Below are 72,089 nucleotides of genomic sequence, written 5' to 3'. Positions count from 1 at the left end.
GATGTGAGTAAGAACATGAAATACTTACCTTTCTGTGCTTGGTTTATTTCACTTACTATAATTGCCTTCAGTTCCATCCAAGTTGTGGCAAATGACAGGATTTCATTCTTTTTAATGGCTGAATAATATTCCATTGTGTATATGTATGTCATATTTTCTTTATCTGTTCATTCATTGATGTGCACTTATTTTGATGCCATATTTTTGCTACTAAGCAGTGCATATATCTCTTTCATATACTGATTTCCTTTCTTTCATATATATATATATGAAATATATATGTATGTATGTGTATATATATATATATACACACACACACACACACACACAGTAGTAGAATGGCTGGATCATATGATAATTCTATTTTTAGTGTTTGAGGAACCTCCATACTGTTCCCTACAGTGACTGTATTTTAAATATCTAATTTACATCCCCACCAACAGTGTACGAGGGTTCTTCATTCTCCACATCATTGCCAGCATCTGTTAATGTCTATAATTTTTAAACAAGCCATTTTAACTTGTATAAGATGATATCTCATTGTGGTTTGATTTGCATTTATTTGATGACTAGCGATGTTGAGCATTTTGTATATACCTGTTGGCCATTTTTATATCTTTTTTGAGAAATGTCTGTTTAATTATTTTGCCCATTTTTTGATTTTTCTTATTATTTTGCTATTGAATTGTTTGAACTTATTATATATTAAGGTTATTAATCTCATCAGATGGATTCATTTCAAATATTTTCTCCCTTTCTGTGAATTGTTTCTTTATTTTATCAATTGTTTCTTTTGCTGTACAGAACCATTTTAGCTTGATTTAGTCAGATTTGCCTATTTTTGCTTTCCTTGCCTATGTTTTTGAGGTCTTACTCAGAAAGTCTTTGCCAAGACCAGTGTCCTGGAATGTTTCCCAGGTGTTTTTTTTTTTTTTTTTTTTTTTTTTTTTCTCTAGCAGTTTCATAGTTTCAGGTCTTAGATTTAAATCCTTAATCCATTTTTATTTAATTTTTGTGTATGGTGAGAGATAAGGATCTAGTTTTATTCTTCAGTGGATAGTTATCCAGTTTTCCCGCTACCATTTATTAAGAAGACTATCCTTTCTCTATCGTGTGTTCTTGGTATCTTTGTTGAAAATTAGTTACCTGTAGATGTGTGAATTTATATCTGGGTTTTATTTTCTGTTCCATTGGTCTATATGTCTCTTTTTGGTTATCATGGCTTGGTAGTAAATTTTGATTTGGATTGCATGAAATCTCTAAATTGCTTTCGGTAATATTGCCATTTGAACATTAATTATTCTTACCCTTGAACATGGAATATCTTTCCAAATTTTGTATTCCCTTCTATTTCTTTCATTAGAATTTTATAGTTTTTCTTGTATAGGTGTTTCACTTCTTTAATTAGAAGGATTCCTAGATACTTTATATTTTTGTTGCTAAAGGGATTGATTTATTGGTTTCCTTTTCAGATTATTTATTGTTGATGTATACAAATGTTACTGATTTTTGTATGTTGATTTTGTATCCTGCAACGTTAGTAAACTCATTTCTCAATTCTAAAAAATTTGTGAGACAGTCTTCAAGTTTTTCTAGGTTTAAGACCATGTCATCCACAAACAAGACTAATTTGGTTTCTTCCTTTCCAATTTAGATGCCTGTTATTTCTTTCTCTTGCCTAATTGTTCTGACCAGGACTTTCTGTGCTACATGAAATAAAAATGGGGAAAGTAGGCATCCTGTCTTCTTCTAGTCCTTAAAAGCAGGGACTTTAACTTTTCCCTGCTCAGAATATTAGCTGTGGGTTTGTCATGTATGGCTTTTATTATTTTGAGGTATGTTTCTTCTATAACCTTTTTGATTATGGTTTTTTAATAAAGCGATGCTAAATTATATCAACTGGGTTTTGTCTACTTATTGAAATAATAATATGATTTTTGTTCTTAATTCTGTTAATGTGATATGTCACATTTACAGATTCGTATATGTTGAACTATTCTTGTATTCCTGGACTAAATCTCACTTGATCATGGTGAACTATCTTTTTAATGTGTTTTTTAATTCAGTTTGCTAGTATTTTGGTGAGAAATTTGCATCTGTGTTCATCAATCTTATTGGCCTGTAGTTTTCTTTTTTGTTGTATTCTTGTCTGGTTTTGGTATCATGGTAATGGCCTCATAGAATGAGTTTGGAAATATTCTCTTCTCTTTCATTTATTGTTGAGTTGAGTAGGATTGGTATCAGTTCTTTAAATGTTGGGTTAAATTCAGCAGTGAAGCCATCAGGTCCTGAGCTTTACTTTTATAGGAAGCTTTATTATTATTACTATTATTATTATTATTACTATTATTACAGTTTAGACCTTGTTACTCATTATTTAGTTTGTTGAGGTGTTCCATTTCCTCCGGGTTCAATCTATGTGGGTTGTATATTTCCAGGAACTTATTTCTTCTAGGTTATCCAATTTGTTGGTATACAGTTATTCAGAATAGTCTCTGAAACCTCTTCTTATTTTTGAAGTCTCAGGTATGTGTCTTTTTTCATTTCTGATTTTATTTATTTGATTCTTTTCTCTTTGTTCCTACTTTAGCTAAAGTTCTGTCAATTTTGTTTACCTTTTCAAAAAACCAACTTTTTGTTTCGTTAAGCCATTGTATTGATTTCAGCCTCAATTTCACTTATTTCTGCTCAGCTATGTATTATCTTTCCTTCTGCTAATTTTGGGTTTTTTGTTTGTTTTTGCATTTCTAATGGTTGAGGCACATTATTAGGTTTTTTTATTTGAAGTCTTTCTACTTATTTGATATAGTTGTTTATTGCTATAAACTTACTTCTTACTTACTGCTTTTGCTATAACACATAGGTGTTGGTATGTTGTATTTCTTTTTTTCATCTATTTTAAGAAGTTTTCTTCTTAATTTTTTATTCACCCTTTAGTCATTCAGGAGCATGTTGTTTAATTTCCATATATTAGTTTATTTATCAAGGTTCTTCTTGTAACTGATTTCTAGTTTTATTCTAATGTGGTGAGAAAAGGCACTAAATATAATTTCTATTTTTTGAATTTGCTTAGTCTTGTTTTATGGCCTGATATATGGTCTATTCTAGAAAATGTTCCATGTGGTGATGAAAAGAATGTATATTCTGCAGCGATTGGGAGAAATGTTCTGTAAATGTCAGTTAGGCCTATTAGATATATTGTGTAGTTTAAATGCACTGTTTCTTTGTTCATTTTCTGTCTGAATGATCTGTCCATTATTGAGAGTGAGGTATTAAAATCCCCCAATATTATTGTATTACGCTCTATCTCTCCCTTTAGATCTATTATTCTTCACTTGATGAACTTGGAAGCTCTGATGTTGGGTGCATAGATATATGTAATTTTTATAACCTCCTAATGAATTGAGTCCTTTATCACCATTTTCTAACCTTATTTGTCTCTTTCTGGAACATTAGCTTTGTAGTCTATTTTATTCAATATATGTATAGCTGCTCCTGCTCGTTTTTGGTTTCCAGTAGCATGGACTACTTTTTTTCATCCCTTCATTTTCAGTCTATGGGTGTTTTTAGGGGTGAATTGGTTTTCTTGAAGCCAGAATATGGTTGAGTCATATTTATTTATCTATTTAACTACTTCATGCCTTTGACTTAGAGTATTCAGATCATTTACATTCAGCATTCTTATTGATAAATAAGGTCTCACTACTGCCATTTTGTTGCTTGCATTATGGTTTATTTGAGATTTCTACTCCCCTCTTTCTTTCTTCCTGTCTTCCTTTCTTCCTGTATTTCTTTGTGGTTAAGTGGTTTTTCTCTGTTTATATGTTTTCATTTATTGATTTTTGGAATCTATTATAGGATTTTGCACTGTTGTTGCCATGACACTTACAAAAATATCTCATAGGTATGATACTTTATTTCAATTAGATGAAAACTTGCCTTACATCACAAATGAAGAATAGATATAAAGGCAAAATACAAATATATATATATATATATATATATATATATAAAGTATATATATATAAAGTATATATATAAAGTATACGTATATATATATATGTTACTCATATTTTGGGTTAGTTGTCTCTGTTTACATATTTATATGTTATCCATCTCTTAACAGCTTGCTGAAGCTACTATGATTTTTGATATATTTGTCTTCTAAACTCCATACTAGAGTTATGAGTGGAATACACATCACAATTATAGCAATAGAGTATTCTGGGTTTGTCTGTATACTTAAATTTACCATTGTGTTTTATACCTTGCAAAATTTTCTTTTTGCATATTAGTTTTTTATTTCAGTTCTTTCAGATTGAAGAACTCCCTTTAGTATTTCTTGTAATGGGTCTGGTGATGGTAAATTTTCTCAGTTTTTAATTGTTTTGGAAAAACTTTATTTTCCCTTCATATCTGAAGGATAATTTTGCTGAATGCAATATTCTTTGATATCAGTTTTTTTCACTGAGCTTTTGAAAATGTTCCACTCCCTCCTGGCCTGCAAAATTTCCATTGTGAAATCTGCTGCCAGATGAATTGGAACTCCTTTATATGTTATTTGCTTTTCTTCTGCTGCTACTTTTAGGATTCTCTCTTTGTCCTTGACTTTTGAAGAGTCTGATTATTCAGGGTCTTATGGTATTCTTATTTGAATTGAATCTGTTTGGTGCTCTCAGATCTTCCTGTACTTAGATATGTATATCTATCTCAAGAGTTGGTAAGTTTTCTGTTATTCTTTCCTTGAAAAATCTTTCTACCATTTACTCTTGTTTGATTCCCTTTCGAGCACTGATAACTCAAATTTAGTCTTTTGAGGTAATTCTCTATATCTCTTAGACAGTCTTGATTCATTTTCATTCCTTTTTTTTTTTTTTTTTTCACTTTTTTTTCTCCTCGGACTTTGTATTTTCAAATAGCTGGCCTTAGAGGTCACTGATTCCTCAGTAAGACCCATTCTCCTGTTGAAAGTCTCTAATAGGTTCTTCAGTTCAGCAAATGCATTTCTCATTGTTAAGATTTCTGTTTGGTTATTATTTTAATGTCTGTTTAATTTCTCTGATAAACTTCTGAATTGCTTTTCTTTATTATGTTGGAAATCACTGGGTTTCCTTAAAACTGTTATTTTAAATTTTTGCTCAGAGAACTCACAAATCACCATCTCATTAGGGTCAGTTTCTAAATTCTTACATCACTTTTTTGGGGATCTTAGGGTTTCCTTTTTGCTCTTGTTTCTCGTGGATATATATCTATCTCTTTGCACTTAAAGATGAGTTATTTATTCTAGTTTTCTCTGTCCAGCTTGTTTCATTTTTTATTGATATATTTGCCTAGCAAATCTTTACTGCTAGGTCATTGTCTCTTTTTTTTTGGCTCTAGGTGGTACCTTAAGCCCAGGTTCACCTCATCTGTAATTAATGATCATAGTGTGATGCCTGTCCTGAATGGGAGTGGTCCCCAGGGAATCATCCCAGCAGTGTGGAAAGCTTGGTTAGGGGTTCATACCTAAGAGACCTGTCAAACGTGCTGCTGAACAGCCACTCTGATTTGACATCTCATGTGGCTGCATTACAGAGCAGAGTTTCCAGAGCGGAGGATGGTATTCCCACCGTCTGCCTTTGTCTCTACCTGTCTTTAAACATATTTCTCCCTTCAGGTAGTCACAATACTTCTCATGGGTTAAGGCAAGAGACGGTCTCCTTCCAGAGAACCCAAGATGGTGCAATATCTGGTTGACCACTTCAATTTCACTTTTTTTTTCAGTGTAGAAACCGTGAGTTGGAGTAATATTTTTCATGTGCTTATTGCTGAGCAGAATTGGGGTAGGGTCACGATGGATGTAGAAGTCCAATTCTCAAAGCATCTATTCAGAGATTTTTCACTTCTCTATGGCCCCAGGATCTGTCTCATCTTCATGTTTGAGCCCTGGGTTGTTGCTGGCAGAAATGCCAGTGCTGTATATTTGTTTTTGGCTTTCTGTATTAGAGAGTGAGGACAGCTTGCTTATATACCATTTTAAAATGAAAATTTCTCAGTGTCTTCTTATAACAGAACCTTTGGTCAAAAATGAATGCTGTACTTCCAATAAATTAATTATTCATTTCATAGTGTTTAACATAATATACATACTAATTTGATAATTACTTAAAATAATCATACTAAAAATATATATTTTATCCAGCATAGCTAGTCACAGATGGATACTTTTTTATTATTGGCAATATAATCATCCCATCCATTTCTTTCATCTTCACACGTCATATTTTAGAAATCATTAGTAGGCAAAAGAGTACATTGGAAAGAGCACTATTTTTTAGTCAAAGACCTGGGACAGTGTCACCTGCTGTGTGACTCTGACAATGCAGTATTTAATAGGCCTGCATATTTTTTTTCCTTCACAAAGTAGGATATATAATTAATGCATCTTTCAGCATTGTTTAAGCTTCACACATAGTAATGCATGTTAAGACGTTTTTAAGTTTTAAATAAAATGCAAGCATAATGTTAATTTCAATTATTAACATAGCTTTAAAACCTATAGTATTTGCAGAATTCTTTAACACGAAATATTAGAATATTAGAAGTGGTGATTGGCTGGTGATATTTAAATGTAATAACTCAATCTAATAGAATCACAGTAAAAACAATATACCAAAAGTAAATCAAATATTTACAAAATCATTAAACAGAGTATATGAGACATCAATTTCGGTATACATATAAAATTTGCCACAAAAGTTAATAACTTAAAGGCAGAAACTTTTATTCTTATAGTTTCTGTGGGTCAGAATTTTGGAAGTAGTTCTCTGGAAGTCTTATCTTGGTGTCTCTGACTAAGGGGTTCTCAAAATTTCATTTGAGATACTAGAGGTGGCTGCAGTAATTTGAAGGTTTGATCGACACTTGAGGATATGATTCCAACATGACTCACATCTTTGTTGGTAGTTTGCCTCAGTTCCTTGCCATTTGGGCCTTCCTATAGGGCCTCTTGAGTGTTCTCACCACATGGATACTGTCTTTCCCCCATGCCAGTGGTCTAAAAGAAAGAGTCAGTATGTTGCTGCGATGTCTTTCATGACCCATTCTCATAACATATACTGTCACTTCTACTATATTATGTTTGTCAGAGGCAGGTTACAAAATTCAGCCCACATGTAAGGGAAAGATAATTATGCTCCACTTCCTGAAGGGAGCAGTACCAAACACTTTGTGCACATCTTTTGAAAACACTTCAAAGTTCAGTCCAAATAAAGCAATTAAACAATAAATTACATTTCATCAAGGTCTACAGAAATATATTTATTTGGTTATTATTAAGTTATTACTAATAGTACTATACAAATGGTTATTTATTTTATGTATTATTAATGGGAGAGATATCATTTCCCAAAATGTGGAAACTGATCTAGAGAGGAGTGAAAAATGTTTATTCTTTTTATTCATAAAGCACAGATATGCATATAGTCTGTAAGCAAATGTTATGTATATCTGTGGTATCAAAATTTCATGGAATGATGATTAGGAAATTAATATGTAACAGAGCTCCTTATAGAGTGAAAAAAGAAAAAGAAATTTTCCTTTTTATGGCTGAATAGTATTCCATGGCATATATATACACTACATTTTCTTTATCCACTTGCTGATTGATGGGCATTTGAGTTGGTTCATATTTTTGTAATTGCAAATTGTGCTGCTGTAAACATGCATGTGCAAGTATCCTTTTCTTATAATGACTTCTTTTCCTCTGGGTAGAAACCCAATAGTAGGATTGCTGCATCAAATGTTAGTTCTACTTTTAGTTCTTTAAGGAATCTCCACACTGTTTTCCATGGTGATTGTACTAGTTTACATTCCCACCAGCAGTGTGGACGAGTTCCCTCTTCCCTACATCCATATCAACATCTATTTTTTTTTTTTTTTTTTTTTTTCATTTGCAGCAACCTGGTTGGAAACGGAGATCATTATTGAAAGTGAAGAAGTTCAGGAATGGAAAACCAAACATATTTTCTCATTCGTAAGTGGGAGTTAAGCTATGAGGATGCAAAGGCATAAGAATGAGACAATGGACTTTGGAGACTTGGGGGAGAAGGTGGGAGAGAGTAAGAGATAAAAGACTACACATTGGGTACAGTGTAAACATCTCAGGTGATGGGTGCACCAAGATATCAGAAATCACCACTAAAGAACTTATTCATGTAACCAAACACCACCTGGGTTCCCCAAAAACCTACTAAGAATAAAAAAAGAAAAAGAAATTTAAAAAGAAAAAGAAAAAAAGAAAAAGAAACACTAGGAATAATTGATATTTTCTATTTTAACAAGGCAATCAGAATAAAGATTTAATTTGTCTAAGTATTGAAAATTTTCTCTCTCTCTATATATAGAACATGTTGTTCAATAGTTGTTAAATATATTAGCAAGTGCATAAGTACTTTAAGTCAACTGTCTAATTATCTGTTTAATTCAACCATCTTTTGTTCACATTCACACATAACATTCATATGTAAATCTTACATCAACTCTTCCTCTCACACACACATACACACATAATTAGAATGATGTTTAGATAATCAGTTTGACCAAATGCTTCAATATATGCATTGTAACAACAGATTATCAGAGTCAGTTTGGAGAATGAGAAAAAGCACAAAATAAGTGCACTATTGGATTAGCCACTATTATTACTACTACTTTTATATTCAGTTAAAAATCAATAAATTTTACATTAAATTGTATGCCAGTACTCGAGAAAAACGTTTGGGCTTAATGATATGTAGCTATAAGTCATCCTCGTGGTATGGACCCTCTATTAACAGACAAAATGGCAGAGTCACAGGCGAAACACAAGTTTAAAAGGTAATCTTCACATTTATCCTCTATCAATTATTTTAAAACAACAATGCAAAAACTCTGCAAGTGTGTGTGTGTGTGTGTGTGTGCATCACTGTCTATACCTGTCTACCTAAGTTATGTGTGTGTGTGTGCATAATTTGTTCAACATTAACTTGGCATTAAAATTTGTGACTTTCTTTTAATTGTCAAGGGTTCCTACTCAAGAAAAAATATCTAGGCATGATAATTATCTATTATATTAGTGTATATTTTTAAACTGTCTCTTCTGAATCCTATTTTTAACTTCTCTCAAATTTAACTATTGAATAGTGATTTAGAAGTTGCATTGTAGAGTTAGACAGTCCAGAGTTTTTCAGGCAACTCCATCTCTTCCCAGATATGTGATTTTATTTACAGCTGATGTTCCAGAATATTTACTATGTGGCAAATACTATTTTAGGATAAGCAATATAGCATGAAACAAGAGAGAATTTCTATTCTTATAGAATCTGCATTTGAATACAAGAAGTTACCTAATGTCCGGTTAGTTCTCAATGTCTGCATCTATAAATGAAGACAGCATTGCATCTAGGCATAATGTTGTTGTTTGAATTAAAAACTTCTATACTGAACTTAGCCTATCTTTCAGTAGACTGTGTTCACTCAGGAAATGTTAATATTTCTGACACTATAGGACCCATTTTGCTAAATCTCATAGATGGTCAAAGGATTTTCTAAAATTTTGTCGTCTCTTGGCTTACAACGCTATTATAATTTTGCTTTAGTTTTAATCTTCTTGCAACTGAATTTTGCTTTGCTATTTTGATCTGTAGACAATTAGTGGTAAGTCTATTTAAGAGAAGAAACTTTCTTTTGTCTCTCACCAGCTTCTTTTCTTGAATCACTATAAACAATACAAACTGTTTGTTAAACTAGTTAATAAAATAATAAGCTGTTAAGTAACATTACGTATGATTGTGATTTTATTAATTTAAATTTTAGCTAGTTCTCTTCAGCAAGAAAATACTCTTTTACAAACTTCATTTTGGGGTTGAATTTTAATCAAATATAAAACTGTCCAGAAGGCATACATCTTAGTCCATTTCCTTTGCCAGAGCAGAATATCACAGACTGGGTAATTTATAAAGAAAATAATTTCTTTTCTTATAGTTTGGGAGGCCGAGAAGTTCAAGATCAAGAGGCTTTTATTTGGTGTATCAATAAAGGGCAGAAGACATCAGATGTCAAGAGAGCAAGAACATGTATGTCATCCAATGTCTCTCTTTCTTTTCTTATAAAGTCATTAGTCCTACATGGGCACCTCACCCTGATGTCCTTATCTAATAATAATCACCTCCCGAAGGCCCCGTTTCCAATAAACATGTAAATTTGGGGATTACATTTCCAACACATACAATTTAGGGAACACATTTAATCCATAACAGCATTAGGTAAAGCCATTTGGTGAGAATGTGGCCGCCAGTCAAGCTAGGTAGATTCAAATGACAACTCTGTAGTCCAGAAGCTATATGACGTGGAAAAAAATCCTTAACTACTCTATTGCTTTGTTCTTTTCATCTCCACAAATGAGATAATAATATGCTTCACAGAGTTGTTGTTAGGGTTTAATGAAAATATTCAAGGTAGCTCATATAGAATAAAAATAAAGTTAGCCTTACAGAGAATTATTAACATTAACACCAGATGCTGAATATAAAAAAATCATATATGCTAAACAACTGGATTTATTATACAAGGTACAGAATTTGTGTTTGCCAACATGTTACAAGTAATGACAAAAATCGCAATTACTTTTGCGTCAACCTAATAGCAGAAATCTTTATGACTTAATCCACAAAGACATATATATATCCTATCAAATCCAGAGGTAGGTAGTACAGAGCTGCCATGTGGGATCCAGAGTTACATAAGGAGCTCAGTCTGTTATCTTTATTTCTGGCCATCTTTAGCCCAAACTTTCTATGCTCCGAGGATCACATGGCCGAATGTTGCTGCTGAGACATAAGGCCATTGACATAGAGCATATGTAAGATGAAGAGGAAAATAGCAGAAAGGTGTACCTCAAAGTTGGGTTAAGATCTTTAATGAATATTTCCTAGAAGTACTGACAACTGAGCCTCTTACAGCTTAGCAATCTTTCTCTCCTAAAGAAGTTGGGATAATGCCACTCTAAAGAAAATCAAGTTTCAGTCGTAAAAGTTAAGACAGATATTGAATAATCAAGTAGCAGGTCTCTTCTGTAACAGGTTTTCTGTTAAAAAGGATTTAAAACTTAGCTAAAATTAGCTTAAATAGAAAATTATTCAGATAAAATGCAAATCTTGCAACAGGAACCAAATTTTAAAGTTTAAAAGTTTAGACTTGTATATACAGTACATTACACAGTTCAACTCTTAAATATTCAGAGCATTTTAGCAACAATTGTCAGCATTGTTATAGGCTCTGCAAATAATTTATATATCTACTCATTATGTAGTTTGATCCAAGGTTTCCTCTGGTAGTCAATTTTCACACCACAAAACTCTAATAGAATGACTATTGCTTAAGTGATAAAATCAGGTAGTTATTTAATATTTACATTATAACAACATGAAGCAAATAGAACAAAGACATGCCACAAACCCAAGAGCAGGAAAAGTTGACATTATATAGTCAGAATTTTAAAATTATCATTACATTATATCATCATCATAATAAAGAGAAAAAGATGTAGAGAGATTGAGAATGCTCTTCCCTGCCATATCTGCCTAAAATGACATGGCTCTTTTTTTGAAGCAAAATATCAAGAAACAGCTATGGTTACCATGGTAACTATATTAAAAATAAAAAGAAAATGTGGAATGTTTTCAAGTGATAAGTACATTTAAAATGGTCACACCCGCTCACTGAGGAATCAAATATATCTTGAAGCTTAGGCTTAATATTGCAAGAAATATGTCATTGAATGAATTGTAAATTCTAAATGGTCTAATCTTTCTTAAGGGAAATAAGTTAATTTCATTAAAGGGTGAAAACTGAAATATAATAATCATAAAAAACGTATATTCTGATAGTTGAGTATTTTACTGAATATTAACCAAAAACTGAATCTTAAAGAAGAGAAATAACTTATCATAAATTGCAAGTTATGTCAACATACCATAAAAATTAGCAGAGGCTCACATGAATATACTTGGAACTGTACTGCTTTTTCTTCATTTTAAATTGATTATATGGGTTAATTCTGAATGTACTTGCTATCGTCATGTCTGCCTTAACTGATTAAACAACAAACACCGCTTTCAATGCCTGCAACTCCAGTTCTCCCATCCCATTTAGTGGCATTACCATTCCGCTAGATACATAGGGCCAAAACCCTAAGTTGCCAGTCTGAATCAGTTCTCAAAAAGCTTCTTCGAGCAAAATATATCCTGATTTCCACTACTGTGCTCTCTTTATTTCTAACCTAATTCAAGCTCACAGCAGATCTTCTCTGGAGTGAAGTTATCCCCCTGCAAACCAAAAATAAAATCCTAAGCCCCCTCACCATCGAATAGACTCCTCCTCTCAACAAGGGCATTCCAAAGTTAACCTGAAAAACTAGTTCAAGCCATGATGGGAAGTGGGAGCCAGACATGCCTCATTATTCCTTCCTCCCTTTTGGAATTACTTTACAATAGACTCTTTAAATCTGATAAGAAACATTTACTATTGTAAATGTAATCTATTATCTCTGGAGCCTGCTACCTGGAGGTTTCATCTGCATGATAAAAACTTGGTCTCCACAACCCCTTATCATAATCCAGACATTCCTTTTTATTCATAATAACTCTTTCAATCAATTGCCAATCAGAAAATCTTCGAATCTACCTATGACCTGGAAGCCCCTTATTTGAGTTGTCCCACCTTTCCAGACCAAATCAATGCATATTTTACATGTATTGATTAATGTCTCAGGTCTCCTTAAACTGTATAATATGCAGCTGTGCCCCATGGAACTTGGGCACATGTCGTCAGGACCTCCTGAGGCTGTGTCATGGGCATGTCCTCAACCATGGCAAAATAAACTTTCTAAATTGATCAACACCTATCTCAGATACTTTTGATTTACACTCCTTAATGATCTTCCTGATTTTCCTCTTCCCCTTTTACAGTCTCTTATTCACAAAGAAGCTTGAGCAATCCTGACAGCTTCAAATTAAATCATGTCACCTTTTTCTCTAAACTCTTTCATGCCTCCCCATTGCACTTAGAGTACAAACCACATTTCTTATTTTGGTCAGCCTCTATATGATCTCGCTGTAATATTGAATTTATCCCCTGACTCTAGCAATTGTAATCTGGCAATATTAGTTTCCTTTTGCCTTTGAGCATCCAAGTTAGTTTTGCAAATAGACCTATGCACCGTGACCTCTGATTAGGAAGATTTTCTCCCCTTCAACTGGCTCCTTTACCCTGTTTACTTTTCAGTGAAAATTTCCCAGAAAGACCTTTTTTGCCTTGTCTACAAAAGAATAGCTTACTGTCATTTAGCCACATGACCTTTCCTGTTCTACTTTTCTGATGATATTATAATTATGACTAGCTACAATAATAGTATTTAATTTTTTAAATTAGTTTAATTGTTTTTGTCTATGATTATTTGAATGTAAGCTCTATCAAAGTCTGCTGCTTTTACTACTGTGTCTTCAATGTTTGATAAGTGTCTGGCATTCAGTAAGAATTCAGCACACATTTTTAAAAAGATAGATTTTAAATTTAATAAAAATTTTACAAAAAAATAAGCATAGTGAATGCTAGAATCTATTAGTAAATGGCAAGATTAGTGGTAATTATAATGACATCCCAAAATAATATTCATTTCAGAAATGTAAATTACCTAAAATTTGTATCAAAATACATATATTAGCAGGAGGCAGAAATCATTTTATCAGTTTTTCCTTTAACAAATTATTAATGACAAGTTACGAATACCCACGCTAAGCAAGGATATTGAGACAATAGAACAAGATTTAAAGTCATCAGGAAAAGAAATAACATTGAAAAGTGAAGCTTAGAGAAGGAATTTGAAATTTTCCAGACAATTGCTATAGCAAGCCCTCAGAAAACTAACAGCACTTAGTGTGGCAGATGAAAGAATAATGCTTAAAGAAAAGAGAAATTGATGGAAGAAAATAAATAACAGAACATCAGTAAAGAAAAAGGCCCTTTAAATTTCCTGAAGCCATCAGTAGCTTCAAGCAAATTATCCTGTCTTAACTTCTCTCAGTGAAACTTTGACAGAGAAACCTAAAAATAACATACAATAAAGTGAAATATAATTCCAAGATCAATATTAAAACCAAAACAATAAAAATAAAATCTTGCAGAAATTACTGCAGAATAGGCTAGAATGAGAAAGCACAGACCTTTGCTGAAAAAGCCTTTCACTCAAAAAAGAGTCTAATAATTTGATATTATTATTCCCCTTCTCCCTCAGTATCAGATTTTAATATACCATTTCCTTTTTAATCTATTATTCTTTCTCTTTAGATCTTTAATTTTTTAGTACACTCTAAAACTATTTTCTAAATCAAAGTCTTGGTCAAAATCCAAGCTCTAGCTTATTCTAGATGAAAGACACTAGACAAATTCCTTCACTTATCTGATAATTTCCTTATGAGTAGAAGGGAAATGATGGTATCTCTATCTCATGTGGTTTTTGTCTTAAGCTAGTGTTTCTCGAACTTATTGATTTTAATATCCTTTACACCTTTAAAGATTATTGGGACTAAAATAGAAATATTGTTTATATGGACTATATATATATGTGTGTATATATATATTTATTTATTTACCATATTGATAATTTGAACTGAGAGATTTTTAAAAATATGTATGTCTTAATTTATTTAAGACAACAATAATAAGCCTGCCACGTATTAATAGAATATATATTTTATAAAAATCAACTATATTTTCCAAAGAAATAGTGAGAAGATTGGCATTAAGTTACATTTTTGGAAGTATCTCTAACATCTAGCTTAATAGAAGACAGCTAACTTTTTGTATCTCCTTCTGCATTTACCATTTTGTTGTGTTTGAAGTATATAAAGAAATTCTTATAGTATTTTAATAGTTTTTTAATATAATTTTAGATATTGTTTTGGATGCCATGTACCGAAGTATATCAAGTGGCAGGATGTTTTTTTCAACTTTTATTTTAGGTTCAGGGGTACCTGTGCGGGTTTTTTGTATAGGTAGATTACATGTCATGGGGGTTTGGTGTACAGATTATTTTGTCACCCAGATAATAAGCATAGTACCCAACAGGTAGTTTTTCAATCCTCTTCCTCCTCCCACCTTCCACTCTCAGTTAGGGCTCAATATCTGTCATTTCCTGTTTTGCATGCATGTTTGTATTTAATGTTTAGCTCCCACTTATAAGTGAGAACATGGGATATTTGATTTTTGGTTCCTGTGTTAGTTTGCCTAGGATAATGACCTCCTCTATAAGTGGTATTTGATTTTATGTTTCTCAGTTAATTCACATAGGATGGTGGCCTTCAGCCCCATCCATGTTGCTGCAAAGGACATAATGTTGTCCTTTTTTATGGCTATGTAGTTTTCTATAGTGTATATGCACCACATTTTTTTTTAGTCTAGTCTACTGTTGATGGGCATTAAGGTTGATTCCATGTATGTGCTATTGTGAATAGTGGTGCAGTAAGCATGCATGTTTATGTGTCTTTATGGAAGAACTATTTATATTCCTTAAAGTATATACCCAATAATGGGATTGCTGAATTAAGTGATACTTGTATTTTAGGTTGTTAGATAAATCATCACACTGTTTTCCACCATGGCTGAAACAATTTACGTTCCCACCAGCAGTGTATAAGCATTCCCTTTTCTCCACAGCCTCACCAGCATCTGTCACTTTTTAACTTTTTAATAATATCCATTCTGACTGATACGAGATGGTAACTCACTGTGGTTTTGATTTGCATTTCTCTAATGATGAGTGCCTTTGAGCACTTCTTATATGCTTGTTGCCTATGTGTATCTCTTCTTTTGAAAAGTGTTTGTTCATGTTCTTTGCCATCAAGTGGCAGTTTCTTATAGAATAAAAATGATAAAGTTGTCTTCATCAAAATTTTAAAAATTCTATTTTTCAAAATACATCATTAATAAGATAAAATGTCAAGACATAGAGAAAATGATTTTGAATCACCCATCTTATGAAAGATGTATATATAAAATATGTTAAGACCTCTCAAACCTCAATAAGAAACAAAATCATCATATAAAATGTAGACAGTGATTTGGGGATTTACTTCATTGGTGAAGATATACAGATGGCAAATGAGCACATGGAAAGAGACTTAACATCAATATTCTTCATTACCACCATGAAAATTAAAAGTACAGTATGAGAAACCCCTAAACACCTACTTGAATGTCTAATTTTTAAAGAACTTCCAAGTGTTGGTGAAGGCAGAGGCCCTGGAACTCTTATACATTATTAATGGGAATGTAAAACTATACAGTTCCCTGGGAAAACAGTTTGGCAGTTTCCTAAAATGTTTACCATATACCTTCTATGTGATCTAGCCATTCTACTCCTAGGTATTCCACAGAAAAAAATAAAAGCACATGGCCAATCAAATTGTGTTTACAAACTTTCATAACAGCTTTATTTGTAACACACAAAAAATTAAATGATCAAATGCCCATTAGAGGTGTCTGCATATACAAAATGTAAAATAATTATGCAATGGAAGAATACTCAGCAATAAAATTGAATGAAATGTTGACACACACAACAACATGAATGAATATAAAGATAACTATGCACGTAAGAAAATATAAAAGCATATACCATAAAATTACATTTACATGAAATTGTAGAAAATGCAAACTATAGTAAAGAAAACATTGGTTGCCAGGGGACAGGGAAAGGGACAGGTGTCTTGGAAAGGTGAGAAAGAGTGATTACTCAAGAGCATGGGGATAGTTTGGGGGCTGATAGATTTGCTCATTATCTTTATTCTAGTAATGGTTTTATGATGGTTTATGTATGTCAAAAGTTATTAAACTGCCTGTTCTAAATATGTGCAGTTTATGCTATGGCAATTAAATATCAGTAGGCATATTAAAAATAGATATATGCTAACAAGTGTCTAAATTTAATAGAATATAGCAATGTTCACTTTCTTTTGGGACATTCTTAAGTGAAACTAGAATTTTTTTTTCTTTTTAATCAGCCAATGTGTGGCAGTAAGGAATACAATGACTCCTAATACAGTTCAATGTCACTGTCTTGTTTTGTGTAAAGGAATCAACAGTTTTAACCACTATTGCTTTATCACTAGCAGAGCAAATGTTAACAGAGTGGTCCTAGGATAAATCAAGAGATTAAAAAACTACTTAACATTTGATTATGTCAGCACTCATTAATTGTTCTTGTTGCTCAGCATCCCACGCCCCTCACACACCAATACACACGTGTATCTTATTGAGTGATAATATGGGACTAACACTGAATGGAAAGAAGCAAGCAAAACAGCAAGTCCAGTCATATTTGTAAATCCATTCATAGATCAAATATTAACTTGCTTTTTGCAGCTAAATCTTTAAATTGACAAGCTACTGTAAAACTGAAAAGTGGCAGTGCTGTGATTTGCTTTACTGATTCTTTCATTCAGCAGTGTTTCAGTTGTGTCAACTAAAGAATAAATCACAGTTTCTCAACTATTTCGTTGCTTCTCTAACCAATGACAACTTAACTCTGTGAGATGCTTTTCTGGCTCCTTCATTTCTAGTTGAAAATATGTAACAAACAGTTACTGAGGTTTTAAAATTTATTTTAATTTTTTATTTCTGTAAGTTATTGGGGAGCAGGTGATGTTTAGTTAAATAAGTCCTTTAGTGGTGATTTGTGAGAATATGGTGTACCCATTCCCGGAGTAGTATACACTGATCCCTACTGTAGTCTTTTATCCCTCACCCCCTTCCCACCCTTTTCCCCGAAGTTCACAAAGTCCATTGTGTCATTCTTATGCTTTCGCATCCTCATAGATTAGCTCCAACTTATGAGTGAGAATATATGATGTTTGGTTTTCCAATCCTGAGTTACTTCACTTAGTATAATATTCTCCATTCTCATCCAGGTGGCTGTGAATGCCATTAATTCATTCCTTTTTATGGCTGAGTAGTATTCCATTGTGTGCGTGCATGTGTGTGTATATATATATATACACACAATACTATATATATACACAGTATATATACATTATATATACACACTATATGTGTGTGTGTGTATCATATATCACAGTGTCTTTATCCACTCATTGATTGATGGGCATTAGGGTTGGTTCCAGATTTTTGCAATTGTGAATTGTGCTGCTATTAACATGTGTGTGCAAGTATCTTTTTTGTATAATGACTTATTTTCCTATGAGTAGACACCCAGAAGTGAGATTGCTGGATCAAATGGTAGTTCTACTTTTAGTTGTTTAAGAAATCTCCACACTGTTTTCCATAGTGGTTGTACTAGTTTGCATTCCCACCAGCAGTGTAGAAGTGTTCCCTGTTCCATGCCGACATCTACTTTTTTTTTTTTTTTTTTTTTTTTGTTATGGCCATTCATGCAGGAGCAAGAGGAGCAAGGTCTTATCTCATTGTGGTTTTGATTTGCATTTCCCTGATCAATAGTGATGTTGAGCATTTTTTCATATGTTTGTTGGCTATTTGTATATCTTCTTCTACTTGTTGTTGTTGTTGTTGCTGTTGTTGTTGTTTTGAGATGGAGTCTTGCTCTGTCGCCAGGCTGGAGTGCAGTGGTGCTACCTCGGTTCACTGCAACCTCCACTTCCTGGTTCAAGTGATTTTCCTGCCTCAGTCTCCTGAGTAGCTGGGACTACAGGTGTGTGTCACCATGCCTGGCTAATTTTTTTTTATTTTTAGTAGAAACAGGGTTTCACCATGTTGGGCAGACTGGTCTCAATCTCTTGACCTCATGATCTGCCTGCCTTGGCCTCCCAAAGTGCTGGGATTAGAGGCATGAGCCTCTGCGCCCAGTCTGTATACCTTCTTTTGAAAATTGTCTATTCATGTCCTTAGCTCATTTTTTGATGTGATTGTTTGTTTTTTTCTTGTTGATATGTTTGAGTTCATTGTATATTCTGGATATTAGTCCTTTGTCAGGTGTATAGACTGTAGGGATTTTTTCCCACTCTTTGAGTTGTCTGTTTACTCTGCTTACTGTTCCTTTTGCTGTGTGAAAGCTCTTACATGTATTTAAGTCCCAGCAATTTATCTCTGTTTTTATTGCCTTTGCTTATGGTTCTTTTTTTTTCTTTTTTTTTTTTCTTTTTTTTTTTTTGTCATGAAATCCTTGCCTAAGCCAACGTCAAGAAGGGTTTTTCCAATGTTACCTTCCAGAATATTTATAGCTTCAGGTCTTAGGTTTAAGTTTTTAATCCATCTTGAGTTGATATTTTTATAAGGTGGGAAATGAGGATTGAGTTTCGTTCTCCTACATGTGAGTAGCCAATTATCCCAGCACCATTTGTTGAAATGGGTGTCATTTACCCACTTTATGTTTTTGTTTACATTGTCAAAGGTCAGTTTGTTGTAAGTATTTGGGTTTATTTCTGGGTTATCTATTCTGTTCTACTGGTCTTCGTGACTATTTTTATACTACTACCATGCTGTTTGGGTTACTGTGGCCTTGTAGTATAGTTTGAAATCAGGTAATGTGATGCCTCCAGATTTGTTCTTTTGCCTTAGTCTTGCTTTGACTATGAGGGTTCTTTTTTGATTCCATATGAATTTTAGAAGTGTTTTTTTCTAATTCTGTGAAGAATGATGGTGGTATGTTGATGGGAAAGAAAAAGCATTTGACGAAATCTAGCATCCCTTTATGATTAAAACTCTCAGCAAAATAGGCATACAAGAGACATACCTCACTTTAATAAAAGCCATCTATGACAAACCCCCAGCCAATATAATACTGAATGGGGAAAAGTTGAAGGCATTCCATCTGAGAACTGGAACAAGACAAGGATGCCCACTCTCACTACTCCTCTTCAACATAGTGCTGGAAGTCCTAGCCAGAGTAATCAGACAAGAGAAAGAGAGGGCATCCAAATAGGTAAAGAGGAAGTCAAACCGTCACTGTTTGTGATGGTATGATCGTTTACCAAGAAAACCCTAATACTCCTCCAGAAAGCTGCTAGAACTGAAAAAAGAATTCAGCAAAGTTTCTGGATACAAAAATTAATGTGCACCAATCAGTAGCTCTTCTATACACAAATAGTGACCAAGCTGATAATCAAGTCAAGAACTCAACCCCTTTACAATAGCTGCAAAATATATATATAACAAGAAGAAACTACTTAGGAAATACCTAACCAAGGAAGTGAAAGACCTCTACAAGGAAAACGACAAAACACTGCTGAAAGAAATCATAGATGACACAAACAAATAGATATACATTCCACGCTTATAGATGGGTAGCATCAATATTGTGAAAATGACCATATTGCCAAAAGCAATCTACAAATTCAACACAATTCTCAACAAAATTGTTGGTTATTTAAGAGCGTATCACATCTACATTTATCGTTTTTCTTTTTTTTTAATTTTTAAATACTGAATGATTGGACTTGATGTGACACTGAAACTTAGCTAGCACCATATATTAGTTGATTGTGTTCTGTTGTATAAGAAACAATCATGGAAATTATTATTAATATTTACAATGACAAGAGACGCTATCTTTTTTTTTTTTTTTTTTTTTGGAGACAGAATCTTGTTCTGTTGCCCAGTCTGGAGTGCAATGGCAAGATCTCGGCTCACTGCAAGTTCCACCTCCCAGGTTCACGCCATTCTCTTACCTCAGCCTCCCGAGTAGCTGGGACTATAGGCGCTCGCCACCACGTCCGGCTAATTTTTTGTATTTTTAGTAGAGATGGGTTTCACCATGTTAGCCAGGGTGTTCTCGATTTCCTGACCTCGTGATCTGCCCGCCTCGGCCTCCCACAGTGCTGGGATTACAGGTGTGAGCCACCGTGCCCAGCTGATAAGCCATCTTTTTAATAATTTTGTTTCTATTGGAAGTTTTTCATCATTTCCCTTCCACACATCAGAATTCTGTGTTATATCAGTTCATCTTTTTTTCTATCATTTTTAGATGTAAGTGGTACAGCTATATGTTGAGAAAGTATTTTTTTGTAGTATTTTATTAAGCTAATAATTCATCCTTAATGATATGTATTTTATAAATGAATTTTATTTTTGAATAAATCATTACTAACGTGACAAATTTTAGACAAGATTTTTGACATTTTTTAAAAAGTATAAAAAGTGCTATGATGAAACAAGACAATAAGATAATTTTTAGAATTACAAAAAACTAACTTGTTGGATAAAAATGACTTTACAAGGATTGCAACAGGTATAATTGGATAGATAACTGATTACATAGATGATAGGTAGATAGATAGATAGATAGGTAGATAGATAGATAGATAGATCATAATTGACATACTGATGACAAATTGAGTTAATCTTTGAAAAATCACATAGTTATACTATAAATGTACTAACTTAAATGTTTCAGAAAACCCAAGTGCATACAAGCATAAATTCAGGCACCTTTTGGAAAACTCCACATGGGAGTATAAATTGGAAAGTTAAGAGTGAAAGGAGCATATAAGAGATTACTATTGCTGTGAAAATATTTTGACCTTGCAAATCCTCTGAAAGGATCTTTGAGACCCCACTGGCTCTGAGGCAACATTCCCAGAATTGCCTTAAGTGAAAAAAAAAAAAAAAAAAGAATAAGAATATCCTGTTTTTAAGGGGACTATTGTGGAGTGCTCTTGAGTGATATGTTTTCCAGGACATGAGGACTGGGCAAAGAGGGAATGAAAAGTACTAAGGATTCAAATGAAGCATATCCAAACATGGGGAACATTGAGAGTGGGCAGGCAGAGTTGTCCTGAATTGAAAGAAGGAGGTCATGACTTTGTACCTCCATATCAGCTAATCATGAGCTATGTATGCACTGCCCAATCCAAAGGACACAAACTTGATTGAGGCAGTTCCCTGCCTCTGAGACTTATGGGTCATGAACAGTCAGTATTCCCATAATTGGGAATAATGGGGACTGTATGTGTTTATGTGCATGTGTGTGTGTGAGAGAGAGACACACACGCACACAAACACACACAGACAGAGAGAAGAGTGATCATATGCTAAGCAGATATAGCACAGTTCCATACTAGAAAGGTAAGAAATTAAAGATATTTAGTTTAATAGGGAAAATGTCAAAAACATGTGAGAACTGCTAAAGACAACTATTAAAGTTTAATGAGAAAAAGGATCATACTGACTTAGCTTTCCATGTACATATCTTTAGTCAACTGACCTATTTTAAGACCCACTTCCCTCTCCTGACTCTTATTTTGCCTCCAAATTTCAAAAATGAAGACTCAAGATATATTGTGTAGATTAATTTTTGTTCCTGTTTTTTTTTTTTTCCCTCATTGCTGCCTTCTCATTAGCATATTGCAGGCTATGAATGGCTTTGTTTCATTCATTATCATCCTCTCAATCTCTTTTTTCTAGGAATTTATTAAAATCATTCATTTTCTGAAGAATCCTTTATTTCCCTTCCAACTAATGGGGTCATTTCATTTTGTGGCTTTTTTGCTGTTATTACATGGGTTTTAAAAAATGAAGCAAATGTGTATACTTAAGTTATCATATTGGTAAATCATCAATTGAGTTGCATTTAAATTTCATGTTTTCCTAAATATTGTAAATTGCAAAAAGAATAATTAAGAATTTTAGACGAACTCTGTATGCACAATACTTCAATATGGTTTTTAGAAATAGTATATGTTTGTAGGTCTTAAGAGAAGTTATTAACTAATTATAAGTTTCTAATATATGTATGACACCTGCTTAGGACATGAAATCCCAATCTCCCTTCTCCCTGCAAAGAAGGCAGGACATCTTCCACAAACAGAGAGATAGCAATGATCAGATTATATATATCAGATTATATATATATATATATATATATATATATATATATAATATATATAATATATGATATATAAATAGATGTTTATGTAATTTATAATTCATTAATTAGGAAGACAGAGATAATTTTAAGATATTTTAAGCAAGACAGAATCAGAATAGATGAGAGGAGCCAACCCTTGGAGGAGTGAATTCTAGATTAGGAAAATGATGAGAGTTTTATAAGAGGACAAAAGGAAATGCAACAATAGAAGGAAAACCATTGCTGTTGGGCAAATATACCTTTAGCAGATGGAAAGCTATTTCTCTTCAATTATTAAAATGCTTTCTAGTTGAGTGGGATCAATTAAGAAAATTGAACAGTTTAAAAGGAAGGGAGAGTGGTATCTGGAAGTATGGTTCAGGGAAAAATCTTTCTTTTCATGTATCCATTTTACTATATTACAAATAAAATCATATTTCTAATTATTTCCACATGATATTCTTATTAAATTATCTATTTCATGTCATTTTCACTTCTTAGAATGAGCTTATAAGCATTATTTCTATAAATTATCAATTAACATATCAAATAAAACCCATCTACCCTTATAAGATGCCATATCTGAACACTTCCTAAAAGAGAATCTTGGACACCATCTACCTTGCTTCTGTTTGCCATCAACAGGTTTTGCAGAAATGTGACATGTGTTGCACCTCCTCATCCTTGAGTTTAGCATCAGAGAAGCCATATCATACATATATCTTTCTTATTTAAATTATTCAACTGTTAACTTTCAAAAATGAAATTCTGTATTAAAATGAAAATGATATTTGTAGAATGAAATAAACTAAAAGAAATACCATTTAAGAGAAGTTGAGAGAACAGATATTTTCTTCAAAAGGAAATTCCACAGAAACTTTTCTGTCTGGCAACAATTAGGAAGATAAAAAGGAAGCAAAGAGAATTATATATATTTGGAAAGAAGAAAGAATAACAGTACTAAAATAATGCAATGTCAAAGTCACACAAATAATTAGACAGCATAAAATATGAAAAGATTCTTAATTATTTTCTGGACAAAATATAAAATTCAAAAAAAATTAGTAGTTTCACAATTTTAGAAATAATCTGCTTTATCAAAAGGAATAACTATCACAATTATTGAATTATAGGCAATGTTTTAATGGCTTTAACATAGTTGCCATAATTAATAGCAAATAGGACTTGAGTTCTTGAAATATGTTTTCAATAATTATATGCACACATATAATTTGTTCAGATATCATTATCAGTTAGAGACAATTTCATTGTATTTTGAAGACATATCCACTATGGTGCTTTGAATCATCAGCTGGGATGGTTGCAGGAAGGGTACAGAAGGGACTATTGACTTGAGTGTCTGTATGTGGCCCCCCAATATGGCAGTCTCAGGGCTCCAAGAGGAAGTATTCCCAGAGAAAGTATTCCAGCAAGAACTGCAGAATCTAAATAATGAAGCTTTGTCATATACACTCTTCAGCATCCACATTATTTGCTGGAATACCCCAGTCAACACCACCTGTCCTCAGCCATCTCAGTAGGAGCCAAACATGTAAGTAAAACAAGCCACCTGGAACTGAATTGCCCAGCTACCAGTATTTTAACCAGCTATTGCAGCTGAGGCCCCAAATATTGTGAAGGTGACAAGATCTGTCTTCACTGTCCCATTTCTGAATCTGTAACTCAGAGATACCATAAGAATAATAAAATGGTTTAGACCATTCAATTTTACAGTGGCTTGTTACACAGTGACAGGTACTGCAAATACCAGAAAATAGCAAATTGAGTGACAGTAACCAAAATTTGTTGGCTATATTATTTCAAAATAATATAATATTATCCATCATAGAAGAATATATATATACAACTTAGAATTGTAGGAAATCAATACATTTGCAGATAAATACTTGTAAAAAATTATGAAAGTATTCCAAAAACATTATTTGCCCTTTTAAAGTAAAATAAAAACACCATAAGCCTTCTCTTAACTGTAGCAGTGTTGATTTAAACATATTTAAAAAAATTTCACTCAATCACTTGAAAAATGGTTGGTCTATAAAGTCACATGAAACTATTCTGTTTCACAATTTGCTTTTTATTCTCCCTGTTGCATTGATTTTGAAAAGCTTGCAGAGGACAGACTTTAGGTATAAAGTAAACTGAAGTATTTACTCTTTTGAAAATCTATTTTTTCCCATATAACAATAATTTGAGAGAGGGATTCTGGTCTATTTTTATTATATTATATTACTTTGCGTTTTTCTTAAGATATTTTAAGTAGATTACAAAATTCTAACAGTAATTGCATAAGCAAATCTGATTTGATAAATCAATAACTTAGTATCTGCATTTTGTGAGTTCAATTAAAATATGAGACACTTCTCAAATAAGTCAAAAATTTTCCAATTAGAAATTAAAAACAAGGAAATGGAAGCTATATGGTGATTATTTCATAATAATATACAAATAATATTGTTTTATTCAAATTTATTTTATCTTAAAGTATATAGAAAAGGAAATATTGAAAGCATCAGTTCTTTGGGGACAAGTTGCAACTTCAGGATTATTTCTTATAAAGAAGAAAAGTATCTTTCAAGATCTATTCTTACACACTGAAATCTATAAAATGTTTCCAAAAGCAGTTGCTGTCTAGGGTGAACTGAAAATCCAGATTCATTTGCCTTGTCATTGTTCTAATTTTGACAGCCTTAGACATTTGGTTGCTTAAAGCAAAGACTGGCATTGGCAAATGAGAACAGGAAAGTCTGGGTTTGCCAATTCAATGCAGCCATTTAAAAAATATATATTTCCACATATATAACACTTTTAAAGTTGCAACATGACCTGCATATGGCTTTTATGAAGTAATAATAATATGTAAATGAATATAAGTTCAAAAACCGTGCTAGAGAAATATTATAATAAAATATAAGTTACTTTTAAAAAACAATGTTGAAGATGTCAACAATACCTTAACAACTAAAATTAAAATCTAAGTTCTGGCACTTAAAAAAAAATCTTGCTACAAATTGGAAAGTTGAAATCTGCATCTAAAAATTATTTGGAAAATAAATATGTAAGTATTGTACACTTATTTTATTGAACTTCTTATTAAAGAAACATGCATAGTGAATTAATAAATGAAGATGGTTCCCTAGAGATGTGTGCATATCATTTTTCTGCATATAAATCACTTCCCATTGTGAGGTTCTAGCTCCACATCAAAGAGCATGGAGCATAGTAAAGTGTAACTGTGGAGGTCACTGACAGGGTCACTTTTCCAGATGGTGGTTAAATCACTCTAGTTGTAACTTGCAGTTACTTTATTTTATTCTGAGTTCTACTTATTTTATTAAAGGAAAGATCATGATAAATTTTAAAGGATTATCTATAAAACAGATCAAAAACAAAAGTGCAGACTGCCTTAGCTAAAGTTTGAAAACTTATAGAAAGAAGTTTAACCTGTATAGTCTTTCTGACTCTTATTTCCTCAGTCTTAATTTACTATTTATCAATTATTTCCTGTATTATCTCCCAAAATTACTCACTGATTTTACATCTTTTCCTAGTTTTCATTTTTAGTATATTTTTCCTGATTATCAGGCATATTATGAAATTAGCTGAGAACATGTTTTGTTGTGACACTAAATAGCCTCATGAACCACTAGAAGAATATTTGATCAAATTTAAGCCTGGAGTTAGGATTTATTGAAGTTCATAGTAAGAAACCTAAAGGGAGGAAAAGTAAAAATAAAAAGGAATTGGTGCAAAACTGTCATCAGTAAGCACATGCTTCTTAATCATTTATTCTTATTATTGAAGCACATTACAATGAACTTTTATTGAGGCATAATTTATACACAATAAAATACTACAAATTCATTTGTCATTTTATGAGTTTTGATAAATGTATATATCTGTATTTCTCAATAAAGATATTGAAGATTCCCATCATCCCAAGAATTTCCCTTGTCAACTTTCACAATATTGCATTCTAATGACTGTATGTCTCTTTTGCAAAAGTAGACCAGTAAAACCTCTTTGAGTGAAGGAAACACATCTTGCCAATGATTGTTCCCTAGCATTGAGTATAGAACCTATATCAAAGAAAGACACAAATCCTTCTAAGCAGACTTCGTGACTAACATAAGAGAGACCAAACAAAAGACAGATGGCGTGGAGGAGTACAGAGGTGAATTCTGCAAAAAGGGTATGAGTTGAGAATGAACATACCATATACCATAAAAATGTCATTAGTTTTAGGTAATATATAATTATAATTAAGCTTTTCTTGCTATAGTCTCTCTAGTAAAATTCTTTATCCCTGGAATAAATGATTTTATTGGACTTTTATATTAACCAATAACAATGTTCATTGAAAGTAGCAGAGAAAAATACATTTCCAAATATATAAAAATGTAATTATTAGTACATGTATTTAGAAAAAAAAAAAAGTAACCCCTGGAATTGAACAGAACAAATAATTCCAAAGTCATTAGAATTTTCTTTTCTCTATATTATCTTCATTCTTTTTCTATGTGCTCAAACTCTCATCATAACTCAGTGTGGAGAAGATATGACTAATGCAATTTCAAGGATTATTTTCTGATATCTAGATTACTAAAGACAAAAGTGTCTCCTTTATTCTTAGTTTGAGATACACTGAGGACATGAATTGATTGGATTGATTTATGTTACAAGTTAATTCTTGTAAATAGGTCAGTAGCTCAGAATTTTTATTAGGAAATCACGGCAGAAATAGGAAAGGATACTTTCAAGCCTACTTATTCAAAAATATGGTTCTTAAAGTTAAATTAGGTTTATTATCATATGAAGTTCCTCAGAAATCTTTCTTTATAAAGAGAATATAAATTATTTGGGGGAAGATATTCACAGTCATTATTATAACACCAAAGAGTACAATGTCTTTTCTTCGGTGGAAAAAGCACTCTGCACCTGAGGGAACAGAAGAAAGTTACATCAGGACATCCTTGGAATAAAGTGTTCTACAAAAGAATGAGAGTACCTCTAGCAATTCACATGGAATCAAATGATGTCATTGCTGGACCTCAATAATGCAAGCTAATAGGAAATCAGGAAAAAACTTTGATCAGACTTGGTGGTGGTCTAGAAAAAAATATTTTGTGACAAAGATGACCTCCATGAGGATAACCAGATGGGTCCAAATTGTGTTGAAAGACACACATAACAAATCCAAGCATGGCACCAGAAATTTTATATAGTGTGGCTTGGAGTCATAGCATTTTAAACTCATCATCTTAGCATTAAAGTGTATTCCTATTTATTCCCAAAGTCTGAAAGCTGTCAGAGTAATGACCCCAATGATCCTTCCTTTATCTATTGATGTATGTCCTGTGTAGTCACCTCTCCATTGAACCTGAGTTTCACCATGTGACTTGCTTTGTCCAATAGAACAAAATCAAATGTAATACAAAAATGGATATTAAAAAACTATTTTTGCATTGAGATTTATTCCCTAAAAACATTTACAACAGATGAAGAAGTCCAGGCTAATAAACTGTAGACATTTTGTTCGGATAACATCTAACATTAATCACCTACTATGCAGGTGGGGCCACCTCAGGCCATCGAGCCTCAAATGAGCCACCACATGACTGCAGCCATGTGACAGCCTCTTGTAGAGAGCAACAGTAGAAACATCCAGTTGAGTCCAGCTCAAATTGCTGATTCATAGAATCACGAGACAATAATGTCCGTGTTTTCTGCCACTAAATTTTGGTTTGTGTATGTTATATGTACATGTGTAATAACAAATGCACATCTGAGATAGAAATAGTACCTTGGTGTGCTGTCATAACAAAAAGTTAGAACATGAGACTTTGCTTTGAGATCAGTAGGCAGATGGAGGCTGGAAGAAAAGCGAGGAGACTAATATTAGAGAAGAAAAGCAGGGAGGAGACTCAAAGTCTGAGGCTGTGGAATTGCAACAAACTGTTACTGTCTCTGTCAGAGCTGTGGGGAAACCACTGTTGGAGGCTGGGATGGTGAGAACCCGTGTGTGTAAAGGCAGAACAATTGGCCAACATAGTTCCTGCAGTAGGACCTTGGATGACAGTAACTGCACCTAATGACTGGTGTCCCTGACAAAAGACATGTTCTGGCAGAAATGCAAAGTCACATGTGGTTTCTTTAAGCTACACAATGACTTATTGGTTTGGAAAATAAAGCTTTTCATCTTCAGTCTCTCAACCTGGCAATGATTTTCAAAACATCTTTATTTGAATATGACTGATATACAAATACCTGCATATATTTAATGTATATAAATTGATAAATTTGGACATATGCATAAACTCACACCGTCACCATAACCAAGGTTAAAAAAAAAATGCCACTATCACCCCGAAATGTTCCTTGTGTATGTTTGTGGTCAGAACATCTAGCATGAGATACACATAACCTCTTAACAAATTAAGTACATAGTATCATATGTTAACTACAGGCACTATGTTTTACAGCATATCTCTAGAACTTAAAGTTGTCTCAAGCTAAAGGTCAAAGCAAGGATGTCAGAGTAAGGTATTTTCTTCAAACCTCAAAAACATTTAAGCATTTAAGGCTATGCCTGATAGATCTTCCCAGCTTAACAAAATGGTTCCTAAAAAATCACATGATCTTTTCACATGTTAAGATGACACTCTTAAAGGACAGAGGTTTGTCATAAACTGAATTATGGATGTGACTTTTGGGGCATAGAATGAATCCCCCCAAATCATTAAAAAACAAAGTTATTTAAATAAACGTTGTATTAAAACTCCTTCCAGCTTGGACTCTAAGGGACTGAGGAAATTCAAATTAAATGAGGCTTCTTGGCCCCACTTTTGAAATGTGTACTGTAGACTGAAAGGGTTGCTTTCCTGAAAATATGAACCATGTCATAAAAAATGAATGAAGGCCCAAAGGAAGGCCCATAAAAAATGACAGAGAAAGCTGGGCTAAGCAACTATTCCTAGGGATCAAAACTGGGGCCTAATCAAAGACCATTTGCTACCCCTATAACAGAGAGGCCGGCCACATGTCCCTAAATTTCAGAATGTCTCTGGACCAGCTACTACTCTGTCAATCCTGTTACTCCTGTTTTGAATGGGAGAGTGCATTAATGTTCTGTTGCTGCACTACACATTCCCACAGACCCATTTTCCTAACACAAAACAATTTATTATCTCACACTCTCTGTGAGTTAGCAGTGTGGGTGCCCACCTAGCTGAGGCCTCTGATCGGAGTCTCACCAGGCTAAACCCAAGTGTTGGCTGGGGCTGAGGTTTCTTCTGAGACTCAGCTATCTCTTCCACGATCATTGTTTATTGGCACAATTCAGATTCTCATGGTCATAAATGAAAGGCCTCACTCGGAGAGGCAAATTATAATTTCCTGCCGCATGGTCTTCTTTATAAATGTAGTTTGCATCCTTCCAGGCCAGCAGGAGTGTGTCTCTTCAATGCATCACTGTCATTTAAAAGCCTCACCTGTTTAGGCCAGACCCACTCAGGGCAACATTCCTTTCGGTTAACTAAAAGTTAATTGATGAATAACTTATTCATAAGAGACATAGCTCATCATAGTCATAGATCCCATTTACAAGAAATGAAAGGGGATTATTTAGGGCATGTATGTCAGGAGGTGAGAACCTTAGGGGCCATCTTAAAATCCTTGTTACCGGCCGGGCGCGGTGGCTCAAGCTTGTAATCCCAGCACTTTGGGAGGACGAGACGGGTGGATCACGAGGTCAGGAGATCGAGACCATCCTGGCTAACACGGTGAAACCCCGTCTTCACTAAAAAAAATACAAAAAACCTAGCCGGGCGATGTGGCAGGCGCCTGTAGTCCCAGCTACTCGGGAGGCTGAGGCAGGAGAATGGCGTAAACCCGAGAGGCGGAGCTTGCAGTGAGCTGAGATCCGGCCACTGCACTCCAGCCTGGGCGACAGAGCAAGACTCCATCTCAAAAAAAAAAAAAAAAAAAAAAAAAAATCCTTCTTACCACAGAGTGAGACCATTGTTTGACCATACGTGCCCTGGATAACTTGACTTTTTACTTCATGGGTAAAAAATAAATAATAAATACTCATGAATAAAGAGTAGTGTATTATTCATTTTCACACTGCTATAAAGAAACACTTGAGATTGGATAATTTATAAAGAAAAGAGATTTCATTGACTCACAGTTCCATATGGCTGGGGAGGCCTCAGGAAACTTACAATAATGGCAGAAGGCAAAAGGGAAGCAAGACATGTCTTACTGAGGTGGAACAGGAGAGAGATTGAGTGAGGGGGAAAAACTGCCACACACTTTTAAACCATCAGGTCTCATGAGAATTCACTTACTATCATGAGAACAGCATAGGGGAAACCACCCCCACGATCCTGTCACCTCCTATAGGTCCCTCCCCTGACAGGTGGGGATTACAATTCAATGTGAGATTTGGGCAGGGACAGAGTCAAACCATATCAAGTAGCTACCTCAGAAGTGCCTCACCTACATCCAGACTTGATATACTCATAAAATCATGTATGGTGAGACTGATGCCGTGATCAAGTAAAACTTTAGGTATCTTAGGAAGGATGACTATTTATTCCCCATGAGGAGTTGTTAATTACTGGGTACAGGGGCACACTGTGCTAGATTGTTGCAGCAATACCACCACTCAATGCATCCCACTTCTCTGTATCTATGCAATTGTGAAATTTCCTTCCTGTATACACTGGATTTGCCTTGCCTTGACCGATAGAAATCAACAAATGCAATACAGTAAAAAATTGCTTGTGCTTTAGGTTAATGATCAAAGAATTGTAAACTTATGTTTAAGTCTAGATAGCAGATTCATTTCTCATAGTAGTATGGGTTAGAGAATCTGAATCATGTACTTCATTTGCATTATAATATGAAATAAAAGTATTATAGCTAATGGGGGATATGTTTCTCATTGTTAGACAAAGACATTAAAAATATGGAAAAAGGAAACTTCTGTAATTAATCTTCATACTATTGGATTGAAAATCGATAACTTGAATATGCAATCTATGGTTCTTAATACATATATTTAAATAGTGTTAAGTGTAATAAACAGGGCACAGAAAGACAAATATCACATGTTCTCACTCACATGTGGGAGCTAAACAATTTGATCTCGTGGAAGTAGACAGTAGTACTATAGATACCAGAGTCTGGGAAGGTTGTGTTGGGGGGAAGTTTACGGGATGAAATGAGGTAGGTTAATGAGCACAAATGTATAATTAGATAGGAGGAATAAGTTCTGATGTTCAATAGCACAGTAGGGTGACTGAAGTTAACAACAATACATTGTACATTTCAAAATAGCTAGAAGAGAGGATTTGAAATATTCACAACACAAAACAATGATAAATGCTGGAAGTGATGAATAGCTTAAATATGCTGACTTGATCATTACACAGTCTCTGCATGTATCAAAATATTACCTATACTTTGTAAATATGAACAAACAGTATGTGTCAATAAAACATTTAAAAACATGTAATTACATGTCTGCTGAGATGGTCTAGAGGAATAGACATTCCAGTATCAAAGAAAATATGAATACCAGATCTGGGTTTCTAAATATTATTCTCTTCTTATAGGAAACAAAGCCTCTTGGAGAAATTGCTGTTCCAAGAGTGCAGAGCATGGATGGTAAAAGATTAGCATGAAATGCCTTGCTATGGCAAAAAATGAGAAAGTACTCAAAAATCGATTGGGACAGGACAAAAGTTTATAGGACTCTGCTTGAGTTGTCATTAATAGTTACAAAAATATAGTTAGATACAATGAATAAGATCTAGTATTTGATAGGACAACCGCGTGACTACACTGAACAGTAATTTGTTGTGCACTTTAAAATAACTGAGAGGGAATGTTTGTAACACTAAGAAATTATAAATGCTTGAGTTGATGAATATCCCATTTATCATGATGTAATTATTACACAGTGTATGGCTATCAAAACATCTCATGTTTCCCATAAATATATATACCTACTATGTACCCATAAACGTTATAAACTAAAAGAAAGGAATGAAAAAGAGAAATGACAAGATAGCTACTGTATTCATATTTTATGGTGAAGACATCAACCCATTTAATAGACAGAAGAACACTTCATATAAAATATTAACTAGAAAAAAATAAAGTATCAACAATATGATTTAATCTTAACATTTTAAAAAGCAAACACTGGGACACTGTAGATTCCAACAAATATTTGTTTTCAGCAGGTTTGTGAAATAAATTTTAGTCATACTAACTAATTTAACGATCAATTAAAGGAAGTTCGCTATTTCTTCCAAATGGAATCTAAATGTGAATACATCTTTTGCCTTCTTCATAAATTATTTCAATATTTGATCTTAATATAATAGTAGCAAAATCTCATATAGTTCTATTTAAAGGCCCTCATACAAAAATCATTTAATCCCAGAGTCAACACTATCAACTGATACTATTATTTCCTTATCTGTAAAGATGAAGAAACTGAGACACAGTAATTTTTGCAAATCATGCAGCTAGATAATAACAGAACCGGGAACGGAGTGAAGGTTATCTCATCCTTCATTTTAGGCTCTTAACTATTCTGTTGTTTGGCTTTTAATAATTGTGGTAATTATGTAATAACATTTTCAAAAAAATACTCAACAGCTGTATTTCCCCTAAAAACCCTGGATAAGGAGTTATCTGTACCTTTAAAAACGTAAGAGTATCAGAATCCTCATTTATTTATCATGACCTAATTTGCTTCTGTAACTACTATGCATTTTGGAAATCCATTAAAGCTATTCTCACTCATCCAAAAAAATGAAAAATGACCTACTAATAAGCAAAGGTGACTTGTGTTTTTTATACAATGCAAAAATTATTATTAACTGAATTTTGTAATGTCCCAAATCTGATGCAAAGGATGTACTCATTAAATTGAATCATTAACTTATAAACTTTATAGTGACAATACTTATAAACTAATTGTTTAAAACAGTCTAAATGATATTTAATTATATGTTCTTCCATCGAATTTGAAAACTTCTGGAGATATTTTAAAGCAGAATACAGTTTCATTTTCTCTAAAATGAACAAATATGGCTTTAAAATTATCAACATAATTATTCTGCCACTATCTTTTAAATATACCAAATAATCTGAAAATATATTGCTTAATTTTGATATTTGCATCATTGAAATTAAAATGACAAAAATAAAGACAATGTATATTTATATACATGTATATATAATATATATACACAGACAGTATATAACTGTCAATCTAAGTTGAAACAATCACAAACCGATGAATATCAACCAACAAAAGCATCTTTATTTGGGAAGCTTTTTAACCTAGGCACTAACACAAAGATTCACAACATTCTTACATGCTTTCAAATTTATTCCTTTATGAAATAATTTTCTTCTGAAAATGTTATCAGAGGACTCAAACTCATACATACCTTAGAAGAAAGAAGTATCAAAGGTGATAGGGGGTTTTATTGACAGGAAAAAAGAAGATACATTTTTCTTCTCACAACACACTTATCTTCAGCATGTACTCCAAAAGCATTAGTTATATAAATTATTATATATATATATTTATAATATATAAATTTTATAAATCTAATTATGGTTAAAACTCTATGAAAAAGGTAATACTTATAAAATCACAATATAACAGTTATTGATATAAATTTTTAAAATAAAATAAACACAATTCATCAAGACAAAATAAAAATATATGGAAAAAAATAAATGTACATAAAATTTTAAATAGCAAAAAATACATGGAACTGAAGAAACCCATGGAAGTGTGAACAAATATTTTAACACAAAATATTCACATTCATTGTAAAAAAAGTTAAATATTAAAAACATTCAAATTACAAAATTAAAAATATTTTTATGAAAAACCCTAGTAAGTATTTATTTTATTTAATCATTGGATGTATTTTTTTTCTCATTAAACATTTTTAGTGGGTCTCAAAATTCTGTGACAGATTTTTGGTCAAGTTGTTTCCATTAAAAAGTATGTGAATTCCTGGCCGAGTGTGGTGGTTCACACCTGTAATCCTAGCATGGTGGGAGGCCAAGCCGGGCAGATCACAAAGTCAGGAGATTGAGACCATCTTGGATAACACGGTGAAACACCGTCTCTACTAAAAATACAAAAAATTAGCCCGGCGTGGTGTGCACCTATAATCCCAGCTACTCGGGAGGCTGAGGCAGGAGAATGGCGTGAACCCGGGAGGCGGAGCTTGCAGTGAGCCGAGATTGCGCCACTGCACTCCAGCCTGGGCGACAGAGCGAGACTCCATCTCAAAATAAATAAATAAATAAATAAATAAATAAATAAATAAATAAATAAATATATAAGTATGTGTATACCTATGGAACAAACCTGCACTTTTCTGCATATGTATCCCAGAACTTAAAGTATAATTTAAAAAAGAAGAGAGAGAAAAAAATATCAATTTTAAAAACTAATAACTTAAAACTGCCACATGCAAAAAAGAGAATCAAAGTGGTACACAAAACTTTTTCCTTTCCTTCTGAAGATTTTACAATGCATTGTTATCATTAACCAGTCTTCTACTATTAAACTTAAATGGTCAATTCAAACAAACAGCCCTGAGACCATTCTTCCACCACTGATTAAAACCGGGGTGGCTGGTATTAGGGCTAATATTCATTTAGCCTTCTGAGCCTTCTGGGCAGACTAGGTGACTTTGCCATCTCCAGCAGCCTTCTTGTCCACTCCTTTGATGAAACCCAAGAGCAACTGTCTGTCTCATATTATGAACAGCAAAGCCACCCAGAGGTGGATAGTGTGAGAAACTCTCAACACAAATGTGCTTGCCAGGAACTATATCAATGATGGCAGTATCACCAGACTTCGAGAATTTAGGGCCATCTTCCAGCATTTTACCAGAATGGAGATCAATCTTTTCCTTCAGCTCAGCAACCTTGCATGCAATGTGAACCATGTGGCTATCCAGTACAGGGGCATAACCAGCGCTGATTTGGCCTGGATGGTTCAGGATAATCACCTGAGCAGTGAAGTCAGCTGCTTCAATTGTTGGGTCGTTTTTGCTGTCACCAGCAATACTGCCACAACAAACATCCTTGACAGACACATTGTTGACATTGAAGTCCACGTTGTCCCCAGGAAGAGCTTCACTCAAAGCTTCATGGTGCATTTTGACAGATTTTACTTCAGTTGTAATGTTGACAGGAACAAAGTTGACCACCATACCAGGTTTGAGAATACCAGTTTCCACTCGGCCAACAGGAACAGTACCAATACCACCAATTTTGTAGACATCCTGGGGAGGCAGGCACACGGGCTTATTAGCTGGACGATTTGGTGGTAGGATGCAGTCCAGAGCCTCAAGCAACGTGGTTCCACTGACATTGCCATCCTTACGGGTGACCTTCCATCCCTTAAATCAAGGTATGTTAGCAGTTGGCTCCAACATGTTGTCACCATTCCAACCAGAAATTGGCAGAAATGCTATTGTGTCGGGGTTGTAGCCAATTTTCTTAATGTAGGTGGTGAATTGATTGCCTCATATCTCTTCTAGCTGTAGGGTGGCTCAGTGGAATCAGTTTTGTTAACACCAACAATTAGTTGTTTCACCCCCAGTGTGTAAGCCAGAAGGGCATGCTCTCAGGTCTGCCCATTCCTGGAGATGCCAGCTTCAAATTCAGCAACACCAGCAGCAACAATCAGGACAGCAGAGTCAGCCTGAGATGTCCCTGTAATCATGTTTTTGATGAAGTCTCTGTGTCCTGGGGCATCAATCATAGTCATGTAGTACTTATTGGTCTCAAATTTCCACAAGGAGGTATCAATGGACCACGTTCACACTCACCTTTCGGTTTATCCAAGACCCAGGCATACTTGAAGGAGCCCTTTCCCATCTCAGCAGCCTCCTTCTCAAATGTTTCAATGATTCTTTCGTTGATGCCACCGCATTTGTAGATCAGATGGCCAGTAGTGGTAAACTTGCCCAAATCTACATGTCCAATGACGACAATGTTGATATGAGTCTTTTTCTTTCCCATTTTGGCTTTTAGGGGTAGTGTTCATGACATCTGTATTCTGGCAGCAAACCCAGTGCGGAAAAGGGGGACAATTATTTTTTAGTACCTAGGTATGCTGGACACTGAAGTAGGAATGAGACCCTATAAAGTGGTGAGCTAAAAGAGACATGCCTCCCACAAGCAAAGAATTTATATTTTAATGTACATATTAAGAATGTGAACGGTTGAATAAATATATAATGAACATTATAATAAACATGTGAAGGTAAAGACACTATTCAATAGTGTCTATACAATGACACTCTAAAATAGTTTCTATACTCTACTATACAATAGAGAGTTGTGGGGTTTGTGTTGGGTTCCTGTGGCTTCCTCTTGTGATTTCTGCTTGATCCTCTCCTCTTCCAGACCAACCTTTTAAGGTAGAGTGCTTTAAAACTCAGTCCTACAAATTATTCTCATCAGTACTACACTCTAATTCTGTGATTTGCCTGGAATCAATGCTTCCATCATTGGTATAATCCTATTACTTCCAATGTCACATATATCTTTCTGAATTCAAATTTTTATCTCATTCTAGTATTTCCCCAAGCTATAGGCTCATGTGTCTTTTCACTAAGCATTCATGTCCAAAACAGAAATCTTGATATCCCAACCATCATCCCCAAGTTCTGTATTTCATTATTTGTTCATCTCAATCACACAGTTGCTCAGGATAAAGATCTTGGAAGCATCCTAATTGCTCTTTTTTATAGTGCAACAGAATATACAGTCATCTGCCTTTAGAGTATAGTCCAGGTCTAATCACTTGTCAACAATTCCACTGTTCTTATCTTAATCCAAGCGACCATTGTCACTTTTCTGACTATGTAGTAGCCACCATATTGGTCTCCCTTTTTACATTTTACAGTGTCTTTTCCCTACAATCTATTATAAATACAACAATCTACGTAATCATTTCAAAATGCAGATTGGCGGTGACTCTACAATGTCTGCAATCTTTACACTTCATGTAAAATCAGAAATCTTTACTGTGTTCCAAAATGCCATACATGTTCTGGCCATAGGATGCTTCTCAGGCCTCATAATCTGCTGTCCTTCTGGATGGCTGTGATCTAGGCACACTGGCACCCTGCTCTTGACACTGAGCAGATATTGCTTCTCTAGAACTCTACATTAATTCCCTCTAGAGAGAGGTTCGTGTATTTGTAATTCCGTCAGCAGGAGTAGGTTCTATATATAGGCGTTCACCAGAGACTTACTATTGGTAAGAGTGCATGACACACATCCTTTTTGAATCAGTTTCTATGTTTCCATAATGTGAAATTTACAAAATTTTCATTTCCTTCTGTAATAAGATACTATCTTCCCAAAGAAAATAATCGATTCTGACTTCTTTCTGAAAGTTTATAATTTTTCTAAAATGTCATAAAATCTCTTTCTAAATTTGTATCAGATTCTAAGATCCTATTATTGGGAAATGCTTTGACTACAAAAAAAGTTTAAAGGAAATTACTTTATGAGAATAGTCATCTAAATTAGTAATACATTGTTAGTTTGTGTACATTCAATAAGAAAAAACAATCATCTTTATATCCATATTATTCTCTAAGTTTCAAAAAGGTAATCCAGTTGCTGAGAATTCAACAGCCCCTATGATATTAAATGGAAATATTCATACAATTACTGACTTTATGGTTCTTACTTTATTCCTGAGGGAAAGTCAATAAAAGAATAAAGGAAATATACTTCTAACTCTATTGGTTTTACTATGAACATTTTGTTTAATTACTAATATTATTTAAACATACATCTCTTTCATCTTAAAGCACTGTTATTCACATCCTCCTCTTGATCAAATAAGGAATTAATTCCATTGAATTATCTTAAATATGTTAATAAGGAAACAATAAATTAAATTATTGTCCCTTTAGAGTCTCTGGCATTCTCTCACATATATCTTCTTCTATTGTCCATATCCACTTTCTTCTACTGATAATATGTTTCAGCAAAAATACTCATAGCCAGCATTCTCCTTGATGTGGAACAGATTTTTCCATGTTAGTAAGTGAATGATTATTAGCCTTGGTTCTACTTTTGCCCTACATCAGTTTTCCACAGGTGTTCAGCTAGGCACTTGCTGCCTAATCTATTCTTCTCCCCAAACCAATGAGATATCATCTGGAAACAACAACAACAAAAATTCAATTTTCTAAATTGAAATTCTGTAGGAATTAGAGATAATGGTTTTTAATTCCTCACCTGACCAATATTAATCACTCATAATTTCTATGTAATATAGCTATCCTTTTTTATTCCTATATATCTTGTGAACTAAATGTTTTATCCATCAAAACATACTGCAGAAACAAAGAAGCTAAAAGAGAAAAAAGAGAAAGAAAGAGAAAAAAAAGATCTGCAGACAGTAAGGGAAGAAAAGAGGAATGGAGCCACAAAGAAACAGAAGAGCTCCTGCTTTGTTCCCGCTGGTCCAATGTTTGGAAACTCGCTGGTGCTCTAATTGTATCTCACTGTTTCTCTTTATTTTGGAACTAATTACTAGAATGAGTAGCCCAGTATCTGACAATTTGACTGGCCTCCATTAGTGACACTGAAGTATTTACCTCTTCCTCAAATTACTAATAAAATCTAAATAACCTCTGCTCCCACCTGCTTAAATTTTACATCTACAATATCTGGAGATGAGCCAAATTCATTTGCTATAACCCTATTCATCTTGGAATCTAATTACCAGGCACTTCCCTCAGAAGCCTAAGCTCAAACTCCATCTCCCACAGTTCCTATTAGTGTGTGGAAAGATCCTGACTTTTATCTCCTGCCCCTATTTTAAATTGTATCTCTTTAATTCCACATTAGCATAAAACCTGCACATTCTATCACAATCTACCCTCAGAGCAATGGAGCAAAAGATAAGATTAAACTTTCAAACACAGCAAGTCTGCTTATGCCATTGTAAGGGTTTTGATTTGGAAGGACTGGGATCCTGAGACATGAACTTGAGAAACGGGTAGATGCACTTGAAAATCTTGAAAACCTAGACTTGTTTCTCTCACAGGATCTTCAGAAGCAGCCCACTACTCTGCCTCTGAAGACAACATGCCTCCCCCAGCATAAGTCTCTGTTCCCCCTCATGGCCAGAAGATCAACAAATAGGATTGTTCACAACCTAACTTCATAAATAAATTGCTATGCTACCTGAAGGAGGAATGGTACTATATCATTAAAGATCTGTAGGACTAAGTCACATGCACTTGTAGGAGCTGAGAGAGAATGGATCTGGTAAGAGCTAGAATAAGAGGGGCAGAACATAAAATTTGGTGAATTTTATAAACATGGAACCGATCTCCTGTGATAAGAAAATAAACATCCTGATAAGGATGCCAGAAGATAGCATCATTATGCTGCTAGCAAATCCCTGCGAAGTTTAGAGGAAGTAGTGATCCACCCTAAGTAAACAGAAATAATAGAATTATTGTGGCAAGTTGAAGAAATATTTTTTAAAAAACTTACAAAACTGAACATGTTTTAGTGGATACCATGTAACATCAAGAGCCTTCCAAGTGACAAATCATAGTTGGTAGGAGACACCCAGGTGAGGAAGGTACTGAGAAGTGGAGAATGTTGTCTGCAGGCAACTTGGAAGGAGATACTATTACAGAAGTAACCATCCAGATAGCAAAGGGCATGACATAAAGGAGGCAATAAGGATAGTACTTAACCATCAGAAGCAAGCTGTCCGCAACTTTTGCAATGAATAGCGAGCTCTTAGTCACAGGCAGGTGACTAACCTTTAGAGATATCCAGGAATGGTAAGTGTAATATGGTTTCCATAGAGACAAGATAGAGAAGAAATTAACGGGTTTGCTTAATCTATATAAAGGAAAAGACTGTACAGTTGATAGACACCTCAATTTAAAGTCAGAAGCTTTATGCCAATTCAGATCTGAGTTTTCATATCTTAAATTGATTGACTCAAAAGATGACTAGGTCCCCAGAGAAAAGGATCTACAAAGTTATGGTTAACAAACACTGTGATGATTCCCTCCATCCTTCCCCCAGGGGACTTACGGCTATTTGTTAGAGTGGCTGTATGCACAGGAAATGAAAATGTCAAACATTTCAAGAACTTTGAATTTGCGAAAAAGACTCTGGATCCCCAGGGGTTAGTGTTTCCATGGTGTGACACAAAAAATGTAAAATTAAGCATAAGTAGCTATGACTGCTTTCCAGTCACTTTTGTTTCCTTGTGTAAAGAATCACCAATCTGGCCTCAGGAATTAATGCTTTGATTACAGACTGTGGGAAGGTTGCTAAGAAAGTGAAATGTCTGAAATGTTTACCCTGCTTGCAAAATAAATAGTTACCCTGACAAAGTTTCATAATTCTGGCAAAGAACATGAGACTCCTAGGTCACTTATAAGGAACTTTATTACTCAGGGCACAGTATGAAAAACCACCAATCTTTCAAATCAGGGTTCTTGCAAACCTACCTAATCTTCTTTATTAAACTTCTCAGGAAATCCCTGCATCCTCCACCCTGGAATGAGCCACTGTATCTTCCAGTGCTGTTTACTATACAAATATAACTAAAAAGATGGTCCAAAAAACACAGTACGATAAAGTCATGCACAAATGAAAAAGACTCATAGAAAATTGTCTCCCATTAATACCCAACACTCATTTCTATACCGTTTAACTACTGATGACTTTTCTCACAAGTGTACCATCTGCCTGCCACTTTGACTCATTAATATGACTGACAGGGGCTAGGGCTAAATCAGTTTAATTTGTGCTATGCAGCATTTAACTAAAGCTACTATTAACAGAACCCCCTAACAGCCAAATGAATTTTTGACTTCAACACTGTGCTCCATATTCCCAGTTGAATAAACCCCATAAAGCTAACAGTGTCTACCTTAGAAAGTCAGGTTGCATTATACTGTAGTTTTTGTATTGAATTTTCTACCAAGGCCAAAGCATTAATACAGGTACAGCTGGATACATTAAAAATTGTCTAGATGCCACCATGGACAACAACAAGGAGAATTCCAATGTTGCCTAATCTGGATAGCTTCCAGAATCAACATAGTATTTCCTTAAACACTAGAAGGAGTCTTACTACCAACCCTAAGGTGAAAGTCACTATTTTTTGGTGGGGAAGCAACTTAATACCCAGCTTTGAATATAAGAAATACAATCCCAATGGCACACAACGGACTCCTGGAAAGAAAGGGTTATTTACAATTGTCGGAGGCCCCCAACAGGAGCTACTCTGATTCTCAGTTTCATCATGAAAAAGAGAAATGTCAACTAACTGTTGGCATGGATGAAGAGAACAGATTGAAATGAGTAGTTCCTTCAAAAATGAAGCCCAGACTCAACCATTTGAAATGAACTAGGAATCCTAGGGTCTACAAGTTGGCAGGAGGAGGGGTGAAAGCTACAAACATTATCAACTTGTGACCCACGGATCAGACGTAGAGGATCACAACAAAACTTTTGGTTTTTGGTGTGCATATTGTAATGTCCTACTCCCATAGGAAGAAAAACTTTTTTATTTCAAACACAGAAAAGTTTAATTTTTAGAAATTTAAACGCTAAAAATGATTTTTATATCTCTATCACATATAGCAGAAATTGCAATAGACTACCAAAAATTCACCTATAAATTAGTTCATTTAAAAGTCACATTTTAAAATTAAAATAAAAACTTCTTTTCTACATATGTTATGATGTAATTAAAATGACAACTTGGGCAATATTAGAACTCTGATTTAATTGAGGGATGTTTGGCTGATTACAAACAGTGAATTCATTTTTTTAAAAAATGAAATTCTAATTAGTGTTGGCTTCCTGTCAAAATCAGTAATTAAGAAAGTTGTCAAAGTCAATCCTATTATTCATCTTGATAATGAAATTATTTAAACATCAAACATAAACATTCTATTAAAATGAAGAGTATAATTGTTAACACTGCTCACAGGGCTTAATAAATATATCATATCAGCTGCATTATCCACCTAAATACCTGTACACAGATGTTTGTGATTAAGAATTTGTAAACTTATCAGAGACTGAGATTAGTTTTTAAAATAATATTTAAATATGTTGATTTGGTACAAGTGACAATTGTGGGTAAATAAGGCTCCATTATCTTTTAAAGAAAACCACTATGTTTTTATGAACTTCACTTATTTAAAGTGCTGGATTTTATGCCTTTTGGCATATATCCATGAAACTATTATACGTTGCCAAATACATCCATTGCCCGTGGAAATTTTATCTTGCCTATTTAATTCTTCCTTTCAGTCTTTACTCCTCCCTTTTTCCAACCACTATCAGCTTTTCTTCAATATATATTGGTTTGCATTTTCCAGAATTTTATATGACTGCAATTAGAGAGTATGATTGTGTCTCAATTCTTTCACTCCCTTAACTATTTTGAAACATTGAGATTCGTCTGTGGCATGTTATAAATCCCTAGTTAATTATTTTTTATTGTTGAGTAGTATTCCATTGTATTGCTATATTCACTCATATTTTGTTGGACATTTGGGTTGTTTCTAGGTATTATTTTATCCTACTACAAATAAAGATGATATGAACATACATGTTCATGTACAAATTTTTGTATAACATATGTTTTTATCTTGGATAACTATCTAGAGGTGAAATATCTGGATCATATGGTAGGTCTATATTTACATATAGTAAACAAACTCATATTTCCATTTCTCCTCCTGTCCACTTTTATGTTATTGTTACAGGATTCCTTTGGTGGTGCTTCATCAGCTGGAAATCTCTGTGGCTGGATTTGCTCTGCCTGCTCAGCCCAGCAGGCTGAACTGAGCTTGCACTTGCTCAGATCTTACACCTGCAGTGGCTCTGTACTCAGCCCACAGCTGGACCAGGCATGCTACAAGCAGCTTCTGCGTTGGGTACTGGTGTCTAGACAAGCGGAATCTGGTGGTGCCTGAAAACTTGGAGATGCCAGCAATTGCAAAGCCCCAAGGAATGTTTCAACTTTTGCTTGGGGAGTCCTGAGGTCTGAGCCCCCAAGAGATGTCACAGTTCTTCACTTCCATAGCTCAGTGAGCAGAAACATGCTACAGCTCTCTTCTCCCATAGTCCAGTGAACAGGAGCATGTTACAGCTCTCTTTCTCCCATAGGCTGGTGGACAGGAGCATGTTACAGCTCTCTTTTATTACCACTGCACGCAGCTCAGCAGGTTTCAGGTTTGTGTCCCACAACCAAGAGGAAAAAGGTGTGTGGACACCAGAGAGTGAGTAAGGCATAGAAGAATTTTATTGAGCAACAGAAGGAACACTCTCAGTTGTGAGAAGGGACACAAAAGTGGGTAGCAGTCTGTGTGGCTGAGTCCAGGGTTTTTATGAGCTTACAATGGGGCAATGCATGGTGATTGGCATCATCCAGAAGGAACAAATCGAGAAAGAGAGGGTAAGGCACGAGTGGAAGTTCTCATTCTGGTCATGGACTCTATCCAGAACTGGCAGTTAGGATTTTAGGCTTCAGGCTGTCTTTGGCTTGAAGGTCAAGTTTCACCAGGGACCTGTCCTGTCTGTCTAGGAATTTGTCTGTCTCCTGTGACTATTGCTATTACTGCAATACATTTTCTTTTTATTTGTTATAAATCCCAGAATATATTTTCTTCAGACTGCAGTTATTTACTTTTTAAAAAGATTTAAATAATATGATAAACTCATATGCATATGTGTGTTTGTGTGTGTGTGTGTGTATATACACACGTAATCTTATTATGTCCTTCTGGTTCACTCTATTTCATTATATATATAAATATATAAAATTATATATATATATTTATTATATATTTATATATTTATATATTTACATATATTTAAATATATATATTATATATATATATATATATATAAAGTCAACACTTCCATCTTTCATTATTTTTCTTCAGCCTGAAATATGTTAGCATTTCTTAGTGTGGATCTCCTGGTGATAAATTATTTCAGTTCTTTTATTTCTGAAAAAAATTTTCTGTTGTTTCCATTTTAAATGATACTTTTGGTGGGCATAGAATTTTAGGTTGATGGTTTTTGTTTTGTCTTTTTCCTTTCAGTTTTTTAAGGGTGCTTCTCCACTGCATCCTTGCTTACCTTGTTTCTGACAAGTGATATCTCCCTCTACCTTTTGTCCCTTTCTGTATAACATGTCTTTTGCCTTTGGTTTGTGTTCTCCTTGTGTATATGCTGAATTGTGTCTTAAAATTTCATATGTTGATATCTTAGTTCCCAGTACCTAAAAAGGTGACTGTATTTGGAGGGAGTATCTTTAAACAACTAATTAAGGTTAAATGAGGTCATCAAGGTGGGTTCTAATCCAGTATGACTGACATCCTCATAAGAAGAAATTTGGGAGCAGAAATACACAGACGGGGCCATGTGAGGACAGAGAGAAGATGGCCATCTATAGGCCAAGGAAAAGGGCCTCAGAATGAAATCACCTCTGCTGACACCTTGACTTCAGACTTTTATTTTTCAGAATTATGAAAAAATTAGTTTATACTGTTTAAGCAACCCAGTCTGTGGTACTTCATTAATGCAACCCTGGAAAACTAATAGAGCCAGTTTTTCCCATTTTAAAATTTTCTCCTTGATTTTGAGGAAGTGATTTTTATGAGACTAGGTATACTTTTCTTCATGCTTTTTACTCAGCCTTCATTGGATTTTCTATAACTGTGGGTGTGGGCTTATTCATCCTTATGTTCCAAGACTCTCCCCCCTCATTCAAAAATACTGAGAGGTCTTTAGGAACTAGAAAAAGGGGTCCAGTTACAACACATGGACCGGTCCAGGAAGCTTATTCACTCTATGTGCTCGAAAAACTCCTCATACTCCCAGAAATACCTAACAGGTTAGTGGAATACGCAAAAGAGACCCAACAGTAATGATCACCATGATCCAGACAACCTCTTTTTTTTCCAAGGGCACGAGAGCCTCTTCACATGCCCAGGGACATAGTGAAGTCAGAGGGCACTGATAATGGGACCTCTCCACATCACTCCCTACCTAGAGTCACCAAGCAGCCTGATCAGGGGAAATGCATTCTACCTTCCCAGGCAGTATCAGCAATACCAGCAAGAGCATCAGCAGCACCAGATAAACCAAGCAGACCAAAATAACATTGCAAATAGTAAAAATAAATCTGCCATTGGAAATACATCACAGCAAAGCAGGCCAATACCTACATACTAACCTAAAAGGTGTGACTTCTCCCCAAAATAAAGTATTTAAATAGGATCCAGAGTCTCTTAACATAATCAAAAACATATCTAGGGCACAATAAACAATCACTTATTATATCTAGTAATCAAAAACATTACAGTTTAAATGAGAAAAGGAAATCAACTAACACAAGAAGACAATCAGATGTTGGAATTACCTGACCACAACTTTAAAGCAGTCATCATAAAAATGCTTCAAAATTCAATTGCATGTTTTCTTGAAATAAATGAAAAAAATAGAAAACCTTAATAGAAAAATAGAAGTGATAAAATGTAAGCAAGTGAACAAGTCTTTCTTCTCCTTGGTTACGTTTATTCCTAAGTATATTATTCTTTTTGATGCTATTGTAAATGGAATTTTTAACATATCATTTTCTGATACTTTATTGTTAGCATACAAAAATACAACTGACTTTGTATGTTGATTTTGTATCCTGAAAATTTACTAAATTTGTTTATTCTAAGTTTTTTGAGGAGTTTTAAGGATTTTTACTATGTGTTTATGTCATCTGTAAATAGATAATTTTGTTTCTTTCTTTCCAATTTGGATGCCTGTATTTCTTTTTCTTGCCAAATTGCCCTCGCTAGGACTTCCAGTACCTGATTGAATAGAAGTAGAGAAAGTGGGCATTCTGGTTTTGTTTTTTGATGTTAGAAGAAGCTTTTAGTTTTTCACTGTTGAGTTGCATATTGGCCATGGGCTTATCATAGGTGGCAATTACATTCTGTGGTTAAGGAAAGCTAAAATAATTTGTCCCTGGGAGTCCTAATTTTAAAGACTGGCTAAAGAATGCTCTTCATTCAGGAATGATATGATACAAAATTAACTTAGAACATCAAGGAAAGAAAAAAGATGATAGAAAGTTTAGAAATATGAATACATATAACACACTATATTTTCCTCATTAGTTTTATAATTATATTTGATGATTGAAACAAAGATTTTTAACACTATCTGAGACAGTGATACTTAAGAGCAGGAAAAATAAAGGTACCTAAATAGAAATTAAGTATCCATATTTCACTTGACATGGTAAATGTTACTGATAGAATGTTACAAGTCACATGTGAATAATATTCAAAGCAACTGTGATGGGAAGTATACAAACAGATACAGTCAAAAATACTGTTAATAAACCAAGACTGACCCCCACCAAATGTTCACTAGTCTACAGAAAGGCAAGAAGAAAAGAGAAAAATAATTCCTTCCTCACGTAGGAAAGGTATCTCCACAAGCCCCTCATCACTGGATCTACAGAAAGCTTACTGTGGTGGCAAGTCCCTGAACCTTTGTTGGATTTATTTACTACCTTCATTCAAACAAATGACTTACCAATACATTTAAAATTGTTGCTATTTTCTATTCACCTGGTCCAACCAGCATTACACTAGCATCAATTTATGTTGAAATATGGAGAGGCTACAAAAAAGAAATGAAACTACTATATCATTCATTCAGATATTCCTTTTTGGAAAATTTTCTCTCACATCAATGATGATTTTTTTTCTTTTATTCAAAACACAAACCAGAGATGCTCTAGGAAAGATTAGCAGGAATTCCCTAAGTCAAGTAAACAACTATTATTATCCTCTCTCCTCCAAAATACTATATATTCATATGACAATTGTGTTTGTTGTTGCCGTTGTGCATTTATAAATCTTCAGTATTGAAGGTTGAGCTAATTATGTTTCAGAATGCAAGAAAAACCATAAAATGATATGTAGCTTATGTTATTAAGATAATCCTGGATGTATTTATTTATTCTGTGTCACTTCCTTTCCCATGCTCCTCATGAGCCCAATGGCAATAATTCTAATATGTTGAATATATTACATTATATTTATGTGTGTTATTTGGAAATGTGTTAAATTTCAAATTTGTGTATTTTTTTGTATATATGATATATATTTAGATGTATGTGTAAAACATATATCTTATTTTTTCTCAAATATATTTCTATGTTTCAATCATGTTATAGGAATACATTGCATATGTTTCTTCCAATCACCTCATAAGTCATTTTTCATATATTCTGTGTATACCTCATATACTCTTCTAAAAGTGGACTGATTAACTGCAACTTCCAATGTCACAAAGAATGCTATATAGAATACCCTTTAATGGGTCCTTTTGTGGACCAGTGTTAGAATTACTTTGAAATACATACTGAGTAATGAAATAAATCATGTATATTCTTAATTTAAATAAATACTGCCAGGTTACTTTCCAGGAGAGCTGCTCCATCAGTGCATGAAGATTTCTACTACTTAATTCATCACATTTTTAATCTTTGCTAATCTAGTAAGCATAAGTAATATCTATTATTATTTTACTCTGCTTTGCTCTGATTATAAATGAATTTCACCATCTCTTGATATGATTTTTAGCATTCTGGGGTTTTGCTTCTAAAACTTGTCTATTATATTATTTGGCTGTCTATTGTGGTTCCAGTATTTTTCTAGTTACTTTTCAGGAGTCCCTCATATATTCTAATTCATTTTCAGTTTTACACAATAAGAGTATTTTATCAAAGTGTTACTTTCTGATATTTCTGTACATATTGTGCTTTGTTTTGTTTTTTAAAAATTCTTAATTTTATACTCATATTTGTTTATTTATTTTGGTTGCCAGTTTAGGGCTTGTACTTTCGGGATATATATAAACACTTTCCTACCCTATGACACAATGATATCACCCTTATTATTCATTCTATTTTCAGATTTGTAAATCACAATTAGGTCTTCTTTCATTTGGAGTTCATATTTATATAAGGCATGCTTTCAAAATTTAGTTTTATTTTTCTCCATTTAGTTTTTCCCAAGTCATTAAATCAAAATGCATTTATATTCTTATTTGTATTGCTGGTCTATGCAGACGCTATTGTATTTGGTACGTTCATCTTGGGATTGGCAGCCTTGCCAGGAGAAAGATTCCTAGAGCCTGTTTCTTACAGTTATTACAACTAAAATATCAGAACATAACATGAAGAACATCTACCAGAGGACTATGAAAAGCTAACAACAGGCAGATCATGGAAGAAAGTGAAATATAAAATAATGACCCATAAAGAAAAAGTTTCACAACTCTTTTTCTCACTTTCATCTTACTACTTTGACATAAAGGGGGTGCCAAGTCTCAGAACTGCATCAGGGGCAAACACGATAAAAACTTTAAAATAAAACCTCGTCTTTCTAGCTAGAGGACTGAAAAGAGACCATATGAGCCAAAGAATGTGGGAGGAATTGCATCCTTTTCATTTTATTTCTTTTTAAGTTCCCTTTTGTTTCTCCATTCCGAGGCTACTCCATTAGAAGAGCTTCATGGCGATGCTCAGGTTTCTGATCCACGCTTGTTAGCACTTCTGTTTGTATTTCCCCTTCATGGATGGCCTATTTTAATGTTTTGGTCATATTCTGTAATCCTTCAGCATCCAAACTATGGATCACTGACTGTGCCCTGACCAACAAATTCTGAGGGCTGTTTCTGGCTAAGCCTATTCTATTTAATAGTATGTATTAGTCCTGTGGTCTATCCCAACATATGTCAACCCATATCCTACATCTTTTACCAACAATAGACAATAATATTTACTGAAACACAGAGATGATCCAAATAATTTTACTCTTGCCCCTAACTCTTTGTACAGTTCTATGCGTTTTAGTAAGAAAAACAGGAGCAGAATAGGTATAGACTTAAAAATAAAATTAGAAATGTTGAGGAAAACTCCAAAATAGAAATTTGCTTTATAGAATATTATATTGTGAACTTCAATGGGCAGAGTGCTGATGCAAAACAGAGAAAATATTAAAAGGCTTTCAAACAAAATTGTTCCAATTTTGTGCCAGAATATTTAGAACTAGTTTCCTTGAGCAGAAGCTATCTTGCACTTTAGTATGAAGGAGTTTCTGACTAAATAGCAGTTGTTATTAGTTGCTGTACTGATTTTTCATATCTCTGTTTCATAACTAGACTTAATAATTACATTATTATAAGGCATCCTGAAATTTACCTTGTTCTGAGTTATCTTGTAAAAATATCTAAATGCATAGTTTTTCACTTTTAACACTGCCATACTTAAGATTCAAGGACTAAAGGAGATTTCCAGTGGAGCGATGAGGACCTATGACAGTAGATGGAAGGAAGCAGTTGTAAGAGGGAAAGTAAGCGGATGCAGAGGGCGAGTGAGGGTGTCGAGTTGTGGATTTGTAACATGTTTATACGTCTGACAAGCTCTGTAATGACAATAGACACTTCTTGATTCCATTCATACCTCATGGCCACAATCAGGAATACCTCCTTCCTAGACTGAGTGGTTTCCAGGGTTATTCATTGCCATTCTCTCTATCAAAAACTTAGCAAAAAAACTAATCTTTATCTATTACACATAAGTAAAATCTATTTCAAAAATGATCATCTCAAACTTAAATAGAAGAAATGAAAATGAGAGGAATAAAGGTAAAATAGGGAAGTAATAGAAAATGAAAACAGAAGGGCCTGTGTTAAATCTGGTGTCCATGATTAGTTTATATGGAAAATATTCATGAAGCATATAGTATTAGTAAAAATAAATAAATAAATAAAGTGGCTAAGCGAAAGAGTTGTGAAATCTTGGGATTCTTTACTTAGATATGCTATTTTTGTGACGTTACACAAATAATAGGGTGTGCCATTAGACATATACCCTGGAATTAAGGCAGGTTTAGGAGGATAGCCATGGTAAACAGTGGCTGATTGTGCAATTAAAAATGTTCAGAAGTTCACAAATTTCCAGTTTCAGATCAGTTCAAAAATAAGAAGTAGAAGAAGAATCAATAAATAGGAGAAAATTTATGATAATAATACAAGTAGCCCATTCTTAGAGATCCAAAAATAGAGATAATTTGAACTTGATTAATCTAAGTTTGGGAGAGGACTACCAGTTATGATAACCAAAGACGCAGTGGCATTTAAAGCAGACACAGACTTCCATACACAGAGGAGGAAATTGCTCCTGAGAGGACAATAGAGAAGCCCCACTGCTTAACAATGGGGCATCCTGTGAAATTACAATCCATCTAGAAAGATGATTACATACCAGCATTTTCCACTGTAAATTTCCAAAAATATTATTTGTGTAGGATATTAATAGATGATGTATAAAATTTCCTAATTATTGCTTATGTGAAGGAAAAATATGCCAAATCTATAGCTATCCTGTAATTTTGATTTTTGCCTCCTGAGCTTAGTCTAACCACCATTCTGTGTTCAGGTTCCACCTCTCTGTGTTGCAGTTTGTCCATAAGCAGAAAACAGAGTAATCATGGCCATCACTTTGTGAGTTTCTCTATTCTGAGACATTGCACTTCTATTCTGCGTGAGTAAAAATTTAATATATGTTAATATATTTTGTCCAATTTTCAGTGCTAAAAACTTCATTATGGCTGAAGACAAATTTTAATTCAATTACTCTTTTAAGTTATTTTCTCACTTAATCTGAGACTATACTAGTCTTGTATACTCTGTCCAGAGAAACGTTCTTAACATGTCTACAAAATGGTCATAATGAAACATTCTTAAAGATATGAATGACATTCATTATATACTGTTTAGGCAACAAAACTGTTGTGTTTTAGTGAAAATCTATCAAAATAACAAGATTTAGTATATCAAGGTTATGTTTTAGGTGTTTAGTAATATTATTCATCCAAATATTTAACTTTTTATTTTTATTCATTATTTTGTTCTAATTTATTAGAGGTCACATTCTGAGATGAATTAATTTGACATGTACACAGTTTTGCCATGTTTCTATTGGTTTTAAAATATCAGTAAATAAGCCTCTACTATGTCTGAAACATTCACATATATATAAAATATCTTGTATTTAAACTGCTCTAGGTTATATTGTTAAATTTATGGGCTTTTCAGATTTTTTTCTCTAGTTTTGCAATTCTGCTATTTTACTTGAAATGGATATTCACCCATATTTGAAATTGTTTGCTGACTCTAATGACATTCCTGAGAATTATGAAAAAGTTCCTTCAGAAACTAACACTTGTTTCATAGAAAAATTGTATTATATCATATTGGGGCCTACTTATTCTTGTAGGAGCTGTGGAAATATTACATTTACACAGAAAATACACTCAGTTTACCTTGTGCAACATTGTATTAGAGTCATATCCAATTAGATTTGCCATTTGTCCACTTTGATACTGCCTTAGGCACTGCAGATTATGAAGTTTAGGAATGACAAAAATTACAAGAATTACACAGTAGCTATTAGAATCATGAAGTTTAGCGGTTTCTCTAAGAAGAAATATAAATAATATATATTTTAAGCTTTTTGATAGAGGAAATATTTAGTGACACTGTACATTATTCCTTTCAGTTCGTGATCCATAAGTCTTCTAATATCAATTTTAAATCCTCTACCTTATGGCATCTTTGTAAGAGTTTTGGGGCAGTAATTTCTTCCTCAATTGGCATTCAGTTCTCACATATCAAGAAGAAATAAAATATGCTTTCACGTTACATAATATGTAGGTAGGGTTTTACTTTTGAACTTTGAATTATTTTCAAAACGATCATTGTTCATCATAAGCAAAATAATACATAAGAATCTTGATATTTATGAATTAGACTATGCAGATGCATGGCATTAGAATATTTTTAAAGGTGTTGAATTGATATAGAAAGATGTGTGAAATCTGAAAATAATTTAAACAATTGTAGGTAATGCTTAAAGTAGTATCTTATAATAAAATCGCACAAGAAATACATGTGTCCTCTTGATAAAAATCCCAATTTATAGACTAAAGACAGTTCTAATTAAAAACATCAAAGTTAATCATCCTTTTCCAAAACATGAACCTTCTGTCTTCAAAGATGAGTAATAGTTACAGCCGTTGTTTTGATTGCTCAGTGTTCAAGGACTGAATTCCTAAGTAATTTTTATCCACACATTTCAAATAATAATCCACAACCCTACTATGACAGAAATGCAAGCCTATGAGATACATGAGGATGGTCCAATTTGTAAAGATGACAGTACTGTAAAAGTGTTACCATCTGTGCTTCAGTGGCTTCAGGTATATGAAGTTGTAATAAATAGGGTGAATTATTTCATTATTCTCCTCTTCTCCATCCAGGTATTTAGACATGTTTCTAAAATCTTATTTCATCATAAGAATCACATGTAGTGTTTGGAAAAAAACATAAACTGGTGGGATAACCCAAGCTTAATAAAAGAGACTGTACAGGGGAAATGCTATGGGATTAGCATATTAAACAAGTACTATGTGTGCTTTTTACTCTCCTGTAAATTTGAAGAGAATAATTTTGACCAGTGGTCCTAAAAATGTAGTCCTTAGGCCTAGCTAGAGGAAAAAAGGAGGAGAAATAAATAAAAGCTACCAAATTATGAAAGAAGAGAAAGTCAAATTATCTTTGTTCCCTGATGACATAATCTTACATCTAGAAAACCCTATAGACTTCTCCAAAAGACTCCTAGACTTTATAAATGACTTCAGTAAAGTTTCAGGATACAAAAGCAATGCACAAAACTCAGTAGCATTTCTATACACCTATAATGTTCAAGCTAAAAACTGAATCAATAACCCAATCACATTTACGACAGACACAACAAAATAACAGTAGCATTACTATACACCAATAAAGTTCAAACTGAGAACAAAATCAATAAATTAATCACATTTACAATAGACACACACAAAAATAAAATACCCAGGAAAACAGTTAACCAAGGAGGCAAAAGCCCTCTATAACAAGAACTACAAATCACTAATACAATAAATCATAGATGACACAAACAAATGGAAAAAATGCCAGACATGGGGCTCACGCCTGTAATCTCAACAGGTTGGACAGTTGAGGCAGGAGGATCACTTGATCCCAAGAGTCTGAGACACGCCTGAGCAACTTACTGAGATCCTCTACATAGTGAGACATCTCTATTAAAAATTTTAAAAATTATCCAGGTGTGGTGGTACATACCTGTGGTTCTAGCTACTCAGGAGGCTGAGGTGATTGGAGCATTTGAGCCTGGAAGGTTGACACTGCAGTGAGACATGATCATTCCACTGCACTCCAGTCTGGGCAACAGTGTATGACCTTGGGGAAAAAAAAAGAAAGGAAAGAAAACAGAAAAACATCCCATGTTAATGGATTGGAAGTATGAACATCATTAAAGTGACCACACTGCCAAAAGCAATATGCAGAGATTAAATGCAACACCTATCAAATTACCAATGTCATTTTCCATAGAATTAGACAAAGAATTCTAAAATTCATATGGAACCAAAAATGAGCTGGAATAGACAAAGCAAACCTAAGCAAAGAGAACAAAGCTAGAGGTCTCATATTACCTAACTTCAAATTATACCACAAGGTTATGGTAATCAAAATAACATGGTACTTGTACAAAAATAGATGCAGTGATCAGAAGTGAAGCCACATGCCTACAACCAACTGATCTTTGATAAAGCTGACAAAAATGCACAATGGGAAAAGAACACCCCCTTCAATAAATGGTGCTGGACAAACTGGCTAACAATATGTCGAAGAAAGAAACCGGATCCCTATAACTCAGCATATATAAAAATTAACTCAAAATTGATTAAAGACTTAAATGTAAGCCCTGATACTATCGATGTTCTAGGAGAGAACCTAGTACAAACTCTTCTGGACATTGGCCTAGGCAAATAACTTGTGACTAAGGCTTCAAAAGCGAATGTAACTGAAACAAAAAGATAAACAGATGAGATTTACTTAAACTAAAAAAAAACATCTGCACAGCAAAAGAAATAACCAACAGAGTAAATGACAAGCTACAGAATGGGAGAAGATATTTGCAAACTATGCATCTGACAAAGGACCAATGTCAGAATCTACAAGAACTTACCAACTCAACACCACCACATACACAAGAAAATTACTACATTCAAAGCTGGGCAAATAACATGAACAGACAGTTCTCTAAAAAAGACATACAAGTGGTCCACAAACATATGAAAAAATAATCAACATTACTAATTACTAAAGAAATGCAATGCAAATTAAAATCACAGTGAGATACGATCTCAGTCTAGTCAGAATGGCTATTATTAAAAAGTCAAAAACAACAGATGTGAAGAAAAGGTAATGGTCGTATACTCTTTTTGAGACCATAAATTAGTACAACATCTATGGAAAACAGTATTCAGATTTCACAAAGAACTGGAAATAAAACTATTATTTGACCCAGGAATCCCACTTCAGGGCATTTACTCAAAGGAAAAGAAATTGTTATACCAAAAAGACATCTGCACTTGTATGCTTGTTGCAGCACTATTCACAATAGTAAAGTCATGGAATCAACCTATGTGTCTAGAAGTGAATGATTAGATTTAAAATGTGGTATGTATACACCCTGGAATACTACGTAGTCATATAAAAATAATGTCTTTTGCAGCAAAATTGATGGAGTTGCATGTTATTATCCTAAGTGAAATAACTCAGAAACAGAAAAGCAAAAACTTAATGTTCTCATTATAAGTGAAAGCTAAACAATGAGTATATATGGACTTACAGAAGAAAATAATAGACACTGGGTTTATCAAAAGGGAGGAAGGTGGTAGGAGGGTCAGAATTTATAAAATTACCTATTGGATACAATATTTTCTATTTTAGTGATAGACACACTAGAAACCCAAACCCAAACCCCACCACTAGGCAATATATCCGTACAACAAACCTGCATATGTATCTCCTGTATCTATAAAAATAAAAAATAAGAAAAAAAAGAAAAAAGAAAAGTGCTATCCTTTGGCCAGCAGTATTACTATCACCTGGAAAACAATTAATACGGCCAAATTCTCCAGTGATGTCCTGAACCTACTCAGTCAGACACTTTGGGGTAGGGGTCCAGTGTTAATTAGCCCTCCAAGTGATTCTGATGGACACCTAAATTTGAAAACCACTGATGTGACCAGACTAAACAAGTATGAACCACAGTGATGCACTCATTGGCTTTTATTTATTTATTTATTTATTTATTTATTTATTTATTTATTTATTTTTGAGACAGGGTCTCACTCTGTTGCCCAGGCTGGAGTGCAGTGGTGCGATCTCTTCTCACTGAAAGTCCCGCCTCCCGGGTTCACGCCATTCTCCTGCCTCAGTCTCCCGAGTAGCTGGGACTGCAAGTGCCTGCCACCAAACCCGGCTAATTTTTTGTATTTTTAGTAGATACGGGTTTCACCGTGTTAGCCAGGATGGTCTGGATCTCCTGACCTCGTGATCCACCCGCCTCCACCTCCCAAAGTTCTGGGATTACAGGCGTGAGCCACCACGCCCGGCCCTCATTGGCGTTTTTGTAATGGCATCAACTGTTTCTCTAGGAATTCACCTTGAATTAATTGATAGGCATTCATTGCTCTCCAAGTGGTTTTCTAGTTCTTAAATTGCATAAGGTTCTGTGATTCCCATTACATAGTCAACCTCATGCAACTAAATTGATATTTCTGTTTTATTTTATTTTCTATTAATAGAGGTAATGATACTCTTCACTTTATGGAGTTAATATACTTCACAAAATAAATTAAGCTCGAGGATCTATGATATTTATTTCCAATATCCTAGAAGATTAAATAATATTGTTATAATTTCTTATGAAAATGCCTTCAACATGCATTCATTCATTTATGGTTTTGATATTTTCAGTAATGAGCACTAGTTTTAAATTAATTTAGTGAAACTGTGTGTATGTGTGTGTGTACACATAAGTCTTCTAGGTTTCAACAATGCCATTAAATTGTTAATATTCATTATAATGAAGATTTTATATATATTCATAGAATTTAAACTATGATCTTTCAATTTCTCCAACATATTTTGACTGTATATTCTACAACTCACATTAGGGTTATGTGACAAATAGGATCTCATATGTTAAAATCCTTTTATCTTTACATTTAGGGAGAGTTATACTAGGGTTTTGTTTAAGATATGGTTTAAAGTTCTCTGGTGAGAATTATTTTGTCCATTTCATCTGGTATAACAAAATACCATAACATTGGCAGCTTATAAAGCTTATAAACAACAGAACTTTATTTCTGACAGTTCTGGAAGCGTGCTGGGAAGTCCAAGATTAAGGTGCTATCAGATTCAGTGTCTGGTGAGGCTAAACTTCCTCTTAGACAGTCATCTTCTTACTCTAGCCTCACATGGCCAAAGGGGTGAGAGAGGTCTCTCAGGCGACTTTTATAAGGGTTATAAGGGTCCTAATCCCATTCATGAGGGCTCTGCCCTCATAACTTAATCACCTCCCAAAAGACCCACCTCCTAATATTATCACCCTGGGGCTTCATATATGAAGTACATAAACATCCAGACAGTATAAGGGTTAATGGCATGGTCAGTATCAGAATTACATGTCAGAGTGAGAGTTTGTGCTTTTAAATTAATATTTTTCCTGACTTCCCTTCCTTAAAGTACCAGATACTTGTTTAGCATGAAGAATCTACCAGCACAGGCAGAATAACTTGTTCCCTAATTGAAGGAATAGGCAATGCCTAAGTAGAGAAGATCTAAGGGTTGTTAAAACCATGGCTGCTTTTATGTCACTGCAGAAAGATGCTATACTTTCATTACAGAGTACTAGCCGCAGTCAAACTTTGTATCAGTTCCAATATCCAGAAGTAGCCACATAATTAAATACTTCTTGGTGCTTTTTACTGATACGACAATGGCTTCTAAGAAACCAGACATTAGGAAAAGGGATTTATAGTTTCTTCCACACACAGCTTCAAGTAACAGCAATCCTAATGTTTGTGCCCATTAATTAGTTTAGGTTAGGTCCAGTCTAGTAACTTAAAATAAACTGGATGATCATTAAGAAACCACAGAACTTGATTTTTTAAATAATATTACTTTGTTCCTAGCCTCTGTGTCATTTTTTTCTTTTTATTTCTTATCACTCAATAGAAAATATTCATTGTTTAACATGAAAAATATCCAAATTATATCATAAAAGATATTTAGATATTTAAGTTTCTTCAACTAACAATTATCGTATTTGCTGATTTAATATTTGCCACATTAAAAAAAGAAAAAGCCGTAGTTTTCTTCTCTCAGAACAAATGCAAAGTTGCTTTCTAGATAATATACATAAAATGTTAGTTATATAATTACTTTCTTATATATGCTGCAGGCTTACCATGTCCCATAACTGTATAACAGAAAAATTGACTTGGCAAAAGGCATACGTGATGGTTTCTAAATTAAGATTGAGGATATGAAGTGGTCCAAATAAGGTGAATTAATTACTCTCTTATAAATCTTCTACAGCTTGGTAGATACTTGTGCACTGTATGAGTCCGTTTTCATGCTCCTGATAAAGACATACCCCAGACTTGGAAGGAAAAGAGGTTTAATTGGACTTACAATTCCACACGGCTGGAGAGGCCTCAGAACCATGGTGGGAGGCAAAGGCACTTGTTACATGGTGGCAGCAAGAGAAAATGAGGAAGAAGCAAATGCGGAAACCCTGATAAACCCACCAGATCTGGTGAGACTTATTCACTATCATAAGAATAGCACGAGAAAGACCGACCCATAATTCAATTACCTCCCCCTGGGTCCATCCTACAACAAGTGGAAATTCTGGAAGATACAATTCAAGTTAACATTTGGGTGGCAACACAGCCAATCCATATCATGCACTATGTACATAATTAGATGTCTGACCAAATTTTTAAAAATGGCTATACAGAGAAATACTTGTAGTAATTAATCTACTAATTATGAGCCCGGTTTTAGGGTCAAGTTTCAGTGTTTAAATCCTTAATCCACCATTTAAGATTTGGGCAAATTGGGCAAGTTATATAACCTCATTAACATCTACATTATTAAAGTACAATTATTTTAAAATAATATTCTATAGTCATTATTATTTCATAATGACGTTCCACATTTTCAATAACACTGTATTATAAAAATTAAACTCTATATTTACATAAAATAAATATTTTTAATATTATCTATTAGTTAAAAGTACTGACATAAACATCCATTAGGTATCCATTATTTTACACAATTCTATTCATCCTTCTTTTCATCTCACACAGTTGAGTTTCTTTCTATTATCAGTTACTTTTCTGGGTAAAGACTCTAAATATTTTTTAAACAGTCTCTCACTCTTGATTAGTCTCTATTCTAAAAGATAAAGTTTCAAGTCTTCCCTGTTTGGCTTTTGGTCAAATAATTCAACTCTATTTTTATTATAAATGCAGTGTTTCATATTCTAACTGATGTTTTTATCATATAGACATAGCTTATGGTTTGGTTCTATATACTAGATTTTTGTACATTTTCTTTTGATAACATCATTTTTAAAGACTAATTCTTACGTTTCATACCTGAAATTTGTAAAATGTGTCTTAAAAGTGGCTGCACAGTTTTTCCTCCCATTTCAAAGAGTTAGACTCTGTTAAGATGTATAGTGTCCGTCAACTCAAATCAGACAACACATTCTATATCTATTATCAAGCAATGTTGGACTCTTGAGCGACTTGACTGTCCTATTATGATTAATAGCATTATTCGTTTCTTTAGCCTTTGAACATAAAGCATGAGAAGGTCATTCACTTATGTGAATAGCAAATGGAAGGAAGTAACATTTGTGAAATACCTATTCAAACCAGGCAATATTCAGCATAGGAATATTAGATTGTATAAAATGTCAGTCTTCCTTAAAAGACACAGTAAGCTATAGAGTCATACATAAATAAATATAATCTAATAAGAAACCATCTACTTTGGTTAAGTGCAAAATCTAAGCACAAGTCCCAATTGTACAATTTATTAATTATGAGACTTGTGAAAGTTCTATAACTTCTGAAATTCTGACTTTTCTCATCTAATATATGAAAATAAATAAGAAAAGCCCCATTTTTCATAATTATGGCTATTAATATAAAATGTCACAAATGGGAAAATGTCATGGATGTTTTGTAAACATATTCATGAAACACAAGTTTAGAAATAAAATAAATAGAAATAAAGCTTGAGGAAAAATTGAAATAGTATGTGTCATACGTTTTCCTCAAATTTTGGCAAGGTCTAAAAAGTGTCAATAAATAAAGAAAAGTTTGATAACTACTGTAGATAATAAAGGTTTTAATATTCATCAAATTTATATAGTAAATGTACACAGAGGCCTACAATAATTATAAATACCAAAATATCTTAATTGTGTTATGTCTCTAGAGGGAGGAGGAACATTATTATGCATCATTTTTCAAATGTGAATTGTAAATCAATGGATGTTTTTTCTATTATTCTGATTTCTTTGTTCATTATATGACATTTTATATTTAATAACATTAAGTCATAATTTAAAAAATATTATTGTTATTGAAGGAGGACTATGAACATCACAATGGCAACCAAAGGTATTAGCGAAGCACATACATATAGCATAGAGAGATACATCCTGATAACTTGAATGAGTTATATACTAAAGTGACTTAATTACTTTAATATTTATTAAAGTGTGCATTTGCGGGTATGTCAGAATATATAACATATATAGTGTGGGTGAGGAGCTCCAATAATGCTCCTTACTTTCAACAAGATCACATTAAGTAAAATGCTAATGTCTAGGTGTGGAGGCTAATACATTTCCATGGGGTAAATAAAACCAGAGTAACTCTCCTAAACTGGTACTGATTGCTTCATATTCTTTTCTTGCTGTCTTGGCATGTTCTGAATGAATGATTCTACATACCTTTTGCTAAGCTAAATAAACATTAATTAACACACTCATGGATCTGATCATCGAAATACAATCTATGAACACTCCTACTGTGCTTGAGTGTTAGTCTATTCTCACATTGCTATAAGGAAATACCCGAGACTGGGTAATTTATAAAGAAAAACATTCTTATTGACTCCAGTCCAACATGACTGGGAAGTCCTCAGGAAACTTATAATCATGGAGGAAGGCAAAGGGGAAGAAAAGTACCTTCTTCACAGGGTGACAGGAAGGAGAAGTACAAGCAGGGGAAATGCCAATGTTTATAGAATCATCAGCTTTTGTGAGACTCACTCACTATCAGAACAGCATGGGGGAAATTGCCCCCATGATCCGATTACCTCCACCTGGTTCTGCCCTTGACACATGGTGATTTGGGGATTACAATTTAAGATGAGATTTTGGGCAGGGAGACAGCTAAATCATGTCATTATAATTATCAATTTATTTAAAAAGTTTTGGAAACTGTCTAAAAATATAACAAAAATGATCAGAATTTCCATGCAATGGAATCAAACATCTTTAGTAATTGTTATGTAAAACTTAAAAAAATAACTAGAGAAATAAAATGTTCACGTTAAGAGTGATAATTGATAAAACCAAAATGCTAATTGTAGCTATTTCTAGTTAGTGAGATTATATCCTTCTTATATTATCATTTTGTAATATTTCCAAAAAAAGTTAATAAAAATAGTTAAGCATTATAATCTGAAAATTCATAAAATAAAACAGCTATTATATGACTTTTAAAGAGAAATGCGATTTCTCAGGTATAAAAAAATTCACATGGACTTATATCATAGAGAAATTACACTTAAATTTAAAAGCTAGATGCCAACAGATTGTTGAATGGAAAAAAGCCAGGAACACATTGAGTGGCTAGATTTTTAAGAAATATTTCTCTTGAGAAACCAAAGAACTAGAAATTTTAAAATATATATAAGCTCCAGGGAGTATAGCTCTCTCATTTTATGGAAAAGTAAGGTAAACAGAGTAAATGAAGCAAACAAAGGTTATCAGCATTTATGTAACTCACATAACTATGGGGCTTTCTAGAAGTTGTATATGAGGAACAAAACCTCAGATTTTTTTTTTTTTTTTTTTTTTTGAGACGGAGTCTCGCTCTGTCGCCCGGGCTGGAGTGCAGTGGCCGGATCTCAGCTCACTGCAAGCTCCGCCTCCCGGGTTTACGCCATTCTCCTGCCTCAGCCTCCCCAGTAGCTGGGACTACAGGCGCCCGCCACCTCGCCCGGCTAGTTTTTTGTATTTTTAGTAGAGACGGGGTTTCACCGTGTTAGCCAGGATGGTCTCGATCTCCTGACCTCGTGATCCGCCCGCCTCGGCCTCCCAAAGTGCTGGGATTACAGGCTTGGGCCACCGCGCCCGACCAAAACCTCAGATATTAACCATTGTTCTTCAAGAGGAACCAATGAAATGTTATCTGTATTAATGTGCATTTTTCTTTTTTTTTTTTTAGTAAAAGCCCCTGTAGTAATTGTGCTAGAAAACAGAATCTTGTACGAGATTTGTTTCAGTTGTTTGCTGTGTTGATTCCATTCTTGAGAAAGTTTCTGTTATCACCAAATAAACATATTTAGGAAAAAAGGGAATATTTATGTACATTTGTTTTTGAATTCAAAAGTCAACATTGTATATTCCATTAAATATAATGTAAATCTGTCAGTTGGATTTAACTTTGAACAAATATTTATTATGCATCCATAAAATTTAGAATGCTGGAAAAATCATATTTTATTTGAAAATTAGTAATATCAGCATAAAGATATAGACATTGTTATAAGTATAAACAAAATATGCTTTCGTTGTGGAAAAGTAAGTTAAGTGCATTTTGGTTTAGAAAAGAAAACAAGCATATGAAATTAAGCTGATGTGCTTTGGAATAAGAGATGCTTCCTTTCATATTAGCAATAGGTGCTTGCTTATATTCTGGAAACCAGATTATTTTATTTTGATTTCCTTTCATTTAATTTATTTGCTGTCGTCCTTTCACATCAGTTAACTGAACTACAAAATAACTATCATTTATGAAGCCCCCACAGTCAAGATAAAATGTAGCCATTTTCCTTTTCATTAGGAATTTCCATAAAACTGTTCTTCAATACCACAAGTTAACTTGCTTTCTCAATATGCTACCATCCAGTTGGGATCAGAATTTGTTATTTGTAATATATTTTAATATTTTTTAACTGCAGTGTCTATTTTCTAAATACACCATTTTTATGAGTTTCCACTAAAATTGTAATGATGACCCTACATGAAATACAGGTTTAGAATGTATGAAAGCCATTTTATAAAGAAAAGGCAGCATTTAATGATTTTGGAAGCTTGCTAATTTATTCACACTGTCTGACTCCTCCCTTTCTCAAAGCCCTCCCAGACTGACCATTCAAAGAAGAAACTGAATATGAACCAGCGCTTCATCTCTACAAAATGCCATTTAAAAAAAATTCTTAATTATTCATTTGGCAAAGACACACTATTATCCTTGTATTTTTTAAACTGCTTCTTCATATTCAAGGTCACATAAGCATAGATAATTACACATTATCTCAGTTCCTTGGGAACATTTTAATGAATATTTAGTAATTCTTCAGATTTTATAGTCATATTAGGAAAGAAACTAGATAGCTATTTAGTTAAAAATAAAAACATGGTATGGATCAAATATACCATAAACAAACAAATAAAACTCTTTACATAAAATATCTTAACAAAAAATGCTACAAAAGTAAATAATGTTCTCATCTTTGATAAATTCAAGGTTTTCTCTTCACACCTGACTTCTGCCCAATTTTTCTAACTTTGTATTTTCTACCTGTGACTAGTCCTAGTCTTGACTCTTTTTTCTTTTTTTTTTTTTTTTTGCTTTGCTTTTCATTGTTCACACAATAAATAGTAAACAGATAGGGATTTCTGTTCTCTATAACCCTACTCTCTAAAATCCTACACATGCTAGCAAAGTATAAACACTTTCTCAAAACCACAGTTAGACTCCATTCTTCAATATATATAATTTGATCAACTGTTGCTTTGGAACATGACATAAGTGTGTAAACTGATGCCAATAAAAAATTTGATCCCTAAACCCAGCTGTACATTGGTCCCATCTACCACTTCTTTAATTTAGCTTTTATCATCTCATGATTGCAATGCATTTTATTAACCCCTTGATTAGGTTAATAAGGTTTCTTACTCATTGCCTGGAACTCTTGCTCTCAATTAATGGTGTTGCATCTTTGAATTCATTTCATTTAGAAAATTAAAAACAGTAGAGTACTTTCTCCTTCAATATCCTGTGCACTCACTTTAAAGATACATTTCTTTGTATTTTTACAGCCATCTTTTTGCCCTTTCTGCAAGAATTGCAGGATGAGTTTTATTTACACTGCCATCCTTCATTCTATCTTTCCTTTTTCCTTGTAGATTCCTACTTTATTAATTATGCCCTTCCTCTTGTGGATTTTCAAATCTATTAATTATTTACTAGCTCCTTTCCCAATGGCTATAAATAATCTCAAGTCTTTCTCATACTAAAAAGGAATAAACAGCAACGTTTAATACAAAATCATACAAAATATTTTGATCTTCTTTTCCATTATCTTCTACCACATCCTCATTCAAATAATCAATGCACAGATTTGTCCCTGCTTCCTTTAAAATACATTTTGCCTCCATCACATGATTGTACTTATCACTCTGTTAACTCACTGACAAAGCCAGTGGTTCTTCGAAAAATCCAAACTTTTTCCTTCATTTGACTGCGTTGTAAAGATTTTCTACCTCAAAACATTTTGTTCCTTTGATTTCTTTGACATGACAGAGAACCATTCTCTACCCATCTTCCAATTCTCTGACTATCCTTTATTTATTTCACTACCTTCATCCTTCCCTTAAATATCTGTTGACATTGTGGATTAATGTTTCTTTCTCTTTACTCTTCAAAGGTGAGGTAATCACTTTTATTGATTTTTAAGCACTTTAGTGCCTTTAAAAAACATTGAAGGGACATTTCTGATTTTGAATCTGCTAAATAAGATCTGAATCTAGATTCAAATATTTCATATCATAAAGAAAGCATCAATGCTTTAGGGTCGAGGTACTTCTTCAAGAATGAAAAAGCTAATTATGAATTCTGAACTGGCCCTAAGATTATTTTCTCTTGGTATAAATACCTTGTGTAATCCCATTGAGTTTGGATGGAACCTGTAGACATGAGACATCATGTCCATGGTTAAATACATGGCAAAATGAAGATTAACCGGAGTGGGCCTGATCTAGTCAGATGAACTCCTTGTAGGCAGAATTTTTCTCTAGCTGCTACAGGAGAAGTCAGAGACATGCTTCTGGTGCCCTGGAATAATGCAGTAGTCATTTGTGAACTGCCTATGGAACCATGGGGTGAGAAAATACAGATAGATTCTAGGAGCTACGAGCAGTCCTTGGCTGATAGTTGGAAAGAGAATGATCACTGCAAGGAACTTAATTGTGCCAATCATCTGAATGAGCTTGAAAAACGATCCTAAACCCTAGGTGAGAACACAGATTGATCAACACCTTGATTGCAGTCTGTGGGACCCTGACGAGGGGATTCAGTTAAACTGCACTCAGACCTCTGACCCGTATAAACTGTGAGATAACAAATGTGTGTTGTTTTAATCTCCTAAATTTGTGATAATTTGTTACACGGCAAATATATGTGGTTTAAGCTCCTATATTTATTTTAATCTGTTACATGGCAATTGTTAAATGACTACACTATTTTACTTGCTCTGCTATGCTATTCTATCAGTCCAACACATCATTTTCTCCAAGGAAGTTTGAATAAAATTTTCTGTGATAATGGAAAAGTTTTATATGTGAGGTATTCAGTGCAGTAGCCACCAGCCACAGATGGTTACTGAACATTTGAAATATAACTAGTAAGACTGAGAAACTGAATATTTTTAAAATTTAATTTAAGTTCTGGGATACATATACAGGACTTGCAGGTTTGTTACATATGTAAACGTGTGTCAAGGTGGTTTGCTGCGCCTGTCAACCCATCACCTCGGTATTAAGCCCTGCATGCATTGGCTGTTTTCCATGATGCTCTCACTCCCCCTCCTCCCACCCTCAACAGGCCATAGCGTGTGTTCTTCTCCTCACTGTGTTCATGTTTTAAGAAACTGAATTTTTAAGTTTAATTTTGATAAATATGGCTAAAGGGCTACTGAGCATCTGTGGTGTTATTGCATTTATCCCTTCCTTTCCCCAAGTGGTGAAAATACAAATTTTTCTTCCATCACTATTAACATCAACAAAGGGACTCCATTCTTAGAAATGTGGTGTCTGAAGCCACACACTGAGATATTTTAACAAGGAGAGAACAGTGGCATCTTCTACTCCATTTGTTATGTAGCAGGTCAGCTGATCTTCCTCCTCTGCCATCAGAGCAGAGTGATTCAACAATGAAAAGGATATGATGATAGAATGGACAGGAGGAGCACCAATAAAAGCGCTTTCTCACATTATGGCCCACGAAGAAATTTGCTTTGGACCAACTGGAAGATCACTGTAACTGAAGCATATTATTGGAAACTAACACAATAACAGCAATTGCCAGTAACAATACACCAAGAGCAGGAGGCTGTAGGATGCACCAGCTGCAAATGCTTCACATGTCAGGAACAGCATTGTTTTGCTCTGTATTAGAGAATATCACATAGTGTGAACTGTTCTGTGATAGGGTACCTTAACATTTTATTAAGGAGACAGATGCTGGGGTATGGTGGCTTCTTCCTGCAATCCCAGCATTTTGGGACGCTGAGGCAGGAGAATCATTTGAGCCCAGGAGTTTGAGACCAGCGTGGGTAACAGCAAGACCGTATCTCAAAAAAAAGAAAGAAAAAAGAGGAAGGAAGGAAGGAAGGAAGGAAGGAAGGAAGGAAGGAAGGAAGGAAGGAAGGAAGGAAGGAAGGAAGGAAGGAAGGAAGGAAGGAAGGAAGGAAGGAAAGAAGGAAGGGGAGAGAAGAGGAGAGGAAAGGGAAGGAAAGGGAAGGGAAGGAGGGAAGGAAGGGAAGGAAGAGAGAAAAGAAAGAAAGATTAGCTGATCTCAGCGGCACCACATCTACAGTCCTAGCTACTCGGGAGGCTGAGGCAGGAAGATTGCTTAGGCTGCAGGCTCTAGTGAACTATGATCATGCCATTACTGGACACTCCAGCCTGGATGACAGAGCAAGTCTGTGTCTCTTCAAAAAAAAAAAAAAAGAAGAAGAAGAAGAAGAAGAAGAAGAAGAAGAAAAGAAAGCAAAAAGGAGGTAGAGAACACAAAGGAGGGCAAAAGTTGTAATCAATAACAGAGAAGCAGGCACTCATGCTTGTCTGGAGAGGGAGATGTTTGGCCATTCTTGTAGTCTGGATGGTGTTATATTTGTCTGTGCTCAGTCATGATTATGGAGCGGCTTGTTTTTATCTCACTCCATCATTGTCACAGAATGCCCTTGTCTGCTATTGGTGTTCTGCGAGATGGTTGAGTCCGTCAGGAGAATGCCATGGCCTAGCTGTTAGTGCAAGGTCAGCTCTCAGCTGACAGCTGAGGGGCTGCTTTTCTTTCTCAAAGGAAATAACTGGATAAAAATAAAACCATTTTGGATTTGTACACCACTTATTTATTTCAGATGGGTCAATACACTGGTAATGTGCTGATGATACACATTTTTCGTTTCTGCCCAGGCCTCTCACCCAAACTTCTGACTCATGCACCCAGCTGTGTCCTTCAGATCTTTAGTTAGATGTCCCAATGCACTTCAAAATCAGCATGTCCAAAAGTATTCTCAGGATCCATGCCTCCAACCTGTTTCTTTTACTGAATTATCTACGTCATCTTTAGGTACCAATTTGTGTTCAGCAAAAATCCCCTCTCACATCTTTCATGCACACATAAAAAAATCCTTCAACCTGTACAAAAATCATCAAATTCAGTCAATTTCAACTGTTCAAGTCTTTTCAACTTATCCCACCTTTTTAAAACTGTTATTAAAACAAGTGCAGGAAAATGATATTTCATTGTGCAAATAACTGCATTTGTAAAATGACAACACTGTTTCTCAGCTTTTCAATGTTGAGAGTTTAACATTTGTTTCTCATCTAGGCTGTGGTGGCTATGCACAGTGCTGACTTCATGGGTATGCCACACTGTGCAGCCACACACAGCCATGTGCTTAGTGGGGCCCACACTCAATTTAACACTCTGTTGTTGTTCTATGGAAATACTCAAAATTTTTCAACAAAAGGTTTCACATTGTCATTCTGCACTAGGCTCCACATATTATGTAGCTGGTTCTTGCTAAGAGAATGATTCTCAAAGGCCTCCAAGTAGGGAATATATAACTGAAGAAGGGCTCTAGTCACCATGTTCTAAAACCCATTGCCACATTCTCTCTGAGGCCATGCTTGCTGGGGCTACTCCCAGCAGGTATCAGAGTAGGGCAGAAATACTGAGCGAGTCTTGTTCTTGGGATAGAAGGGACACTTATAACTGTTGATTTGGGGCCAAACTCCCTGCTGTCCTTGACAAAGCTTCATTAGACTCCACTGCTATCTAAGTCATTGCTACCCATCGTTCCCTCCCCTTTACTTCCCTCTGGATTAACCTTACATCATGGTCTTTCTCATCCTTCTCCGGATCCCTCCCTATTTTCTCTTACACAAGCATTTTGCTTGTGGTAGGAGTGAAATCTTTGCAGACATGGCCCTTTCTTGGTGTCTGCTTTGCTAAGGGTCTGGATTAACATGGTGAATATTAATATAATCTTCATAGGTTTGCTCTTGGCATTATTATGAGATAATACATTAACCTATTAACATCGTCCCTAACATATGCTGAACAGACATAAATGTAGTTATTAACAATAATTGCAGTTATATTAAGAGTCACTGTGACACTTTCATTGCTAAGATCTATATTTCTAGGGCATGCCAACAGACTCTAGTCCTTCTGCCTTTTGTCTTACTTTCCTCAAACTATCTTTCGTGATAACCTCCAGAGTGATCTGTCTGAATAGCCAATTGACCCATTGTTTTAAAATTCTTCAGCGATTTTCATAGTCCCTATGATGCATGAAATTGTCAGAAGTTTTGAATTTTACCTGACATTTTGCTTGAGGCATTAAAAAAAACAGGCTCTATCAGTTTATAGTCTACAGTTCCTGATCCTTAGTGTGTCATAAAAGACACCTCTCCCTGACCACATATCAGCCTCCTCTAATTGCCCATCATTCCCAGATCCCACTTGAGCAACCTCATATTGGCTGTTGTTCTCACTACATGTTTTTCCACACTCCATAACTTTCACAAGGTGTGCCCTCTTGTGGAATAAGTTCTACTAGTCCTCTCAAGCCATATCTCTATTAGTAAGCTTTTCTTGGTGGTCATAGATCAATTAAATGGCCCTGCTCTCAGACTAAACCATATGAATAGCATTTCCAGGGTTGTATTTAGTAATGTATATTATGTTTTTATTTCTCTATATGTCAAATTCTTTGGAAAAGATGGAAGATCCTTGAGGTTACATATTTATTATATTCATCCACGAGTCTCTGCATCTTCCTTGCCTGACACAGAGTCCAGCACAGATAGTTGGAGATAAATACCTCCTTTACAAATAAAAGAAATATTTAATGAATAAATCAAAATTCAATGATTTCTGGTATAATGAGTAGAAAAGTTTTAGAATGTCATCTATTTTGCTTAAATGGCAATCCATTATTATGATGATAATGATGATGATTATTATTAAGACGAGTCTTGCTCTGTCACCCAGGCTGGAGTGCAGTGGCACAATCTCGGCTCACTGCAAGCTCCGCCTGCTGGGTTCATGCCATTCTCCTGTCTCAGCCTCCCGAGTAGCTGAGACTACAGGTGCCCGCCACCACATCCGGCTAATTTTTTGTATTTTTAGTAGAGACGGGGTTTCACCATGTTAGCCAGGATGGTCTCCATCTCCTGACCTCATGATCCCCCTGCCTTGGCCTCCCAAAGTGCTGGGATTACAGGCATGAGCCACCGCACCCGGCCAAATGGCAATGTTTTTTCCATATAGGCTCATGTATTCTGCAAACAGAGAAAATGTTATTTCATCCTTTCTGGTTTTTATGTCTTTCATTTTTTTTTTTTTTTTTCTTGCCTAATTGCTCTTCCTGGGGCTTCTGTAGTACTATGCTGAATAAAAGAGGTGAAGGTAGGCATCCTCATCTTATAGGAAAAGCTTTCACATTTTCTCCATTGAGGATGATGTTTGTTGTGGGCTTGTAGTACATGAACTTTATCATGTTGATGTACTTGACTTCTAAACCTAGCTGTTGAGTGTTTTTATCATGAAAAGATATTGAAATTTGTCAAATTTTTTGTATTTATTTACATTATATTGTTATTTTTATCCTTCATTCTCTTAGTGTGGTATATTGCATTTGCTAATTTGTATATGATGTTGAACCACCCTAAAGGTTCCTTAAATAAAAACTTAGAACTAATAAACAAATTCAGTAAGGTTTCAGGATACAAAATCAACATACACAAATCCATTGCATTTCTATTCACTAAAAGTGAAGCATCTGAAAAGGAAATTTAACAAAACAATTCCATGTACAATGACATCAGAAAGAATAAAATGTTTGGTAATAAACTTAACCAAGAAAGTGAAATACTTGCTTCTTGATAACTATAAAACATTGGTGAAAAAAAAATTAAAGACACAAACAAATAAAAAAATTCCTCCATGTTCATGGATTGAATGACAATATTGATCAGGTATCCATACTAAAAAAAGTAATCTACAGATTCAAATTTATTGCCATCAAATTCCCAATAGCATTTTTTAAAATGTAAAAGCAATTTGAAATTCATATGGAGCTACAAAAGATCCAAACCAGTCACAGAAATCTTGAGACAGAGGAACAAAGCTGAAGGTATCACAGTTCCTGATTTCAAAATATATTATAGAGCTACAATAATAAAACAGCATGGTACAGGCATAAAGACAAACATATAAACAAACAGGACAGAATGGAGAGCCCAGAAATAAACCCATATATATGGACAACTGACCTGTGACACAGGTGCTAAGAATACACAGTGGGGAATGGATGCTCTCTTCAACAAATGGCATGAAGAAAATCAGGTATCATGGAATTTTCAGCCTTTTTGCACTGGTTTTCCCTCATGTTCATGGATTTATCTACCTTTGGTCTTTGGTGCTGGTGACCTTCAGATGGGGTTTTTGTGTGGATGCCTTTTTAGTTGATGTTGATGCTATTCCTTTCTGTTTGTTAGTTTTCAGATTAAAGACTTAAATGTAAGACCCAAAATCATAAAAGCCCTAGAAGAAAACCTAGGCAATACCACCCAGAACATAGGCATGGGCAAAGACTTCATGACTAAAACACCAAAAGCAAAGGCAACAAAAGCCAAAATTGACAAATGGGATCTAATTAAACTAAAGAACTTCTGCATAGCAAAAGAAAGTATCATCGGAGTGAACAGGCAACCTACAGAACAGGAGAAAAATTTTGCAATCTATCCATCTGACAAATGGCTAATATCCAGAATCTAAAAGACACTTAAACAAATTTACAAGAAAAAAAAAATCAAAAAGTGGGTGAAGACTTCGAAAAGACACTTTTCAAAAGAAGACATTTATGCAGCCAACAAACATGAAACAACAACAAAAAAAAAAGCTCACCATCACTGGTTATTAGAGCAATGCAAATCGAAACGAAAATGAGATACCATCTCATGCCAGTTCGAATGGCAATAATTAAAAGTCAGGAAACAACAGATGCTGGAGAGGCTGTGGAGAAATAGGAGCGCTTTTACACTGTTGGTGGGAGTGTAAATTAGTTCAACCATTGTGGAAGACAGTGTAGCGATTCCTCAAGGATCTTGAACCAGAAATACCATTAGACCCAGCAAAGTCCCATTACCATGCATATGCCCAAAGGATTATAAATCATTCTACTATAAATACAA

The 72,089-nt window shown here is 34.2% G+C and overlaps 1 pseudogene; it reads right to left on the bottom strand.

Annotated features, from left to right (window-relative positions):
• Positions 1-35,615: 35,615 nt before the first annotated feature.
• Positions 35,616-36,994, bottom strand: LOC104682220 (annotated as a pseudogene).
• Positions 36,995-72,089: the final 35,095 nt, after the last annotated feature.

Source organism: Rhinopithecus roxellana, chromosome 8 (genome assembly GCF_007565055.1).
Source record: "Rhinopithecus roxellana isolate Shanxi Qingling chromosome 8, ASM756505v1, whole genome shotgun sequence".
NCBI lineage: Eukaryota > Metazoa > Chordata > Mammalia > Primates > Cercopithecidae > Rhinopithecus > Rhinopithecus roxellana.
The sequence above is the reverse complement of the archived record's forward strand: the minus strand, read 5'-3'. Positions and strand labels throughout refer to the sequence as shown.